The sequence below is a fragment of the Leptopilina heterotoma genome, unplaced genomic scaffold, assembly GCF_015476425.1.
Source record: "Leptopilina heterotoma isolate Lh14 unplaced genomic scaffold, ASM1547642v1 Lhet_468, whole genome shotgun sequence".
Taxonomy (NCBI): Eukaryota; Metazoa; Arthropoda; class Insecta; order Hymenoptera; family Figitidae; genus Leptopilina; species Leptopilina heterotoma.
This window is the reverse complement of record NW_025111097.1, coordinates 24,155-96,243: the sequence shown is the minus strand read 5'-3', so window position 1 is coordinate 96,243 and position 72,089 is coordinate 24,155. Positions and strand designations below refer to the sequence as shown.

At 31.5% G+C, this 72,089-nt stretch overlaps 3 protein-coding genes across 3 annotated transcripts; 2 read left to right on the top strand and 1 right to left on the bottom strand.

Annotated features, from left to right (window-relative positions):
- Nucleotides 1-37,026: 37,026 nt before the first annotated feature.
- Nucleotides 37,027-37,371, bottom strand: LOC122507368. Its single transcript, XM_043620029.1, has one exon. It carries the CDS (start codon nucleotides 37,369-37,371, stop codon nucleotides 37,027-37,029), a length of 345 nt encoding a protein of 114 aa, XP_043475964.1.
- Nucleotides 37,372-46,904: 9,533 nt separating this feature from the next.
- LOC122507367 lies at nucleotides 46,905-54,845 on the top strand. The gene is made up of 5 exons (XM_043620028.1): nucleotides 46,905-47,088; nucleotides 47,161-48,580; nucleotides 51,130-51,370; nucleotides 51,446-51,706; nucleotides 53,180-54,845. The coding sequence occupies exons 2-5, from the start codon at nucleotides 47,891-47,893 to the stop codon at nucleotides 53,752-53,754; spliced, it is 1,767 nt and encodes a 588-aa protein (XP_043475963.1). The 5' UTR covers nucleotides 46,905-47,088; nucleotides 47,161-47,890; the 3' UTR covers nucleotides 53,755-54,845.
- Nucleotides 53,776-54,207, top strand: LOC122507366. Its single transcript, XM_043620027.1, has one exon. It carries the CDS (start codon nucleotides 53,776-53,778, stop codon nucleotides 54,205-54,207), a length of 432 nt encoding a protein of 143 aa, XP_043475962.1.
- Nucleotides 54,846-72,089: the final 17,244 nt, after the last annotated feature.

Here is a 72,089-nt window from a genome sequence, read left to right as displayed (position 1 = left end):
ATAAAAAGAAATGTTTTTATATAAACCAATCGGCTTTTTAATATTGCATGTTCAAAAAAATTGACTGTCTCACAACTGGAGACTCTCCCCTAATAAAAAACTATTTAGAAAATTATATCAAGATTCGTGGTAGAGAATTGCCGCTAAGTAAAAATTAAAAACCGTGTATAGGGTAAACCAGACAGTAGTCGGCCACTTTTCAATTTTGAATAGCTACACTGAGAAAACTGGAGAGTCAAATTCAGAGGTTCAAAAAGTGTATGTTTCCTTTGCTTATGAAGAGAGTTAAATAGTCCTTCTAAAATAAATTTTGAATTGATAATGGAAATCTACTTGTATATTCTCTCCCATTATATCTGAGGGTTAAAAGTTGCGCAGAAAATGTGTACGATCTGATGCGCGCGAAATTATTTTTCTGACATTTTATGTATTTAATTTAGGGGTTAGGTTGCCATATTTATTCATTTCGCGCCGGATAAGGAAGGGATTTCTCAAGATGGTTAATTTGTCCCTCTGTTAGAGAAATGGCACGAATATCTGTCAATGGTGAATTTGAACATTTAGATTGTTATCCAATAGCTAACTCTCAAATATCAACGATTTGTCCCTCCAGATGTTAAGTCCAATACTCCAGTTTTCTCAGTGTATAAAACCGTATGAGATAAAAATATTTTGTTTGTTGATAATCATTTCTAAGGTGATTATAAACAAATCTAAGCTTTTGTAATTGAAAAAAAAATTTTGTACGGTTTTTGAAAGCTTTTTTAAGTGGCCGATCACTGTCAGATTCTTACTTGTTTATTTACTAATTTTGTTAACGAATAAAAATTTATTTTTTATAAACATGATTGTTTTAATAGTTTTGTGTGATCGTAAGGAACAACATTACATAAAAGAATTCGAAAAAAATATGAAAAGGCACTTTTAAAACATTGTTAATTAAAAAGATTGCCTTAAGTGGCCGACTACTGTCGGATTCTTACTTTTTTTTGTAAATTTTTTTAACGAATTAGAAATTTATTTTTGTAAATGGGTGATTCTACAAAAGAGGGAATTTTGATGTCTGAAGCATGTTTTGTATATTAATTTTGGAAAGAATAATTTTACTTTTAATGGAAATTGTAAATCTTAATGGTTTCTATTATGGCACAGAAAAAAAACCGATGAAAAAAATATGTTTTTGCAAAAAATACACATTATAGTGCTAAATTCTCATTCGTCTGGCATGTCCCTTTGGGAGAATGACAGTTCATATTGAGAATAAATATCACTTTTCAAATGTTTAGCGGAAAATTCATACTGAATTAGTAATTTTGAATAGTTGTAGATTACTAATATGGAAATAATTATGATGTTTCTCTATATCTTATTTATAAAATATCTTCGCGAAGTTTGTCCCCTGAATTTGTTATCATTCGTCTGGCAGTGCAAAAAATGTAAAAATTATTAAAAATCAACATTCTGATGAAGTGACTGTTCGTTGTAGTTGTTAATTAAACTAAACTAAATGTGATACCAATCGGGTTTTATTGAATCTTCTAATCTATTAACCAAGATTTCTCAATTTGTAACGGAGATTGTGTTGTGACCAGACAAATTCTCATTCGTCTGGCATACATTTTTAAAAAAAATATTTTATTTTTTGGTTATTCTATAGACTTATGTTTTGTAGATTATTATTCTCTATAATTATATTGACATAAACAAATAAATGGAATAAGTATTTTTTTATATGAATAAAGTTTAGCCCACAAAAATCAAAGTAGTTCTTTATTATTAGACACTTGAACTTACTTTTACAATTCTATGATTTGTGAAATTGTGCTTATAGAAACAAATACACCATCCGTAATTTGTTAAAAACAATTATTAATTAAATTACAACAAAAATTAATTAAACCGATGACTTTTATTGATCCTCGTAAAAATCGTTACTTGGGGGTTTTCGGGGTTGCTGATTAAGAACCTAATGTCAGTTTTTAAAATTTTTCAAATTCAAAATGGCGGATCCAATATGGCCGACGATTTTGGAGAAACTTAACATATTCGTCTGAAAATCGTTACTCGGTGATTTTCTGTTTCGCTTATTACCAATCCGAGGTCAACTTTTTTCAAATTAACCATTGCTTTTACAATTTGTTTAAACAATTTAATTATGTTTTTTAGTTCTACTACTATATTTATAGTTCATAGATGTATAAAAATTAATAAATAAATTTTAAATAGTTTTTAATAATTATAATTAATTAATTAATTACAATTTATTATTATTATTATTAATTATTAATTAGTTAAATAAATTAAATAAAAATAAATTAATAAATTATTAAAAAGTAAATTCAAAATTAAACTCAACGTTAAAAACTAGAGGTGTATTCAAAGTATTTAGTATTCGATTTTTTCGGGTACTCGATTTCTTTTCAGTCCTCGGAAATTTCCGTATGCATCAAGTATTCCGTATTTTAAATAATCTTGAACTATCTGATTCAAAAGTTGCGAAAATGGTGGTAAATTGTAAATTGTTAGTTCTAACTTTTCCTCTAGGTTAATAACTTATTTAACGTTTAAATATATTTTACAAAATCAAATTTAATAAAAATCGAACAATTTTTTTAAAATTCATTTAATTAGATTCTTAATCAGCGACCTCAAAAACCCCCGGGTAACGATTTTTAGACGAATACGATAAGTTTTTTCAAAAGTCGTGCGCCATATTGTATCCGCCATTTTGAATTTTGAAAAACTGACATTGGATTCTTAATCAGCAACCCCGTAATCCCCCGAGTAACCAATTTTATAAAAATCCATTCATTAATTTTTATGTTAATGTTAATTTTCTTGACACGATTTTAATTCTCTGGATAAATTGTTTATAAATAACCATAACTTTTGTAATTTTTAATATTTTTTCTGGCCACTTATGGATGTTTTTATTAGTACCATTAACTTGAAGTTAAAATACTTTTCAGAACTTAAATGAGAAAAAAATGTTGTGTCCAAATTTTCTTGATTTTCGTCCTTCGTTTGTAGAATCACCCAAATATCAACTGATTATCGATAAAATCGAATAACTCGAGTAAATCTTCACTGATTTTGCTCTATTTTTTTGTTGGATAAAGAATGATAAAAGAAAGAATTATGATAAGGTTATTCAATATTTTGGATACTTTTATAGAACTGAAGCAAAGAAAACTAAACTTCTAAATGGATTTGTAAATATTTTGGAATATTATTAATTGGTTTAAAATCTCGATATATATTTCAGGCAATTTTAAAACATTTCGTATTTTTTAAAATATTTAGATTTTTCCGAAAACAATTCGATTTTTTTAAAATTTTGACAAATGTAGAGCCTATACTGAAAAAAATATTTCTGTCTTAAGAAGATTTCTCTTATTTCAATTCATATTTTCCTCTTGTATATGGCTCAAAAACGTCCTCTTATTTTAAGAGGATTATTCTCCACTTAAGAGTAATTCTTCTTATAGAGGAATAGTCTCCAATGAAGAGTAATATTCTTAATTCAAGAATAAATTGTAAGAGGATTTTAGAAGAGGAATTGTCCTCTCAAAACAAGAATATTTTTTTTCGGTGTAAACTTCTAAACGGATATGTAAAATAGTCTGGAATATTATTATTAATTGGGTTAAAATCTTATAGAATTAAAGCAAAGAAAACTAAATTTCTAAACGGATTTGCAAAATATTTTGGAATATTATTAATTGGTTAAAAATCTTGATAATATATTTCAGGAAATTTCAATACATTAAATATTTTTTGAAATAATTGAATTTTTTGACAGTTAGACAAACGTATAGACTAAACTCCTTAACGGATTTGCTAACAGCATGTGACTGTTAGACATTCAATGGTAATTTTTTTGACCACATTTCTCTTTAAATATTTAATAAATTGAGCTGAAAATTTTGTAAGAAAGTCGAAAATATAATAAAGAAGGGCAGTAATGTGCAAAAGTTTTAATAATTAAAAAATAAATTATAATAAAACACTTTGAAATCGGTAAAGACGAGAAATTGATTAGAAGTGACCGTTACAACTGATAATTTTAAAGTAATTTGTAATAATTGATTTTAAAAATAGTAATACTTTTGCACATCACTGACCTTTTTTATTGTATTTTAGACTTTTGTACAAAATTTCAGCTCAATTTATAAATATTTGAAGAGAAAAGTGGTTGGAAAAATTACCATTGAAGCCTAACAATCACATGCTGTTGAATACTCTATAGAATTTAATAAATTGGGTTAAAATCCCGATATATGTTCCAGGAAATTCCAATACATTAAGTATTTTTTGAAATATTTGAATTTTTTCTAAACAAAATTGGATTCTTTGACATTTAGACAAACGTAGAGCCTGAAGTACTAAACAATACCCTAAAATTTTATTAATGATGCAAAAAGTATTTTGATCCCAATAAAAACATCTTTGATGTAAAAAGATCCGCCAAGTAAAAGTTTTTGCAAATGTCCAAACAATTAGTGAAATAAAAGTTTACCAAGTAAAATTTAGAACTAAAGTTTTAATATAGAATTGTAACAAATATAAAATTTAATTTAAAACCCATTAAGTCCCATGAAGAAACCAGACGTTTTATTTAAAAAGTAACAATTGGATTCATAAGAAAATTGAAAAAAAGATAGACCTGTTTTTTGTTTTTAATTTCCAATTGTTTAAACAAATTAAAAATAAACAAATTATGCTGAGTATAGGATGTTTTATCCCAAACATAAACAAATGCATTTTGAGTAAAAAATTGAAAAAAATGTACCTGTTTTTGTTAATTTACAATTATTTAACAATAATTGTTTAAACCAATTAATAAAAATTTAAAAATTATCGAAAATTCTTAACGTAAATCGATTCTGTGTAGAAAATTAAGAAAGTTTTAAATGTGTTATTTTCTTCTCCAGGTCGTATTTTGTTTATAAAATTGTTATTAACAAATTATGCTGGATAAATGTGTTTTATCCTAATTAGTTTCTGAGTTGGCACAAAACTATTAAATTAACAAACTGAGTTTAGTTTCGTGTTGAATCGAAACTAAATTCAGTTTGTTGGTTTAGTTTCGTGTCGACCCGAAACTAAATTAACAAATTTAGTTTCGTGTCGACCCGAAACTAAATTAACAAATTAGATTTAGTTTCATGTCGACTGCAAACTAAACTAAAAAAAATAAATTAGATTTTTAAACACTTGAATTTATTTTAGTACAGATCAAAAAAATATACAGTAGTATGAGGAGATTTCAATAGAATTATAATTTATTTTTAGTTGACATGAAACTAAATTAAACGTAAATTTTTAATTTAGTTTCGTTTTAGAATCGGTCCCTGAGATTTACATGACGTACAAACATGAGAAAAATATGTTTTTAAATTATCATACATTTAAAAAAATTGTTTATTGGTAATTGCATTTAAACAATAATGAAGAATATGTTTTTTTCAAATTTATTATTTTGATATAATGAAAGTAGAAAATATTAGCTTTGAAATAAGATCTTAACTAACTTTCTATCCTTACTAGAACTTAAAATAAATAACTTTGTGTAATGTCGGTCGGTCGTTCTTCAACTGAATATCATAGAGTGGAAGAATGGATTGATAGAACACTACTGCGCATGCGTAAAACTGACAGAACACTACTGCGCATGTGTGATTTGATAGAACGCAATTGCGCATGCGTAACATTGATAGAACACTACTGCGCATGCCTAATATTGATAGAACACTACTGCGCATGCGTAACATTGACAGAACACTACTGCGCATGCCTGACATTGATAGAACATTACTGCGCATGCCTGACATTGACAGAACACTACTGCGCATGCCTGACATTGATAGAACACTACTGCGCATGCCTGACATTGATAGAACATTACTGCGCATGCCTGACATTGATAGAACATTACTGCGCATGCCTGACATTAATAGAACATTACTGCGCATGCCTGACATTGATAGAACACTACTGCGCATGCGTAACATTGACAGAACACTACTGCGCATGCGTAACATTGACAGAACACTACTGCGCATGCGTGACATTGATAGAACACTACTGCGCATGCGTGACATTGATAGAACACTACTGCACATGCCTGACATTCACAGAACACTACTGCGCATGCGTAACATTGTCCGAACACTACTGCGCATGTCTGACATTGATAGAACACTACTGCGCATACGTGATTTGTGAATATGTATACATGTGTTAATATTGTTTTTAAAAGATATATACATATATATACGGCTAGGGTCGGTCGGTCGGTCGGTCGTTCTTCAACTTAATATAATAAAGGATTCTACACGAGTAAGCTATGTATTTTTTATTATATTATTTTTTATTTAATTTGAAAAATTTTTTTTTATCGTTATGGTTATTATCAATATATTTTTTTAAAGATAAAGGCTTTAAAAAGAAAAATCCATAGCGGGCCGGAAAAAATATTTATAATTTTTGTTGTAAACAAGTGTAGTAATTAACTAATTCACTGTTTAGACACATTCTGTCAAAAAAAAATTTGCGGTACTTTAAACAATATTATAGCGTAAATCTCATTTAAAAATTATTATTTTGGTAATTTATGGAAATTTATAGAAATTTATGGAAATTTATGGAAATTTTCGCTATAATTCATAAAAATATGTAAAATTTAAATTATTATTAAAAATTTGGATTTTGGTACTTTATGGAAATTTTCGCGGTAATTTATGGAAATTTATAAGGTAATTTATGGCAATTTGTAAGGTAATTTAAAGAAATTTTGTCAGTAATTTTTAAAAATATGCAAAGTAGAAATCACAATTGAAAATTTTTATTTCGGTAATTTATGGAAATTTTTGCGGTAATTTATAAAAATTTTCGTGGTAATTTATGGAAATTTATTTAAGTAATTTATAGTAAACTTTCCTGAGCTATAGGTTTTTTTATTCCCTATATATGTGACACCATAACACTACATTTGCACTAGGTTCTTCGTAATACGAAGGTCGGTGGAAATTTCTTGAAAATTTCATAACTTCTTCAATAGAAATTATTTTTTTGACATTCCACACTCGACAAGAAAAGTTTGAACGCAATGGTCATGAATCTTTCGAGATGTCTAATATCAGAATAATTACACTGTAAAAAAAGGGGAGTTAAATTTTAACTCCCCACGGGATTCTACAAAAGTCGCACCTGTTGGGGAGTTAATGCCAGGGAAGTTAAATAAAGAGAGTTAAAACTTTACACCCAAATGCTCCCCAAGGAGTAAATAACTCGTGCGGGTGTTGATGAAGGGAGATAGTAAATTAACTCTCTTTTGGAGTTGATTTTTAACTCGAAAAATTTCACTCCTGAGTCCGTTAACTGCCTAAATTTTTTACAGTGTAATAAATATATAGTAACAATCGATAGCGATAAAACATTTGAAACTATACATTTATCATCATTTTTGTCAGCGACCCTAGAAATCACCAAGTGACAAAATTAAGGTCAATTGCATAAAGTAAAAATTTTTGTTCCATATTGGACGGGGGCGGTCAAAGATTGGTGAAAAATTGTCCTCGTGGTTTATGGACGGCCCCTAAGCTTATACCGCGGCTTATATCATGACTATCAATAAATCTCGGTGTCAATCTTTTGACAAAGAAGGAAGTATACTTCAATAAAATAATTCATCTAATGTGTACACAGTGGTCCTCAAATGCCAAAAAGTTTCATAAAAATGTCAAAGAAAACTGCTAATGCCATCTTATTCTAATCATCTCACACTTCTAAACCTATTTTTGTTCGAAATCCTACTTGTTCGCATTTTCAAAATAACCAACAAACAGTTTCAAATCATTTTTAGAAATTTAGTTCATATTTGAATTTAATACTGTTATATTGATATTTTATAATGTTAGTGACTTTGCATTTGTCAGGTTAAACGATATAGTATTTTGAGAGGTTGGCAAGAGTGGATTGATGTATGTGTGTGTGTTGAGAGAGGGAGAGAGAGCTCAGAACTCGGTGTGTCGTATCGAAAGCGTATAAGGTTGAGATCGTGTGATAAAGGAAAAGTGTTCCGTTTTAATTTCATCGAAAAGAAATAATTGTTGGCATTGGTCGATTTAGTAAAGTTAAAGGATTTGTTCCGAGTATATTTGTACTTTTTTATATTTTCAACTTCTAATTTTATTCATATTAATTTAATCTGTAATGTAATAGAAAACACGTGGGAAATAAAATTCCAAATTATTTCAAAAAAGTGCTGAAAAGTTATTTTAAAAACTCTTTCTTGATTAAAAGTGAAAAATAAAAGTTTCTATAATTAAGTTATATCAATTCAGAAGTGGGATTGAGAACTTTGTGTCCCAAAAATTTTTTTTTTGTGAGAAGCGGAAGTCTCAAAAAAAAAAAAGAAAGAAAAAAAAAAATGGCCGTGCCTCGTGAGTAATGTGAAAAGTAGTGCTGTAATCATAAAAACAATTTAAAGTGTTAGACATTAATTTCCGAAATATGAAATCTTCAATATGAGTGATGAAAAAAAGAAAAGGGCCGCTGAGGCGTTATTAGGAATGCATAATGGTTCACAACGAGAGAAACCTATTGCACATCCATATTTATCTGTACAGCAGCAGCAACAACAGCAGCATCAGTTCCAATTTCCACCACCAAGCTTACCCAGTGCTGCAAACGATACAACTCAGCTGTTGGCAGCGATGACAACTTTGATGAACCAAAATGCGGAACTTATGAAAGTAGTGGCAAATAATCAACATTCGACGCCGACACAATTTTACAGTGTTCTTCCCGACTTGTCTCATAATATTCAAGAATTTGACGGTCTTTCAGGATCAGCAAGTGCCAAAATTTGGATCCTCCAACTTGAATCAACCGCTACGTTACATAGATGGACTGAAGCTGTGGCATTTGAGACAGCGCGTAGCCACCTTACCAGGGCAGCAAAGAACTGGTACCTCGCTAATATAGACATAATTGTGGATTGGGCCTCTTTCAGAAAAACATTCAACTCAACGTTCCTATTAGAAAAGTCATTGACAGATCGATGGCAGGAGATGCAAGGGAGAAACCAAAAACCAAATGAGGATACGAGGGAGTATTATTTTGACAAGGTACGTCTATGTAAAGCTCTCCGATTCAGTTTTGAAGAGAGCAAAACACAAATTGCCATTGGTTTATGGTCTCGAAGCACAAGTGCAGCTATCATGAGTCAAAGTCATCTCGACTATGATGACTTATTGCAGAGCATTGTAAATTTCGAATCACTAGAAGAAGCCAGAAGACATCGCATTGGTGCAAAGCAAGATTTTTCCAAAACGATGTCAGAAGGAAAAGGAAAACCGAATAAAAACAACGAGTCACGCAGCAGAGATTTTCGAAGCGGAATTTCACAAACTGGAAGGGAACAATCATCTAGCAGTGAACATCAACCAACGGATAGATCGAGTCGTTCCGATATTGAATGTCATCGATGTCATGCTCGAGGACATGTTGTGAAGAATTGTCCAGTGGTGAGAGAAATCAAATGCTATCGATGTAATGAGGTAGGTCATATTGCGACGAATTGTACGAAGCCAAAGACTATGTCCAACGCAGATGTTAAATTTTTAAAACCGGAAATCGAAAATAACGTAAGTAAATATTGTAAGAAAATTAAAATTGGAAATGTTGACATTTTGCATGCCTTAATAGATCCCGGAAGTTCCGACTGCCTAATTAAGGCATCTCTTGTTTTGGAACATAATTTCAAATTTATTAAAGCTAATAGTTCTCTTGTGGGTTTTGGTAAAGTTGGAAATGAGGTTAAGTCGAGTGGCATTGTAATTGACAGTTTAACGATTGATGAATGTTCAGCTTTTGAGGTTAGATTCAGAGTGGTTCCTGATGATGTAATGCCTTACGATGTTTTAATAGGTAGAAACTTCACCGAATTGACGGATATTGCATATTATAAAGTTGATGAGCAATTTAATTTTTGTCCAAGAAATGATTTTATTTTTAAAGAATTTCCGAAAATTGAAAATCAAAAGATTTATGATAGCGTGAAAAATACCGAAGATATTGTTATTCCTCAGAATTCCATAAATTTTATCCAGGTTCAAGTAGGTGAAAGAGAACTTCAAATTCCTGTTCAAAATTTAAGTAACGATACAATTAAGGTAAAAAAGAATGATATTTTAAATAATCTTATTTTTACTGTAGATGAAAATGTTTCCGAATTAAAACCTAGAGTTGAACCAATTCTTAAAGATGATATTGTTGTAGGTTCTGGAGTTGACGAGGAGGCAAGGTTTTCGCTTTTGCAGTTGCTAAATAATTATCGAGTGTGCTCCGCTAAAACGGATTTCGAACTTGGATGCACTTCTTATGTCACAATGGATATTGTCGAGAAGCCAAATTGCGAGCCAGTGCAATGTAAACCATATAAAGCTAGCGCAGAGCAACGGGAAGTCATGCGTAATATAGTAGGAGGCTGGAAGGCAGCCGGACTTGTCAAGGAAACAACCGCTAAATACACCAGTCCTTGTTTACTCGTTCGCAAATCAGATGGTACTTGGCGACTCGTGATCGATTATCGGAGATTGAATAAAAATACGGTTCGAATCAATTTTCCATTGCAAAACGTGGACGATGGACTTGAAAATTTGACCGGTGCTACAATTTTTGCAATCTTAGACTTGGCGCGCGGTTACCTTCAAATTCCGTTAACCGAAGAAGCGAAAGAAAAGACGGCGTTCATTACCCCCGACGATACAGGACAATTTGAACGGGCTATTTTCGGGCTAATGAATGCCCCTTTTTATTTCGCTAAATTAATGAAGAAGGTTTTTGGTACATACGGTAATAAATTGGCACTTTGTTTCTTTGATGATATGCTAGTATATGCGCGTTCGTGGGACGAATTACTTGAAAAACTCGAGAAAATTTTGCAATTATTGAAGGATGCCGGCCTAACATTAAATTTAGACAAATGTAAATTCGGGTTAGAAAGTGTTACATATCTCGGAATGACAATTAGTAAAGATGGTCTCGGTCCTGGGGAAACTAAAGTCAAAGCTATCTCGGAATTTCCAACTCCTCGAAATATTCATGAAGCAAGACGCTTCCATGGAATGGCAAGCTATTTCCGTAGATTTATTCCAAATTTTGCGCGAATTGCAGCCCCGATAATTGAACTTTTTAAAAAAGAGGAACGGTTCGTTTGGGGAGATCGTCAAGAAGCTTCGTTTCAAGAGATAAGAAAGAATTTATCGTCAGGTCCGGTTTTGATGCATTATAATTCGAATTCCGAGCGTACGGAATTACATACTGATGCGTCTGCAGAAGGTTTAGGCGCGATATTGTTGCAGTCGAATGAAAAAGGCGAAATGCACCCGGTATATGCAATCAGTAGACGAACCTCTGAAGTTGAGAGATCGTATCACTCTAGTAAACTAGAGCTTCTCGTTATCGTGTGGGCGATGGAACGTTTGCGTCCGTGGTTGATCGGTATTCCGTTTAAGGTAATTACTGATTGCCAAGCTCTTGTTTACTTAAACTCGTTAAAGACTAAAAATCCGCAAATTATTCGCTGGTTGAGTATGATTGCCGAGTTCGATTATGAGATTCATCATCGAAAGGGTGATCAAATGCAACATGTGGATGCACTTTCTAGGGCAGCCTTAGACCTTGAAAGTTCCGACATAAATAAGGGGTTAGTTTTTAACGTTTCGATTCACGAAGACGAAATTTTGATGCACCAAAGCAAAGATGAAATCTTAAGACGCAAAATCCAAATTTTAAAAAAACCAGAGCAAGACCGTAGTCGCAGGGAAAAAGGGGAGGTATTAAATTATGAATTACAAGACGGATTGTTATATAAAATCGATGGGGAAAATCGCGAAAAACTATTGTACGTCGTACCTCGTTCCATGAGAAAGGCAGTCGTCATTAAAAATCACGACCTGTGTAGCCACTTCGGAGTGGATCGTACTGTTAGTCGTATACGTAGTTATTATTATTTTCCTGGAATTCGCAGATACGTTCGAAGGCATATCGCCTCATGCATTGAGTGCATTTTAAGTAAAAATAAAGTTGGAAAACAGGATGGTGAGCTCCATCCTATACCTGTAGGGAAACGACCTTTCGAAGTGATTAACGTTGACCATTTAGGGCCGTTTGTAACGTCTTCAATGAAAAATAAATATATACTCGTCGCAATCTGTAATTTCACCAAATTCTGCCAACTCTACGCGGTACGTGATGTTAAAACATCGACTACTATTCGTCAATTAGAAAAATTCGTCGAAAAATTCGGTGCCCCGTTGCGCATAATATCAGATAGAGGTACAGCTTTTACAGCAGACAAGTTCGAAATCTTCTGTAAAAATCACGGAATCAAGCATACGCTCAATTCAGCTCGACATGCTCAGGCAAACGGGCAAGTAGAGAGGCTAAACCAAACGATCTTGCCCGCCTTGCAGAGTAACCTCGATGATTTTGAAGGAATAACATGGGATAAAAATCTAAGTAAACTTGAACGGGATTTGAATGATTCAGTTTGTAAAACGACTGGTAAGACACCCTACGAAATGTTATTTGGATATAATCCGCGATTTAAGGAGGGCTTAAGTAGAGAAATGACTGCAAGAGCGGAAACATATCGTCCTCCTGAACAAATTAGACTCGAAGCAATAAATAAAATTAAGGCAGGTCAGAACCTTATGAAAATGAGATACGATAAGTCGAGAAACACAAATGTTAAGTATGATACGGGCGATATAGTTTATGTTAAAAGTTTACCTAAAGCAACGGGAGAATCGACAAAACTTCAAAGTCGTTATAAAGGTCCCTTTGTCGTGACAGAAATTTTACCATCAGATACCTACCGGATTCAACATTTAAATCGAGAAAAGAATTCTACTTTTAATTCGACAGCTCACGTAAGCCAATTAAAAATTTGGCGCAAGCCTGTTGACAGTGATAGCGACTCTGAAGGCGACGACGATTCTGACGTTGCTATGGACACGATTAACGACGAAAAATTCGAGAATGTAAACTCCTATGATGACTCGAGAATTCGAGATGATGTAAACTCCGGAAAAGAATATGTTGATTCTACTCGTGAAAATATATTTGTAAATCCAATGTCGTCAACAAATCCTGTTGTTAATAATAATCATCGTACTCAGCGAATTCGTCAACGACCAAAAAGATTCGATGATTATGACATGTAAATCAGTATGGTTTTGAAAACAGTTTGGAGGGCCAAACTTACGAAAGGATGGCCGAATGTTATATTGATATTTTATAATGTTAGTGACTTTGCATTTGTCAGGTTAAACGATATAGTATTTTGAGAGGTTGGCAAGAGTGGATTGATGTATGTGTGTGTGTTGAGAGAGGGAGAGAGAGCTCAGAACTCGGTGTGTCGTATCGAAAGCGTATAAGGTTGAGATCGTGTGATAAAGGAAAAGTGTTCCGTTTTAATTTCATCGAAAAGAAATAATTGTTGGCATTGGTCGATTTAGTAAAGTTAAAGGATTTGTTCCGAGTATATTTGTACTTTTTTATATTTTCAACTTCTAATTTTATTCATATTAATTTAATCTGTAATGTAATAGAAAACACGTGGGAAATAAAATTCCAAATTATTTCAAAAAAGTGCTGAAAAGTTATTTTAAAAACTCTTTCTTGATTAAAAGTGAAAAATAAAAGTTTCTATAATTAAGTTATATCAATACAAAAAAAGAAAATTCGAATGTCAATTACTTTTAAGTTTAATAAAATTGTAAATTTCACCGTAAGAGTGATACTAAGGAAATGGCTATTTTACTTTTTTGACTTCTAAAATGATAAACATAGGTATTTATATTTATTGTAAAAACATTAACCCTTTAACGCCGGGACGGACGCTTTTTTTCAATCATTTTCAACGTTAATTATTTTTGTTATTAGGCAATTAGAAAATTATCGGAATAACATTTTCTTACGTATTTTTTATCGCTCTTTCAGAATTTGTCATCAAAATTGCAAACAACAAAAATTCCAAAATGTTATGGCATTTAAAATGTTATTGACATTTTTGATTCAAAAATGATTTTTTTTTCATGTAACCAGTAACCAGAAAAATTCTTCACAATAAAATATCGCGTCCACAATATCCAAGCTTCAAAGTGATGGACCATACATTTAAAAATTTCAAGATGGCGGATCCAAAATGGAGAAAAAAGAATTTTTTTCACATAATTGACACCCTGTGGACGTTTTTTTAATTCTCCTTTTATCTATATGAAAAGGAGTACCTGAATGTTTTTTGGGTCGATGATTACGAATATGAACTCAGATTTCAAAAATTCAAATAGGCGGATCCAATATGGCGGCTATCTTTTTAAAACTTATCGGATTTGCATAAAACTTGTTACTTGAGGGTTTTTAGGTCGCTGAAAACGAATATGAAGTCAAATTTCAAACGTTCAAAATACCGAATCCAATATGGCGATCAAAATTTCAGAAAATGATTAGATTGGTTTAAAATTTAATACGTTTTTTAGTTATTGAAAATATTTTAATGTTGTCCGACTCAAACCACGAGGGTCATTTGTTTTACAGCAACATTAAATTTCATTTCCTTTAGAAACTATATAATTTCTCATTTAATTCATTTAGCAGAATGCATTGTCTCTATCAATACACGAGGATGTACGTTTACCTCCTCGTGGTTTGAGTCGGACAACATTAAATAATTTCAATGGCTAAAAAACATAAAATTTTAAACCATTCTAATCATTCTTTAAAATTAAGACCGTCATTTTGGATTCGGTATTTTGAATTTTTAAAATCTGATTTCAGATTCGTAACTAGCGACCCCAAAAACCTCCCGAGTAGCAGTTTTCAAATAAAACCGATCAATTTCAAAAATATCAACCGCCATATTGAATCCGCCATTTTGAATTTTTGAAATCTGACTTGATATTTGTTATCAGCGACCCCAAAAACCGCCATTAACAAGTTTCATGCAAATCCGATAAGTTTTAGAAAAATAGCCGCCATATTGGATCCGACATTTTGAATTTTTGAAATCTGAGTTCATATTCGTAATCAGCGACCCAAAAACATTCAGGTACTCCTTTTCATACAGATAAAAGAAAATTTAAAAAAAGCGTTCACAGGGTGTCAACTATGTGAAAAAAATTTCTTTTTTCGCCATTTTGGATTCGCCATCTTGAAATTTTTATATGTATGGTCCATCACTTTGAAGCTTGGATATTGTGGACGCGATATTTTATGGTGAAGAATTATTCTGGTTACTGGTTACATAAAAAAAATCATTTTTCAATCAAAAATGTCAAAAATTTGCATTTTTTCGAAATAAGCGGCCATAACTTTTTGGAATTTTGGTTTTTTGCAATTTTGATGACAGATTCTGGAAGAGCGATAAAAAATACGTAAGAAAATGTTATTCCGAAAATTTTCTACATGCCTAATAACAAAAATAATTAACGTTGAAAATGATTGAAAAAGCGTCCGTCCCGGCGTTAAAATTGGTTAATGTTTTTACAATAAATATAATATGTAAATATAATATGTTTATCATTCTAGAAATCAAAAAAGTAAAATAGCCATTTTCTTAATATCACTCTTACGGTGAAATTTACAATTTTATTAAACTTTAAAATAATTGACATTCGAATTTTCTTTCTTTGTATTAAACTCAAATATGAACTAAATTTCTAAAAATGATTTGAAACTGTTATTTCGTTATTTTGAAAATGCGAACAAGTAGGATTTCGATCTAAAATAGGTTTAGAAGTGTGAGATGATTAGAAAAAGATGGCATTAGCAAAGGCAATATTTAACATTATTTAATTAAAAACAATTGAATATTCCCATTTTCTCCTTATTAATTCATAATATAAGGTTAAAATCACTAAAAGTTTTTATTTTTTATTTAAATTTGTACGCAATACATGCAATGGAAACACAAAATATAAAAAGATATTTAAAACACTTAAAAAACCCACAATAAACACATTCTTATTTATAAAATAAATTAAAATCCTTTAAGAAACGACTAGAAATGTAAAGCGCGAGAAATATTTCCTTCTCGAGAAATTTAAGTCAACTTACGTACAGCAAACCTAGCTGCGAGCTGTCTCGTGAGTTTTATATCAAAAACAAGCTACTGAGGACACAAACAAATGGCAATACTTGGCTCTGTTCAATATCGAACTGTAGATCAGAAATCGGCGGTGTTGCACATCCCCCCATGTTTTACATCACCCCACATCACCCTACTAAATAACAACTATTAAAATTTCTTGTTGATTAGTTTTAGAATAATGAAAAACAAAGACCGCATTAATTAATTGCCTAATTTAAAAATATACATCGATAAATGTAAACCTAGCGCCTTTGCCCCACTCTCCCCTAATGAATTTGTATAAAGTTTTTCTATCGCTTGACTAAACTAATCGAAACAGAAACCATTATTTTGTGATTTGACTTGCTTGGTTGCAAATGTTTGGTATGACTTGTTTGCATTTAGTTTTGAGTAGAAAATTATGTGCAATGTTGACAGACGTTTAAAGACCTGTTGAATATATTTACAATATAGCATAGTTTATACGAGTTTAAAAAAGTATGTTTTATATCCGACTTTCAATTTTTTTCGCTTATAACGAATTCTTGAAATAATACAGTTTTCCAGCAAACTGAAAATTTAAGGAAATAATTATAAAAATAAAAAAATATTATTATATTTATGTTGTGAAACTGCTCAGTGTGTTAAATTTAATTATTGGTTTTCGTGTTTTATGTTTTTAATATTCTTCAAAAAAATTTGTAATTTTTTTCTAATATTTCAGAAGAAGAAAAAAACATCTTAAAGTCTTAGTCACATTTTTATATACACACAATGTAATAAGGTCTTAAGTATCATAAGACAAAAGCAGAAATATCGCACGCGCTTTAGCGCGCGTAGCTCTGCTAGTATAGTTTATTAACTTTCCTTTTCACATTGGGACATACCAGGAAACTGAGAATTTAGCACTTAAATGCTTATTTTTTGCAAAAAATATTTTTTTAAACCGGGTAACGTTTTGTGGAATAATGGAAATCATTAAGCACTACAGTTCCCATATTGAAAATAATTTTTTTTAAATTAATGTAAAAAACAACCTTGAACATTATATATTCCCTCTTTTGTAGAACTACCCTTATAGTTTTTTATCTTTATTGTTTTGACTATGGTTTATTTTAATACATTTTTATTTAATTCCTGGAAATGTTTTTTAAAAAATATTTTTGTGTGTAATTGTTTTTCACATCTGCTAGTTATTTAAAATGTCCTTGATTTATAATTTATTTCTTCCGGTCATTTTTTAGAATTAATTTATTTTTATTGTTTCGACTAACGAATTTTTTCAAGTATTGTTTGCTTTGTATTTAATTCTTGGCATTGTATTCATCTAAGCAGTTGCAAAATATTGTACAAAAAATATATATTCATTTGTGAATTGATTTTGTTATATTTCCTGTTTAAGAATATAATGATTGCGCAATGTTTTGACACTTTCTTATGTAAGAAATTTTTCCCATCCACATGTTGTTCAAACTTCTTATGTCTTTGATTTATTTCTTCTGGTCATTTTTATCTAATAAATACATTTTGATTGTTTTGACTAAGGTTTTTCTATAGAATTTTTTCAAGTATTATTTAATTCTTAGAATTAATATTTTCATCTTAATTTTTTATAATTAATTTATTTTAATTATTTTGACTAAGGTTTATCTAAAGAATTTTTTTAGTATTATGCCTGATATTATTATTATTTTCATCTTAGCTATTGCAAATTATTATTTATTAGATTTTTATCTAAGGCATTTTTACAGACATTTCCGGAAATGTTTTTTAGAATGCTTTTGATCTAACCGCAATTCTAAGAAAACCATAATTAACTTGAAGAAAAATATTGTGAAATTCAAGTGGGCTTAAACATCTCGCTTTAAAAAAATTGCTGTAGTTAAAAGTTTAACTTTAGTCTGATCGGAATTAATCATTGTAGTGAAAAAAATTGACAGTTTCAATATAAGTGATAAAAATGAATTTGGATAAACTAAACACAGCAATTAAAGTTATGGAAACTGATAAAAGATCTAGTTATTGTAAAGTCTTTGTAAAAATTATGAACAATTCTTTCTAAACATTAAGTAAAAAAACTACAACAGAGGAATTAAATTTTTCTCAAAATTTTTGGATAAATAATACAGTAAAGAATATATTTTTTTTTATTAGGGAATTTTCGTAAATCTGCCTACAGATACCTTGTTTCTTATTTATCCAGGTGGCGAGTGCCGGGATAAGGCGATAAGTCCATCGAAAATTTTCATCATCATCATATCTTTCCTGTCATCTGTCTATAATCCTGCGCCTGACTTCTTTGCGGATCAGGCCCTTACTAGGTCTAATTTCATCTTCTGAGGAATTTCTTTCTTCAGAAAGGAGAAAGATTTCCTCCCTTTCTCTTGCCAAAAGATCTGCTGGCGAAACCCTTGCAAGGAACTGCATCCTCAGGGATGAGGCCCACGCTGGTGCTGAATAAAGCATTTTAGCATGGACGCCACTCGCCACCAGTCTTCTTTTTTGTTCACGGGGTCCGCCTACATTTGGCATTAACCGTGAAAGATTACACTGTTAGAAAAGAATTGAAAATTCAACAACTTTTCAATTACATAAGTTATTGAATTTTAATTCAATTCAGCTTGAATTGAAAATTAAAGAACTTGAAGTGAATATTAATTGGTTTGTAATTGAAAATACAAACGCAGTTATTGAAAATTCATTACTGTTATTGAAAAAATGAAAATCCATTGGTTTGTAATTGAAAAATACAGACACAGTTATTGAAAATTCATGACTGTTATTGAAAATTCGATACTGTTATTGAAAATTTAATACTGTTATTGAAAATTCATTACTGTTATTGAAAATTCAATACTGTTATTTAAAATTTTTTTTTTGAAATGTTTGTCACATCTGGTTTGGAAAATTTCTACAATTTCTTAGAAGTTTTTGACAAAAGGTCCTTTTAGCGTCAGTTGCTTTACAGCATTTGCCATAGGAACTATACATCCGCGCGTGAAACTCTTCTTGTTTTTACAGTGTTTTAAATAAAAAATGAGTGTTTAAAATTTAATTCAAAATAAATATATTATAATATTATATTTTATAATTATTTATTGAACAGCAATAGTGAATTTTTAATCTACTTGTGTACATGAGTTAATTTCGACGAATTTCAATTTCTAGGGATAAGTAATTTTATTGTTAGTGTGGGTTATGATTAATATAATATTGATACTATTTTATTATTGTTCTTCATAATTGTTTGTTATGGTTTGTGAAAAATATTTTGTTAAATAGTTTTGTAATCAAACATATTTTGTGAAATAAAACGAATCTCTATAAACTACAATTATTTTCTTCAATCTTGGTAAATATTCATCATTAATTGTAAAATTCACAGAAAAGAAGAAATTTTTGTGAATTTTCTCTAAAAAATTTTTTACAGTGTATGTACCTATACACAATACTGGTCAAACTTACTTAATTTTCATATTAATGTTATTGAATTTTCAATTTCATATTATTGAATTTTATCAATTCTATATTATTGAACTTTCAATTCCATGTTATTGAATTTTCAATTCCATGTTATTGAATTTTCAGTTCCATGTTATTGAATTTTTAATCACAGTTGCTATTGAATATTCAACTAAAAATTCAATGACACGGATTGATATGGACTTCACTTACATGTTATTGAAAATTCATATAGATATTTCTAACAGTGTAGCCGCACACTCGATCGCCTTATTTGACGCCGTAGCCATGTGGTGATGGAAGTTTAATATTCCATCCAACTCCACACCAAGATATTTAAGTTGATTACTCCACTTGACCTCGAATCCGTCTATCACGATTCGTGGGAGCTCATAACCACGTCTGTCTTTGACCAGCAGTGCCTCGGTCTTTTCTAGGGCCACTTCAAGACGTCTGGTATCCAGACAGCTTTTTGCTAGTCGCAGACATTCATTCACCAATGTCCCAAGAGCCTCCTCACTTTCGGCAGTACACACGAACAACGCGTCGTCCGCAAAGCCGATGACCACCGCACCTTCTGTCAGATCCATTTGCAGAAAGTCATCGTAAGATACATTCCATACAAACAGACCTACCCTCGAGCTTTGAGGAACCCCACGCTGCATTTCTTCCCATCGTATCTAGTAGGCATATAGACCTGTACGACAAAACTTTATCCAGAGGTTTTTCACATTTTCTTAGGAGGACTAGCCTCTGCCGGTTCCAGTCGCGGAAGAATTCTTCTTTCTCAAGGCGAAGATTGAAACATCTAAGCAGAATCTGGGATGAAGTGTCGATAACCAATTTTAGGATCTCGTTACTTATCCCATCGATTTCAGGCGCCTTACCTGTTTTCAATCTTTTGCCTGCGTTTTTTAATTCACTAAGTGTGAAAAGTTCTTTCTCTTTGACTTTTCAGGAAGTCCAGTCCATCCTAAGGTATGACTCTGCAGAAGGAAACAAAGACTTTATTATCTGTCTAACCTAATCGGGATTGTCCAGGCCGGGGGGTCTTTTTTCTCGTCACTAATTTCTTAGTAACGATTTTAAAAGCCAGACCCCATGGATCCTTATCGTCTTCCTCGATTAGGTCCTTCCAGCTACGCCGTCGCGACTGGCGGATCTCTTTCTTGAGGTTATTTTTTGCCTCCTTGAAAGCCTCTTTCAGCAAGGGATCTTCCTTAGATCGGGCATATGTCCTTCTTGCTTTGAGGCATTCCTTTCTTAAGGAGGCTAGCTCCTCACGGTGCGCCTTAACTAAAATTAAATAAAAAGGTCTTACACCTAGAAAATTAGTAAATCAAAAAAACTAAAATAATCTGTGGAGAGATTTTGAAATAAATCCACTTTGAACATTTTTGCGCACGAAGTACGATATTTTGGAAAATATGGCATTGTTTATTTATATGAATAGAAAGGAAAAAATGATATAATAATAATTTTTAAGTGGTAATTCTTTTAAACTTTTATTATTTTAATACTTTACTACTAATAAAATATAAAAATATAACATAATTTAATTATAATTACAATAATTCAAACATGTGAAGCATTATATCTACAAACAGCGCTCAAAAGGTGTTAAGGATAATCCGGGTAATTTTTTTATCTGGGGGAAGAATAACTAAATTTTCTATTTTTTAAATAATGTTTATTTTTTATCGCAAAATTAATCATTTTCAAATAATTAATTTCTATAAACCCTCGTTCGGTTGTATTTCAACTTATACTTATAATATACTTCAACTTATAATATTTTTATTGATTTAAATATTTATTTATATCAAATATGCAATTATTTTAATTTACTTCCTAAATCTGAATTAATAGTTTACTACTAATGAAATAATGCGAATTCGTTTACCAATTGAATTAGTAACTCTTTTTACTAATTTTTAGTAATTTTTTACTAATTTCTAGTGGAAAATTACTAATTTAATTAGTAGAATGTATTTTTTACTATTTAAAATTAGTAAATTTTCTATACTAATAATTAATAAAAACTACTAAAAAATAGTAAAAACAGTTACTAATTCAATTAGTAAATGAATTCGCACTATTTCACTAGTAGAAAACTACTAATTCAGATTTAGAGAGTAAATTAAAATAATTAATTATAAAAAATAATTGCATATTTGATATAAATAAATAAAAACAAGTAAGTTGAATTACAACCGAACTAGGGTTTATAGAAATTAATTATTTGAAAATGTTTAATTTTGCCATAAAAAATAAACATTATTTAAAAAATAGAAAATATAGTTATTTTTCCCCCATATAAAAAACTTCATATGGAGTCCGTACATTTTGATTTCCTAAAGTCTTCCTGGGAAATGAATAAGGTTCCTGCGAATCACCCAGATTATCCTAAACACCTTTTGAGCGCTGTTTGTAGATAAAATGCTTCACATGTTTAAATTGATGTAATTATAATTAAATTATGTTACATTTTTATATTTTATTAGTACTAAAATGTTAAAATAATAAAAGTTTAATAGAATTGCCACTTAAAAATGATTATTATATCATTTTTTCCTTCCTATTCATATAAATGAACAATGCCATATTTTCCAAAATATCGTACTTCGTGCGCAAAAATGTTCAAAGTGGATTTATTTCAAAATCTCTCCACAGATTATTTTAGTTTTTTGATTTTTCTTATCTATGAACATTGTAAATTTAGAATATCTACTAATTTTCTAGGTGTAAGACCTTTTTATTTAATTTTAGTTAAGGCGCACCTCTGACCACCAGTGCAAGGATTTTTTATAGGAAAGGCGGCTTTGCGTGGCATTGATGCATTGCAAGCGGTGACTATCATGTTCCTCACCACTCGTACCTCTTCATCCAAACTGCTCTGTCTCTTCGCCCAGCCCAAGTCCTCACTTAAGAGGGCTTCTTTTAGGGACCGGCCAAACTTTTCCTTGTCGAGTCTCTTAATATTCCACGAGGAGGGTTTGCGACTAGGAACTTCCTGTCTTTTTCCTCCTCGTGAGTCTTTCATCGAGACTGAGAACTCAATGTACTGGTGGTCACTTGCAGTATATTCCTCAGAGACCCGTCAGTCGCTTATGCGGCTTAATATTTTAGACGATGCGATCGTTAGATCTATAATCGATCAGATCGCACTTCGTCTAAACGTCCATGTATTTCCCCCGTTTACCACTAATAGGTCGTTCCTGGAGATCGTTTCTCCAATCAGAATACCTTTCTTGTCGAGCCTTGTCTCACCCCATTCAGGCGACATTGCATTAAAATCGCCAGTGATGATGACATCCAGCTTGGATTTTATGAGGCTCGATTCTAGGTCTTCTATATTGTCTTCGCAGTTTGTCAGTGGGTCGTTAGGTGAGAAGTAGCAGCTATACACTGAGAAAAATAAACATGACTGGGTACTGTCTAGGCAGAAGTGGTTCCTGTCCAAAAAATTTTTATTATTAGACAGTACTCTTTGCTTTCTGGATAGGAACCATTCCTGTTTATAAAGTAATGAGATATTAATCGTTCATGTCCAAACAGCACTGACAGCTGACAAACTCAATTGTTTTTATGGACAGAAACCATTCCTGTCTGGACAGTACCCAGTCATGTTTATTTTTCTCAGTGTACATACGTATATCCTCTATCCACACGAACCCACTGCTCGTCTCCAGGAACTTGGCAACCCGCAATTCTGGGTTCAACAGTTTTTCTGCTTTATGGCGGCTCTTTTCGTCTTATCCTGATACCAAGGGGCGAGGTCGCTTCCTTGATACTGATCACTGTAGAACAGGATATGGACCTCATTTTCCCTTGCAGTTTGCATCAGGAGCACCTGTGCGTCTTTACTTGTATGCAGGTTGACCTGCAAAAACTTTAAGGATTTGCCCTTTTAAGCTTTTGTAGTTCTTTTCCTTTAAACCGGACAGGCTCAATTTCCGGCGTCATGGTCAGTTTCTGGTTTCCCCAGGTCTAAGCACGTAAGGCACTTCGGCTTTTCGACACAGCTCTTCGCGAGATGGCCCTTCCCGCCGCATCTCCAGCAGTTTTTACTTCTGTCGGGGCCTTTGCAGTTTTGGGTTAAGTGTCCGTAGACTAGGCATTTTTAGCACCTAGCCACTTCAACATGCTCGCGAATTGAAGCGTTTATCCAGCCGATTTTTATGCTACCAAACTTTAGCAGAGTCTTAGGTCCTGCCTCTGTCAGGCGAACCAGAGCAACCTTAGTACCTTTGTAGCGCGGCAATAGTCGGCATTCCATGGTCAGGTCGGGTTTACCCAGATTTTCCCTCTGAGATCTTCCGGATCACGGTACCTGTATCTTTAGGTTTAACCTTTGCTTTTATCAGCGGCAGCGTCATAAAACATTGGGTCTCTTGCCGTAATCTCAATAGCTTCCGTGGACCTAAGCTTCGAAGGGGGCTTCAGGATCTCTTTCTTCTTACCTGAGGGATTTTTTCTTGGAGTCCTTTTCTTCCTCTTATCGACAACTTTAAAATCGTACCCATCGTCTTAACTGTTTTTTAATACGGTATCAGCATACAGTGCCGCTCAATAACTTCTGCCCACCCTACAGCGATTGAAGGCTTTACAACAAGTTTTGTATTTTGTTTATTATTAAAGATAAAAAGCTCAAAAAGGTCTCTTTTTAAAGCTCTTTTCCTGAGCTTTAACACTGTATAAAACAAAAATTAGAAAAATTAATTTGTTAATGTTTAAAAAATGTTATTGCAACATAAAATTTTTCGTTTTTTTTCGTTTTTTTAAAGTAATACAGTTTTATAGGAAATGGTCGCATTTTAATCCAACACATATTTTCTGAAAGCTAGTTTTATCACCTTTAAAATAAATTTTTTAAATTTTTTATGCGATAATTTTTAAGAAAAATATAATTTTTTGTTTAAAAAATTAGCCATTTTTTTCAATTGTTGAAAACTCAAAAACGGTTACTTTAGGAAAAAATGTTTAAAAACATAAATTGTTCCTTTTTGTGTGCAGAATTAGAAAAAAAATAATAAAAATTTTTTTTTAGAAAAATTTCTTGTTTCATTTTTTATATTTTAATTGTAGAAACTCGCTTTTTACATTCACTACAGCAAGCAAGAAACATTTTCATCGTATTTATTTAATTTTTTTCAATAATTTTAACTCACTAATCATTTAAAAAACTTTCGATATAATACTTATTTATTATATTGTTTGTAAACGGATTAAAGGTTTTTAATTACTTTGACGATTGCCATCATAATGTCAGTCTTGTGACAATTGTCACAAGTAAGTATAAAAAGTGAGTTTCTACAATTAAAACATAAAAATATAAAAAATAAAAAAAAATTTTTTTTTTTAAAAAGTCAAAAAAAAATTTTAAAAAAAAATTTTAAATATTTTTTTCTTAATTCTGCACACAAAAAGGAACAAAACTAGCTTTCAGAAAATATATGTTGGATTAAAATGCGACCAATTTCAGCTCAAACTCGAACAAGCATTTTTTAAACATTTGTAGTTTCTACTTAAATTATTCGATTAAAAAAAGTAAGTAGTGTTTTAGAAAGGTTTTTTTTGTGTACTTTTAAAATATTTTATTTATTTAATAAAAAAAAATTTTTTTTGCAAAAATTTTTAAAAATAAATAGTTTTTTGCAATTTTGTGCAAGTTCGGCAGTTTTTATTTTCTTTTTAATAATCTCAAATGAAAGCTTGGGATTTCCCCTAAAAGAAGATATAAGTCTGAAAATGGGCCGAAACAATTTGCCAAAGATCTAAGTGTAATAAGTAAAATTTGTCAGTCCGCTCGCGCACTCCAGCGCGATGAACAGTGGGATTTTTTTTCAACTTACTATTGAAAATTGTCTAGAAACTACAAATTTTATCGGATGTTGATGTTCTTGATCTAAAATTACTAAGAGATCCATCAAAGTCGATTTTTGAATTTTTAATTGCTTATTTTTTTTCTTGTTACACAAAAATTTGACAGATTACAATATTTTTAGAAAAAATCATGTTTATTTTTTTATTTTTCCATTGCACATGATCGAAATCAATTTAAATTAGTGTAGTATGACCACCGGACAATTAATAAAGCATAATACAATTTATTTAAATTGTTACAAACAATGTTAATTAACAAATAGATTACTTCGGACTTTCTTCATAAAAAAATTGGTTTCTTTGCAGACAAGTTTAAATTTATGTCTAATTTAGTAAAAAATTATTTTACAGTTAAAAATTATCATTAATATTAACAATTATATAAACAATATTTTGTATTTGTAAACATTTTCGTCATTTTTTAAACTTTAAATATTTATATCATATGTAAGTACATTCTTTTAAAAACTTAAAAAATTTATTAGCTGAAATAATTACATTTGTTATAAACAAATTTTTCTTTTTTAAACAAATTAGTAGCTTGCTTGATCAAACAAAATTTTTTCTTTTTTTTTATATTTACTATCATAAAAAAGAACTCCTTAATGAAATGGGAATACATTAAATTATTCATTAAATTTTAATAAACATTATAAGTTAAGAAATATTTAACTTTGTTCTTTTTTCACAGAAAAAATATATTTATTTATATGCATTTAAATGTAAACTGTTTTAACTGAATAATGGTTTACTTCATTAAAAATATAAATATTTATATATAAATTAATAAATATATAATAAGTAATATAATAATATATAATAATAATAATATAATAATAATATATAATATTATAAATAATATATAATAAATTAATAAATATAAATATTTATTTTTTATTTTATTTATTTATTATTTATATTTTGATGGATCTCTTAGTAATTTTAGATCAAGAACATCAACATCCGATAAAATTTGTAGTTTCTAGACAATTTTCAATAGTAAGTTGAAAAAAAATCCCACTGTTCATCGCGCTGGAGTGCGCGAGCGGACTGACAAATTTTACTTATTACACTTAGATCTTTGGCAAATTGTTTCGGCCCATTTTCAGACTTATATCTTCTTTTAGGGGAAATCCCAAGCTTTCATTTGAGATTATTAAAAAGAAAATAAAAACTGCCGAACTTGCACAAAATTGCAAAAAACTATTTATTTATAAAAATTTTTCCAAAAAAATTTTTTTTTTTATTAAATAAATAAAATATTTTAAAAGTACACAAAAAAACCTTTCTAAAACACTACTTACTTTTTTTAATCGAATAATTTAAGTAGAAACTACAAATGTTTAAAAAATGCATGTTCGAGTTTAAGCTGAAATTTTAACCCCCCACCCTTTTGATAGGGGTGGGGGGTTGGACCTGTATATTGATGTAGTAACTTGTACCTACTAGGGTAACATATTTCCAAAGTATAAAGGAAATCCAAGAACTTTTTTTTTTGGGGGGCAGTTCAGGAATAATGCCTCTTTTACGAATTGTCGTTTTTACGAATCGTTATTGTTCCAAAACGTCATTTTTGCGAGTTATCATTTTTACGAATTATCATTTTTGCGAATTGAAATTTTTACGAATTGTCACTTTTGCGAAAAGTCATTTTTGCGAATTGTCATTTATGCGAACTGACATTTTTTCGAATTGTCATTTATGCAAACTGTCATTTTTTCGAATTGTCATTTTTACGAAATATCACTGTTGCGAATTGTCATTTTTGCAAAAATTGTTATAGTAAATCTATATATATGCGTAAAAGTTTAATATAGCAATTTTCGCAAAAATAACAATTCGCAACAGTGACATTTCGTAAAAATGACAATTCAAAAAAATGTCAGTTCGCATAAATGACAATTCGCACACATGACAATTCGAAAAAATGTCAGTTCGCATAAATGACAATTCTCAAAAATGACTTTTCGCAAAAGTGACAACTGGATTATCGGATTTTGATAAAAAAAATTTAGACACAATTAATGAAGATTTGAGCTTTTTAAGAAAAATTATTTCAATGTTGAAAACAATTATTTAGTGTAAAAAATAATTGTTAATAATAAACAAATTAATAATTAATTGTATTCAGGACCTTTTTTGTAAATTTTTTTTTTCAGAACCTTAAAATATATAAATCAAGGATTAAATAACTGAAAGAAAAAGTTTGTAGATCGAAATATTTTATTAATTGTGAATTTTTTTGTGAGCGCGGTCGCGTTGTTCCGTGCGTCGCGACTTGACGTGGCACTGCAAAAACAGGTGTCTATATTTGAGACACTTTTGTCCTCATTTGTAAGACGTTTTGGGATGTCTTTCAGGAAGACGTTAAAAGTGACTATTTTGGAGACGTTTAAAGTGTCTTCATTCAGATGAAATTTCTGCTTGAATCGATACATAACCTAAAAATGCATGTATGCATTGATATTGCGCGGGAAACTTTCATCGAGACGAGGCAAGACGAATATTACCGAAGATACTCGAATACACAAAATGTCTTTTATTCAAAGTGTCTTACTTCGAAAACGTCTTAAATTAGCAAAAATGACTTAAATGTAGACACTTTTACAGTCTACATTATATGTCTTAAATTATAAGCACTGAAAGTGACTTGTTTACATTTGTAAGACGCAAGAAGTGTCTCAAATTTTTAGACACTTTGCATGAAAGACAGATGAATTAGTCATTTATTCCAGACTAGACGTTTTCAAAACGTCTAATGTCTTAAAATAAGACGTTTCGAAGACACTAGTTTTTGCAGTGGGAGCTCCATAAGTTCATTGCACACTCACCAAGAACACAGAGTATTCTTAAAAACTGAAATACAGAATAAGTATATAAAATTTAAGATTATTAGTAGAATTATTTTACTACATTATTGTTTATATTAGTGACAATAATATGTAAAAATAATTTTTTTATTTAGGTATTTTTACGAAAAAGGTCCAGAACACAATTAATTATTCATTTGTTTATTATTAACAACTAGCACAAATAACGCGCGCTTAAGCGCGCGTCAAGTTTCTTGTTTCACTTTTAACATATATATATATAACAATAATGTAATTTTTACATTACATGTCACATGAAAATTAATGAAAGCGTGAATGCCAATGAGACGATAATGAAAAATATGTTCATTATATTATTTTCGACTTATTAATTATCAAAAATAAATTACATTTAATTACAATTAATTATTTATTTGTTATTTTGTTTCTAATAGTTTTCTAGTCAAAATAAATTAATATTATTTTCATGTCATTAACATTCAAAAATTCAATTATTCAGAAGAATTCTACACAAAATCACTATTTTTCTAAATTTATTCAGGGAAATCAGGAAAAAGTCAGAAAATTTTGTCAAAAGTGCTGAAATAATATTCAATTTCAAGAATTCATAAGAAAATTCTGATTGTTATTCTTCAGCATTGAAAACATTTTATATATTTCAAACTCTTCCTGTTTTTAACAATAATTAGACTTTACAGATTTAAAATTGATTTTCTGAAATAATTTAATTTTTGAAAAACTATCGAGAAAAAATTATTTTTTATTAATTATTTTGGAATAATTTTTTATTTAGAAATTAAAAAAATAATTGAATTTTATGAAATTTGTATTTAAAATTTTTTTATAAATAATATAAATAAGTAGTAAATGTCACGCCCGCCAAACAAAGTATTTAATTTATTATTATTATTATCATTACTCAAAAGAAATTCGCTAACCTTTACAAAATTTCAATAAAAAATTCTTCGAAAAATTTAGGAAAAATTACAAAAATGTTATCTTTTGAAATTATTACAGGTGACAGCTAAAAAAATGCGCGCTAAAGCTCGCGTTTGTTTGTTTTTTATTAATATATTTTGTGATTTATTTGTCCTTATACATTTTTTAATTGTTTTGTGTTTTTTATTCATCTTTGTACAGTTTCGTCTTTTCAACATTATATACGTGTTTACTTTTTTTCTTTTCTTTTTTATATCCGTTTGCTATTTTATCTTTTGACTTTTTAAACTTCTTAAAAAAATTTTTTTTTTATTATTGTTGTGCTGTAAATTCCGCTTAAAATAGTTTTAATCATTTTTTTTAACTACGGCCGCAGGAAAACCGCAGAGAAAAGCAGAAAGTCGCATTAGCGACAGAGTTGGAGCGCCACCCTCGAAGGCTAAAGTCTTACGACAGTTCCGAGGGAGGGTAAAGGGCTCCAGAAGAAGGGTTACGGGTTTTAGTGGGTCGGGCTGGCAGTAGGTCGCCAGTTTATTAAATTTACTATTTTATATATTTATTTTTTCTTTTTTTTTGTATTTCCTCTTCTTTTATCATACCAACCCCACATAACCTTGGAGTGCGGAATCCAAGGTATCTGTAGGCAGATTTCCCAAAAGTCCCTAGGCAACAAAAAAAAAATAATGAATAATATAATAATATTAATAATTTTTTTAAATTAATAAAAATATTTTTGAATTATTTAAGAAATAAAAATAATATTATTAAATTAAAAGAATAATAACAAAATAAAGAAATGTAATATTATCTATCAAAACATATAAAAAAACAAAAGCATGAATTTTGTTAAAAAATCGTTATTTCATATTTTATTTCTATTTTTTATCAAAACGAATAAAAAACAAAAGAATAACCATGACTAACTTCAGGTGTGGACAGACTGGACAGAATGAATGAATGAATACGACGATTATTATAGTTAATTATTTTTTAAATAAATAATTTTTTCAACATTGAAATAATTTTTCTTAAAAAGCTCAAATCTTCGTTAATTGTGTCCAAAAATTTTCATCAAAATCTGATAATCGAGTTCTGAGATATAAATGTTTTAAATAAATGTTACATTAAAATTAAATTGTTTATAAAAAATAAACAAATGAATATTTTTAAATAAAACTTGGTGACTGTTTGTCCCTCTATTAGTACTTTATTCACGGAAAAGTTTTTGGGCGAGTCGCTGTACCTGTTGTGGTGGCGCTGCGTGACTTGTACCTATGGTAAAGTAACAGCCCCATTTTGGTAGCTCATTTCACCCACTGAGACTGCTGCTGTCCTACTGTGGGGCATCAGAGCTCTCTTTAGAGATAAAGCAGAAAACGAGTGAGAGACGGCTTCTCTCCCATAAACTTTTCCGTGTTGTTATAAAGTTTATTATAGAAATTGCAAACCTTGGAAAATCCGTTGCCCACTTCAGGAATTTTTACCCAAAAATGATAATTCGAAAAAATAACATTTCGGAACAATAACGATGCGTAAGAATGACAATTAGTAAAAATTATATTTCGCAAAAATGATTTTTCGCAAAAGTGACAATCCGTAAAAGTGACATTTCGTTAAAATAACAGTTCGTATAAATGCAATTCGGTAAAATGACATTTGGGGAATAATCATGCGCCTCCGTCTTCTTAGGACTACCTGAGGACGTTTCTTTAGTTCCAACTAGCGACTCAGAATTAAGCTGTGGAGCATGCTTTCGATTAATCCTCTTTTCGCTTTGAGTCGCTTGTTGTGGACTCACATCTGGGCTTACACCTTCCCTGGGGCGCTCATTAACCTTTTTTGCCTTATTAAGGCCTTCAGATGCATTATCCAGAGTTGCAGTAGCACTCCTCGTTTGCCGTGGCGTTCCCACAGTTGGAGTTTGTGGCTCTTGGTCTTTAAATGGCTCGGGGATAAAACGCAGATTATTACGAATTATATAGAACGCACCTTCCAAAACCGTGAAGCCATCCTGGATGTCACGACTGACGTTCCTTTGGCGTTTAAATGCTTGACGCACGCTTTTAAATATTCCAGGAATAGCCAGGAACTGATTAGCGACATTTACTTCGTAGATTGTCAGCTGATTACCTATTTGGCTCCCTCCAAAATCCTTTGAGCCATCTGCACCGACTACCAGGGCTTGAACCTGTTCAGAATTGATGGTGGGATTACCCCCTTTGAAGGTACCCAGTTCGAGTATATTTTTTGAATTTTTGTCCATTTCATATATTTTTTATTTTATTGCTTGTCCCGTATCGAGGAACGAGCGAGCCTAAAGAGGGTACTACTATCTGGCCAAGATGGACCTTGAATCGCCTCCGTTAGATACATAGACGTCATAGCATTGCCAAAGCATTGATGCAACGTCTATGATATCCAAGGGCACGTGAACATGTTCGTTCGGACGTGGATTCCGCACTCCAAGGTTATGTGGGGTTGGTATAATAAAAAAAAAGAAAATATAAAACAAAATAAATGAAATAATTAATTTAATAAGCTGGAGACCTACTGCCGGCCACGACCCTCTAAAACCCGTAACCCTTCTTTTGGAGCCCCTTGACCACCCTCGGAACTGTCGTAAGACTTTAGACTTCGAGGGTGGCGCTCCAACTCTGTCGCTGATGCGACTTTGTCCTTTCTCTGCTGTTCTCCTGCGTCAATAGTTAAAATTTAAAACTATTTTAATATAAAAGCGGAATTTACAGCACAAGAATAAAAAACTAAATGTTAAAAAAGTGTAAAAAGTCAAAAGATAAAATTGTAAACAGGTATAAAAACAGAACAAAAAAAGTAAACATGTATATAATGTTGAAAAGATAAAATTGTAAAAGGACAGATAAAAATCACAAAATAAATTAAAATTATAAAAGGACAAATAAAATCACAAAATAAATTAAAATTGTAAAAGGACAAGTAAATCACAGAATAAATTAAGATATACGGACAAACTAATTAAATGGTGCTTAAATTACGTTTTCCTTGGCGGCCGTCGATGTCTTTTCTCTTCATAACCAAAATTATAAAGTATTCGATGTGCCGCGAATTATCATATGATTGGGTCATCAGCGATACCACGTTCTCCGGTGCAACCTGACAGTTTACACCGGTGAACATGGCCGGCCTCTCCAAGTCCTATTTTCTACATTACCGACGAAATTTAGGAATTTTCGACAAGCATGGCTCTATAGAAGAGGCAAGACAGACTCTCACAAAGAGACTTCTTGACGAGGAAGCCAGTCTAACCTTATTTGAAGAACAACAATCGGCGTTTCTGGCATCTTCAAGTCAAAAGAGTGTATATCAAAATACTACGAAGAATTTTAAAATGAAAATAAACCGGATTTTCCAAAAGTGATTTGTTACAGGTGTCGGGAAAAAGGACATTTTGCGCGAAATTGTTCGAATCCAGTGAAAAATAATAATCCAAAATCGAAGGAAGATAATCAATCTGCTTTTTTTAGTGTAGGGATTTGAGAAACTGTATGTGCTTTACCAATTTCAAGTGACGATTACTGGTTAATGGATACTGGAGCATCTGTTCATATGACATATCGTAGAGAATTTTTCTCGACTTTTCAAGAAATGACAGAAGAATGCAAAGTTTCTCTTGCAAATCAGCAAGGATTACCAATTGAAGGTATTGGTACTGTCAAATTAAAGAAACTAATTAATGATGTGTGGTACGATTCGACAATTACAAACGTTCTGTATATTCCAATGCTTAAAAGAAATTTGCTCTCTGAGGAAGTTCTAACCTCAAAGGGACTGAAAGTTGTGAAAGAAAAGTCGTCTGTTTAAGTGTATGATAAAGACAAAAAGTGGCGTGCGCGGTTCGTGACTCCAGTAATCTCTATTTGATGTTGTTTCTTACGATTTTAAATGCTGAAGTGAACGTGGTTTCTTGGGCTGATTTGAAATTGTGGCATAAGCGTCTAGGACACATCACCGTGAATTCTTTGTGTGAGATGACAAGTAAAAATCTTGTTGAATGTGTTGACATAAGTGAGAAGAATAAATTCTTTTGTGAATGTTGTCAGTATGGTAAACAGCATAAGTTGCATTTTGACAGAAATAATCGTAGAAATACAGTCCCCGGTGAATATACTTATGTAGACTTATGTGGTCCTATGTCGGTTGATTCGGTAGGTGGTGCAAAATACTACATTTTCTTTAAAGATGACGCATCTTCTTACCTGTCAGTGAAGTTTATCAAAACACAAATCAGACAGTCTCGAGTGCTTCAAAGAATTCAAAGAAACTTGCTTCAACAAGTGTAAAAACAAGTTCGGATTTGCAATGAAAACATTGCGCTCAAATAATGGGACGGAATTTCGTAATAGTGAGTTTCGTGAATATCTAACCTCACAAGGTGTTGAAAATGAGAAAACCGCTCTCTATACACCTAAGCAAAATGCCAGATTGGAGAGAGAAAATAGAACAGTAGTAGAGTCAGCTCGCTCTATGCTCTACACAAAGGATCTGCCGAAGTACCTATGGGCAGAAGCGACGAACACCGCAGTTTATTTGTTAAACAGGACACAGACAACTCAAACTCCAAATTCTACGCCGTATGAGATATGGAATAAACGGAAACCTACATTAAGTCATGTTAAAGTGTTTGGAAGTGAAGCTTTTCTACTCATGCCAAAACAAAAGCATACTAAGCTTGAGCCAAAAGGAAAAAAGGTTATTCTTGTGGGGTATGAAAATAATTCGACGAACTATCGGTTATTTGATCTGAACTCAAGAAAAATCATAATCTCTCGACATGTGGTTTTTAAAGAAAATTCTGAATTGGAACTTCCGAGAAAAAATACAACTTCGATTTTTCTTGAAGACAACAACGCCTTGTCGGAGCAAATTCCTGACCCTCGAATAGAAGAAAACGACCTTCAAGAACTTGACGACGAAAAAGAGTTGTCGATAGAAGATATTCCTATCGAAAATGTTCACAACAGAGTCTTGCGTCTAGGTCATTCTCTACGCCCTCCCAAACGTTACGAGGTAAATCTCGTTGATTTAGATGTACCACAAACTTTCCAGGAAGCGATGTCCAGTCCTGATGTCAAAAACTGGAAATTAGCTATAGATGAGGAACTAAATGCTCTTAATAAAAATAATACGTGGGAGTTAGTCAATCTACCACCTGACAAGAAGAGTATTGGAAGTCGATGGTTATTTAAAGTCAAAAGGAAACCTGATGGATCAATCGAATGCTACAAGGCAAGAATAGTTGCGAAAGGATATTCGCAAGTGGAAGGAGAAGAATACACCAAGACTTATGCTCCAACTACAAGATTTGATACGATCCGTGTTTTTTTGGCTGTGGCTGTTAAAAGAAAAATGAAAATAATCCAATTTGATATAAAAACTGCTTTTCTTCATGGTGAACTGATGGAAGAAGTTTTCATGGATGTCCCGGACGGAGTCTCGAATTCAAGAAACTTATTTTGCAAATTAAAAAGGTCCTTGTATGGCTTAAAACAAGCGCCTCGCTGTTGGAACCGAAAGTTTCACAATTTTCTGCAAGAGTTAGGATTTAAACAATGTCAAGCTGACAAGTGTGTTTATGTTTGTAAGTGTCAGGGATTCAAAGTTATTCTCGTGTTTTATGTTGATGATGGTCTCATTTTAGGACAAGATAAAAAAGTTCTGTATGAAGTGGTCAAACAGTTGGAACGAAAGTTTAAAGTAATAACCTGTCGACCTGGTTTTTATCTCGGAATAGAAATCGATGGTGATCAAGACACTAGACGATCTACTACTGGTTACGTCTTCAAAATCTGCAGTGGTCCAATAACGTGGATCAGTCAACGTCAGAGATCAGTTTCTCTGTCTACCACTGAGGCAGAATACGTAGCTGCGTCAAGTGCGTCGAAGGAAATCGTGTGGAAATCGTTTCTGACTTCTATTTTCAGAAATTGGTAAAGTGTAGAATTGTGCAACAATTTTGTATATCGATAATAATCAAACTGCCATTAAGCTAATCAAAAATCCAGTTTTTCATAAACGTACAAAACATATCGACGTTTCCTATCATTTTGTAAGAGAAAAATAAGAATGTGGTGATATTAATGTTCAGTATATTCCCACATCGTCGTTTTTCATTGTCTATATGTTCAGTTGGTTGCTGTGTGCACTACTGTTTGTATCTACCTGTACCTTTTCTTTAATGTACAATAAATACACAATTTCATTGAAGAACCTCTTTTAATATAATAGAAGGGTCAAAATAAGTGAAACCGGACACTTGAAAAATTTTTATCTCCAATTTTCAAGTTATCTATGATTTTTGGTAGATATATGAGTACACTTTTTCCCCCTAAAATATTTTTCAAAAAAAAAATTATTTTTGAAGTAATCAGGTATTGAAGTTTTAGGTCGTTTTATTTTCATTTTATTATTACTTTAAAACAAATAAAGATAATCAAGTTAATTTTTTTTAAATTAAAGCTTAAAGTCTATACTTTAAAGATGAAATAAAGCGATTGCTAAAAAATGAAAATTTATAATTGTTATTAACAATTCTTTTAAACAATTGCAAATTGAAGAATGTTCTCAATGTTTTTGAAAGATTAAATTACGATATATTGATGCGCAAAACTATAAGGATTCATTTAAAAAAAGAAAAATCAGTAACCTCCAATATTATAGAAATTGTGTAGATTTTTCTGCCAAAATGCAGGCGAAAATTGACTCAAGTTCCTGGAAAAAGATAAAATTGCAAACGAATAAATAAGATCCTCTTTTGTTTTGTTAGAAACTTCACGCTTTCAAGCGGATTTTTAAGATTAAAAATCGATTTTCGCCTGCATTTTTGCAGAAAAATCTACACAATTTCTATAATATTGGAGGTTACTGATTTTTCTTTTTTTTAAATGAATCCTTATAGTTTTGCGCATCAATATATCGTAATTTAATTTTTCAAAAGCATTTAGAACGTTTAAAATTGTTTAAAAGAATTGTTAATAACAATTATAAATTTTCATTTTTTAGCAATCGCTTTATTTCATCTTTAAAGTATAGACTTTGAGCTTCAATTTAAAAAAAAATTACTTAATTATCTTTATTTGTTTCAAAGTAATAATAAAATGAAAATAAAATGACCCAAAACTTCAATACCTGATTACTTCAAAAATAAACTTTTTTTTTGAAAAATATTTTAGGGGAAAAAGTGTACTCATATATCTACCAAAAATCATAGATGACTTGAAGATTGGATACAAAAATTTTTCAAGTGGCCGGTTTCACTTATTTTGACCCAGAAGCATTTTAGAAGAATCTGGGGTAAAGTTTCGATCACCAATTTCAGGATTTCGTTACTTATCCCATCGATTCCAGCTGAAACAAGCTTTGCTTGTTTTCAATCTTTTGCCTGAATTTGTCAATTCTGTAAGAGTGAAGTGTTCCTCCTCACCGACTTTACAAGCACTCCAGTTTATCCTATGCCATGGTTTCGCAGGGGGAACAGAGCTTTTATTATTTGTCCGACCCAACGGCGTTGCGATGCTAGGATCTCTTTTTTAAGGCTTTTCTTGGCCTCCTTAAATACTTCCTTTAGCAAAGGATCTCCAAAACAGAATGTCGATACCTTTTTCCCTGGCCGTCTGCGTCAGAAGGGCCTGTGCCTCTCTTCACGTGTGCAGGTTGACCTGCAGAAGGTTTAAGGATATGCCTTTTTAAGCCTCTGCAACTACACTCTGTAAACCGGACAAGAACCTTTTAAGGCAACATGTCTGTCTTAGCCAAGTCGGAGCACGTCAAACACTTAGGTTGTTTGACAGAACAATTACTTACGATATGATCCTCACAGCCGCATCTCCGACAGCTTTTAGTTCTGTCGGGGCCCTTGCAGTTTTGTGTCACGTGTCCATAAACGAGACACTTTCGGCATCTTGCCACTTCTAAGTGTTTTTTAACTGCAGCATTTATCCAACCTATTTTTATTTTATCGACTTTTAGCAGAGAATCACTCTCTGCTTCAGTCAGGCGGCCCAACGCCACTTTTGTGCCACTAAAATGTGGACAAAGTCTGCACTCTATGTTTAGGTCAGACTTTTCCAGCATTGCCTCCACGGCAGAAACAACGTCTTCACTTGTCGTTGTTTCATCGAGTCCTTTTATCTCGAGAGTTCTTTAATTCACAAGAGGCATAACTTCGGCGTCGGTTTCGGTTTTTAAAACCGAAGCAAGAGCTCTTGCGAATTTCGAGATCCCTCGTCCTTTCTCCTAAACTATCAGGGCCTCCTGATTGAAGGTTCTCCTGATCTGAAGGATCTTGTTTTCAGTTGCTTCTGGTTTTACTACTGCAAACGCCTTTTTTAGGATTTCGTTGTAAGCCTTAGGGTCTTTCGCCGGAATCCTAATTGATTCCGTTGTCCTAAGCTTCAAAGGATGTTTTGAGAGCTCTTTTTTCTTACCTGGAGGCTTTTCTTTTTGAGACCTTTCTTTTCTTCTGCTGACTACTTTAAATTCGTCAGAATCTGCAGATGCATTCTTCGAGGCAACTGAAGCGTAAGTCTCCACTGAGGCTGTCTTTTCATTTCCCTTCGGAAGTATAGGGTTTTGCGATGGAGCTTCCTTGCACTTGACCCTCTTTTCCACTGGGGTTTCCTTCTGAAGACTTGCCTCCGGACTTCCGTTTTCTCTGGGGCGCTTTCTAGCATCAGTCGTATCGCTTAATTTCACAAACGCTTGAGATTTTTGCTTTCGCGTACCAGGATTTGGATTTGTCAGCTTGGAACTTTTAAAAGCATCAGGAATAAAACGAAGATTACTTCGAATTATATCAAACGCTATTCCGAGAGCAGCCGTTCTCTCTTACAAGCTTGGCGCATGTTTTCTAAAACCTTTGGTATAACTTCAAATTGTGCAGCAACGTTTGCTTCGAAGTTACTACACGCGTTATCGCTGCCAGTGTCTACATCCATTTGGCCGCCCCAAAATCCGTGGGGCCTGTGGCGGTGTTCGCAGAGACACCGTCGGGAGTGTTGTCCCTTTTCGGAGTTCCTCCTTAAGGTAATATATCTAAATTTTGACTCATGTTCATCATTTTTTGTTGGTTTTAAAATCAGGGAACCACCCAGTCAAAAAGAAAAAATACAACTATGCAACTATCGAACGTGAGTTCGATGATGCCAGGACAAAAAGATGTAAAATCAGTTAAAATAGATGAAGAAAAATACTGTGCTCGAGAAAGATTATTGTTAAGAAACTTGCAAAATATTTTTAAAAAATTTAAGATAGAAAACCCTACTGTGGAAATCGGTTTTGCAAAATTTTGTTCACTCCTACCAGATTATTGCGATCTGGACAGTTCAGGAGGAACACATCGAGTTTGTAAATGCCCAGTTCATGAAAATATGAAGCTTCTAGCATCATGTAAATCATAAAAACGAATGATGTTTTTTCTATAACACAAACATTTATTTTTTATTACAAAAATATTCAATGGCAAAATTTTTTGTTAGGTTTTATAGGCTTAAGAAATATTTTAATTTACTCATGTAAATTAAAATAGTTCTTAAGCTTCTTCTTTTTGAAGTCATACTGTAAATTTAATGAAGAATAGTACATTGTGCACCGAGGACACAACGTGCAAGTTTCTCGTCCAAGCTTGATTTTGCAGTACGAGGCAAAGCCGATTAGTGTAAACAAGCGAGGACGAGAAATGCGTGCGTCCGATGTACACACGACATTTTATACAAAACGAGAATGTAATACCCGGTTACTCGGTGCGCTTTTGAGAGGTAAAGCATGGCTTTGCTTCAAGCAGCAGTTTTACCGTCCTAGGACGAGAAAGTAGTCTTTAAAGGTACTTTCTCGTCCTTATAAGCAGAGTCTACAATGAGAGAAGGTGCGCATCGTTGTTTATAGCTATAGGTATACTAAAGCATGCTGTGGTATATCTATAGCTATGAACATCGATGCGCACCTTCTCTCATTGTAGACTCTGCTTTAGGACGGTAAAACTGCTGCCTGAAGTAAAGGCATACTTTGCCTTTACGCTGAGAAAGCGGGGATTACATGCTCGTCTTGTATAAAGAAAATTTACCAGTCGATCATTACGAGGATATTTTATTGAACTTGTGTACGAATCCTAGAGAAGAGTGTTTTTTAGGCAATGTAAAAATTGCTCCAAAAATGAAACATTATCCAAAATAATGAAGAAAAATAAGATAGGAAATATTAAACACAAACAGTGGGTATCGAATCCAAAAACAACATTGGAGACTACAACAATAGATTTAAAAGAATTTGTTGAAAAATTTTGCAAGTCAGGAAAAATATTCCTTCATCATTCTTACATTGTCGATCAACAAGCTTCTTTTTATAAAAGTGTCAAACAAAATCTAAAAGATGACGAGAGTTTAATTGTGTGTGATTTTGCTGAAAATTACGCATTCGTAATTCAAGATGCAGTTCCAAAATTCCACAGAAATAATAACCAAGCGACCATATTTCCTATCGTTTTTTATTATCGGGAAAATAATGTGATTAATCACAAAACGTTGGTTATTATTTCAGATTGCTTGAAACATGATGCTGTAGCAGTCTATGTTCTTCTGCAGGCCTTAAATGAAGTTTCTTCAGAAAAATATATTTGAATTCGGAAATGCATATACTTCTCCGATGGTGCACCGCAACAATTTAAAAATGTTAAACATTTCACTTATGTTTACCATTATAATCAAGATTTTAATCGTCCCGCAGTTTGGCATTTCCACGCAACAGCTCACGGGAAAGGGCCTTACGATGGAGCTAACGGTACTATAAAAAATATGGCTCGAAAATCTAGTTTGCTAATGACCTCGAACAAATAATGGGCTAAGAATGACTTGTCATAAAAAAACATTTCAGTCATATACAAAACTGTTAACGATTACGAAATAGCGAATAGTTTTCTTCAAGAGCGATTTTAAAATTGTAAAACTGTACAAGGGACTCAAAAAATTTACAGTGTCGAGCCGATAAGCAATTATCAATTAAAGATAAAAAAATATTCTTTATGTAAAAATTTCGAATTTTCAAGATTTTCTACTGCTGAACCGAAAAGCGTAAATGAACCCGAATTATTATTACTATTATTATCATTAAAACTACAATTATTATTATATTAATTGTTTTAAATATAATGAAGTAAAAGAAGCAATAACTCTCATTCAATAAAGTAACTTTTAAACCTTCAGTAAAATACCGCGTGCGAGCGACATGCACTAGGAGATTAATTATTTATTCAAACCCATTAAACTTATCAGGCCCACTCTGCATTTTTTTGCAAAACTTTCTTAAGGGTATGTCCAAGTTGTGAAATGTAAACAAACCAAAAGGTAAACAAACCAAACACAAAAATCGCACTTTTGTAACAGCCATTTCTCTTACAAAAATTAACATTTTTACACTTTCTCTACAAAAATGGAAAATTAGAGTTTCAAAGTGTCCAAAAAAATCAATTTTGGCTATGAGCAATAAAAAGCAATTAGTAAAATAACTAATTAAAATGACCAGTAAAATAGCATTTTTGAGGCGTCGCGAAAAATAAACTGCTTCAGTATATCAACCGCACTAAAGATGAAGAAGTCTCATGTCAGCGATTGGACCTTCAACATGTGGAAAAGGAAATTTTTTCCTTTCCTCCTTGAAATTACAAGAGAAAGGGTAAAAACTTCTTCATCGTCCGTGCGGTTGATATAGTCAAACACTTGAATTTTACGCGATCTGAGACTCTGTTGCTCTCTGCGCAAGCGCAGAGCGTACTAAGAATGCATTGACAGCATCATGTGGAAGTGCACATTTTCTTTTGAATGAAACTTAGTTGTTTTCTCATTTTTTTAGCTATGCAAGGCGTAGTTACCAAATAGAGTACGTCAGTTCACCATTTTCATAAAGAAAATGTGAATTTATATTTATGTACGAAAATGAGACCTCGTACAAAAATGCTTCTTTATTCGCTATTTTTAAGCATTTTTGTACGAGGTCTCATTTTCGTACATAAATATAAATTCACATTTTCTTTATGAAAATGGTGAACTGACGTACTCTATTTGGTAACTACGCCTTGCATAGCTGAAAAAAATGAAAAAACAACTAAGTTTTATTCAAAAGAAAATGTGCACTTCCACATGGTGCTGTCAATGCATTCTTAGTACGCTCTGCGCTTGCGCAGAGAGCAACAGAGTCTCAGATCGCGTGAAAGTCAAGTGTTTGACTATATCAACCGCACGGATGATGAAGAAGTTTTTACCCTTCCTCTTGTAATTTCAAGGAGGAAAGGGAAAAATTTCCCTTTCCACATGTTGAAGGTCCAATCGCTGACATGAGACTTCTTCATCGTCAGTGCGGTTGATATACTCAAACAGTTTTATTTTCGCGACGCGTCAAAAATGCCATTTTACAGGTCACTTTAATTAGTTATTTTACTAATTGCTTTTTATAGCTCATAGCCAAAAATGATTTTTTTGGACACTTTGAAACTCTAATTTTCCATTTTTGTAGAGAAAGTGTAAAAATGTTAATTTTTGTAAGAGAAACGTCTGTTACAAAAGTGCGATTTTTGTGTTTGCTTTGTTTACCTTTTGGTTTGTTTACATTTCACACCTTGGACTTACCCTTAACATTTTCAGGTATGTTTGAAAAATAATTTATCATACCCAAAATTAAAAAATTTTAATTTTTTTATAAGTTTTTTATATTTTTTTAATAGAAAATGAAAAAAAATTTGTTATTATTTAAAAGTAGAGAGAAAAACTAAACTTTTTTTTTTCTTATCAAAAAATGAAAAAAGCAATATTTTTTTAGTTATCTGACATTGAAAATATATCTACATTTAAGAAACGAAAATTTTAAAAATTCATAACTTAAAAATTTGTCCTAAAAAAAATACGTATCTGTTTTTTTCAATACAGAATAGAAAAAAAATATTTTTGGACGATTTTAAGAGGTCGACTGAAATCTCACATGGAATTGCCCAAATACATATATATCTTAAAGGATTATCTTGAAAATACAATAAGTGGATGTTTTTACGAACAAGAACTTTCTAAACTTAAATATCCAGATATTTATTTAGTTGAAAAAAGATTAAAAAACGAGGATCTAATGTATTTGTAAAATGGTTGGGTTTTGATAATTCTCATAACAGTTGGATAAACGAATCTGAATTATAATGTATTGAGAAAGGTTTAAAATAAAAATAAATTTAATTGTATACATTTTTTGTATTGATTTATCCTCTTTTTTACAATGAATGACCATTTAAAAATTGAATATTTGACAGTAGGTGAATAGCTTTGTTTGATATTTGTTTGCAGAGAAATGTGACAAGTTCCATCAATAATGCCTCTAAATTTAAAACATTAGTTCTTCCCATCACTTTTTTAAGTATTATGCTGTAATATTTTTTAATTAAATCCGTGGCTTGTTTCGTAGACTTTATATTATTTTTAAATATTACTGCATCACACAAAAGGTGCCATTCTTGAATCTCAAAAGGCAATAATACTCGTGGATAGCTGTTTCATAGATAAATGTTTGGTACTCCACATGGTAAATACGACAGTTTTTGGTCAACTACTGGTCAACTCCTTAAAGAAAAAACTCTATCTGATTGTAAGGTCCTCCACGATTTCTTAGATATGCACCACCACTGACAGCTTCTGCCTTTAGACTGTTGAAAAGATTTGCATCCCCTTAAAATATTTTCAGCATTCTTGGTGGTAGAAAAATGTTAAATTCATTATTTATTTCAGCAACAATTTTCGGACCAAATTTCGTATCAATTTTTCGAATGTCTGTTTAATTTATCGAAATTCATTTTTTATCACGTAAATTTAAATTTACAATGTTTTTTACTACAATAATTAACTGTGCTGCTGATATGTTCATTAACCAATTTAAACTGCAAGAATGACGATGTATAAAAAACTGCTCTCCTTATTTACACAAGATATGACCTATTTGACCTTCAAGTTAATTATAGATTTCGTAGAATTGCGGTAAGAACAAAAGCATTCTTTTAAAAAGTACGGAAAATGTTTTTAAAAATTCCTTAGATAAGAATAATAAACAATGATTTATTAAATCACCCACCATCAAACACTTGCGATTAGCTCGGGACAGAACGAAAATGCAAATAGAAGAGGTACTGGAGTTAAAAAATCAAATAGCTGTACGATAACAGGACAGGGAAGACGATTTGAAAATCGTATACCGCTCTGGGAATCCAGTTTTAATAAAGAAGAATCGCATGAAGAAGACGTCATTGTCCATACAAACGAACTCTTATTAGATAGTCTAATAACAAGTGAGGTGTCAAAATTTTCTTATAATATTAATAGCCTTTCAGTACACAGCGAACCAAACAAACCACTCTTAATATGTACTACCAAAATGTTCTAGGATTACGAACTAAAATTCACCATTTATGACAAAACATTTTTCTTTTAATTTTCTTATTTTTCTGAAACCTGGTTGCATCCAGGTATAAGTTCACTCGAATTAGGTTTTCAAAATTATAAAATTTTTCGGTTCGACAGATGCAATTCAACTAGTCAGAGTTTGCGTGGCGGTGGTGTTTTCATAGCAGCCAAAAGTAACTTAAATTGTTCCTTAATTTCTATCAATTTTTCTTCTGTTGAGCATATCTTTATAAAATTTACAATTAATGCAAATTCTTATATCTTAGGTTGTTTTTACATTCCGCCGAACTTTACAACCGATACCTATATCGATATGTATAGAATTATTGAACATATTGTGGACTTCTATCCTAATGCTTCGCTCGTGCTTCAAAAGTCGGGGCAGGCGTATGTTGAATGTAAGAGAGAGACAGAGAAAAAACCAGAGCTTCACAGGCGTCCGCTAGAGGGGTTGAAGCGGGGAGCAAAAGTGGCGAAAGTAAATAAATATGGCCATCTGTCAAATTAATCACGATTGCAATTTTCTTAAAAAATAAATTAACGGCCGTACTTTTAACCGTATATAAAGAAAAATAGTATACATTACACGGACAGAAATTTCGAAGCCCTTCACATCATTTCTCACAGTGCCGGAATTCGAACTTTCTGACCTTATAATGTAATATACTACCTATCTATTTTTTTGGGAATTTCTTACCCTGATTTTGACTCTTGGCAAAATTTGGAAAAGTTTATGGAAAAAATTGTTACTTTTACAGACTATTTCTTGTAATCTAAGCTTTAAATAGAGACCAAGAACAGCAAAAAATATTAACGGGTTCTCCAGATATTACAAAAAGAGTCGGACCGTGCAAAGCAAAATTTTCAATCACCGATTTCTCTAATTCGCCGTTGAGTCAATTGCGTGTCTGTAAGGAAAGTGTCGAAAATGAATTTTATCAAGTACATACTTACTGGGATCCACTTTTAAAATATTATCATTATATAATAAATTAAATTATAAAGTGAATCTCAGTAAGAATGTACATTGTAAAATTCATTTTCGACACTTTTTTCACAGCCACGCAACTTACTCAACGGCGAATTAGAGAAATCGATGATTGAAAATTTTGCTTCGCACGGTCCGAATCTTTTTGTAATATCTCGGGAAATTTAATAAGCTTTCCGATGCAATTTAAAAAAAGCATCTAGCTTTATTTTTGACGGAATTATCACTGTTTCTGTGCGGGTGTGTTTTTTAATAGCTCGAAGTGTTAGCGGTCGCACAATTTTCGCCTGTAGTGTGGCGCATCATTCCAGCTGAAGCACAATGTATCCAGTAACTGATTATTTTTAAATTTGCTTGAAATTTAGTAATTATGTGTTTCTGGGGTCACTCATTACGAATGTAATGTTAGATTTTCAAAATTTCAAAATCAGCGACCCTGAAAATCCCCGAGTAACGATTTTTAAGTAATTTAGATTAATTCTTAACATTGACGTCCGTCATATTGGATCCGCCATTTTGAAAAACTGAGTAACGAGTTTCAAGTGAATCCAATTAAATTTTAAGTTTTATCCGCTTTTGCCTACCTCCTGCCCCACTGTGCGGTGCAGGGATCTTGGTCCAGAACCCTCCATATATATCTACTTTATTTACAATTTATTTAATATTTTAAATTTTAATAATATTCAGTTTATAACTGAAACGAAACTATTTTATATCCCAATTCATATACTCAATTAGCTTTATTTTGATTAGGATCGAATTGTCGTGTCATTTAGTTTTTAATTTAATTAATTGCGCGAAATTCAAAATTAAGAAAAATTTAATCAATAATATATTATTAACGGTCAGGAAAGTTATAGAAAATTCAGGTAATGTCAGAAAATTCCATTCAAAGTCAGGAATATTTTTATAAATTTAGACTAAACGTAAAAGTTTTTGTAACTTTAAAAACTTATTTATTCACAAAACACATACCATAGAACTTTTTTTTCCAAAGAACTTTTCCAACTGGGATCTTTTATGGGTACTTTTAGTGATGAGAATTTAAAAAAAAAGCAATTGAAAATTTTAAATATTTAAAAAATATGAATATTTAATGAAAATTTTGTATAAATTTTTGATGGAGTAAAGTATGCATAGCAGTTGAAGAGGTAGACGTAAAAGTGATGATAACAGGCAGAGCACGTATTGTCTTTTCATTTCTGTCGCTCAATAAAATAATGAGAAAATGACTAAATTCAATTTCTCTGCTACTTTTTTTCACTTGTCTGCTTTCTCGACTCTCGCTTACAAGAAAATTCACCAGGGCCTCTCTCTCTCTCTTTTTTTTCTCTCTTAGTCTCTCTCGCTTTCTGCTTTTATATATTCCGAGAAAACGTGAATAGCGTGCAGGAATAGAACACAGCAAAGTTCTTTCTCTCTCTTTCTTTCCCATTCACATGACAAGACTTTAAACAACTTCAGGCTCACCCAAATTCCTTCATGTTCGAATAGAGCCATCTATTCTTCTTTTTTTTCTTTATCGAAATTCCATATTTATCCTCCACATACTTAACGTCCACTAAAGTTTTTTGATAAACGTCTAGTTACCTTCCTTTCTTCATTGTTCATTTTTTATTATACAGTTTGCGATAGTGGTTTAGATGGATTTTCTAATTTATGTGACATTAAGAAGAAAATTTATAGTTATTTCGATAAAAATATGTGACTTGAATTTTATTAAAAATATTGTAATTTTGGTGAAATATTTTCTATTACATATCGCGATTTTACGAGTGATTGAATTTTTAAAGATTTTTGATTTTTCTTTTCTTTTGATTCTTAAGACTGTTTATATGTGTTTTTTATAAGTCAGTAAAGTTCATAATGTTTGAAAGAGAAGAAAACATTTTCCACGCGATAACAGTAGAATTTTTTGTTTTCATATATTTTAGTTTTAAATTATTGATGGAAACTGTGAAATACTTTTTAAACAGAAATTTCACGATGAAGAAAATTTTATTTAAATCAAATAATTCGAGTTAAATGAATGTGTATTTGTCACACAGCCTACTAAATTATTTATTTGTTTTAAATAACAATTTTATTTTACACAAATAACATTTTTATTTGAAAAAAATTTAATTAGAACAAAAAGATTGTTTTTCTTGTTTCGAACTTTTAAATGAATGAAATACTTTTTTGTATCTCAATATTTTAAAAAATTACTAAATTAAAGTGAAAAATATTGTAATTTGTAACGATTATAATGATGTATAAGTGATGGCTCGTGAAAGATCGAATAAGTTCGGCGAAGAAGGAAAATGTGAGGACTGTAATGACGAGGCGAGAAATTGTTTAGTGATCTGTGGGCCGTGAAAAGTGTTACATGTTCGCGGGGTAAGGAAAAGTTCCAAGTAAAGTAATAAAGTAAAATGTAAAAATATAAATAATAATGTAAATTTCTTTTAGTTTCTGTATCGAGGCGATAATTATAACGCACATTAGCTGAAGGTTGAGCCGAAAATTGTATGATTACTAATTGCAAATTGTGACGCCATATTTTTTTTGGAAATCTCCCGAAGCGTGAAGGCAATACGACAAGGCATCTGCAACCGTAGCAGTGTATACGAGTTTGAATACTACTCATCGTTACTGCGATACAGAGCACATTTTCATCTAAATCGTTTAGGCGAATAAGATAAGTCCAAGACCACTAATTTATTTTATTTAAAACTTATAACGTTTTCAAGTCATTGTACTGTATTAAGAATATATTCTATGTTTCGTATAAATGGTTGAATGCGTGAATGAGTATATGTATATATTTCGGTGTAGCAAAGTAAAATTATATCAGCGTGTTATAACAAAATATATTTGATTTATGTGGAGTGGATCGAATATATTTGAATTAAAAAGGAAAATAAATATTTGTATTACATAAAATTATATATTTTTTTCATAAAAGACGACGAACCTTAAATTGAATTAGAAGAATAATAATAGTTAAAGAGTATTTTTTACATTGGCGCACAACTAGAGGCTAAGTGAAAGAATTGAATATTGTATAAATTTGAATTTAAGCAAATAAGTTTTATATTGAAATCTCAATTTTAAAATAAGTTTTCAGGAAACTATATATGTTATTTTGTTTGTAGTGTGGAAAGATCATCGTAGCTTTGGCATTGTTCATTGATAAACAATGTCGACTAGAAATCAAAAGAAGTTAGAGGAAAATGAAAATAATAATCAGATCTTGGCTCAACAGCAGCAGCAGATTGATGAACTAAAGAATGAAATTAAGAGACTTCGAGTGGAGACACAGGCATCAAGTCAGGAAAATGATATTTTGCGGCGGGAGGTAGTCAGAATGGACGAATTGGTGAAACAGGCACATCAGAACGCGAGTAATCACACAAAGGTTTCGTGTCGTGACGTATGTATACAGAGTGAAGTACATGTAGTTAATACTATGAATGACGCAGATATACACAGAGACCAAGCTAGTGGGGAGACATTAAATAAAGGTGACTCAGTATCACAGGTTGTTTTAGATAGTCGTTATGGAAATACGATAAATAATAAAGATGGTCCTCAAAATGATTTTACTAGCGAATTAATTTCTGGAATTTTTAATCAGTTTCAACAATTGCAAATTAATATTCCTTTGCCGGTTTTTGATCTTAAATGCACTAATCCCGTGGAATTTATAAGAAATTTAGAAAAATACTTTGTAAGAAAGGAAATTATGGACTCAAAAAAATTGTTAGTTGTTGAAGATGCTCTTAGAGGATCAGCCAGGGTTTGGTTCGATACAGTCTTGAATCCCTTCCGCCATTTTAATGAGTTTAAGGATAAGTTTTTTAATAAATATTTATATAATACGTGCATATAAAGTGTCGTTTACGACGCATGGAAAAAGTGCCGTAAATCGCGTATTATAGCATCCGATGTTATAAATAAGCGATAATGGCCAGGGCGCATGCGCAATTAATGCTAGTTACTTTATATCACACTTTTATAACAGGATAGTTACATTATGACACACTTGTTAGAACTTTTATAACACACTAGTGACATTATACTACACTATTTGACTCATGTATTTTACACATTGCTTCCGACGCGCCATCTGCCGAGAGGAATCTATTTCTCAAACTGTTCTGCAGATTAGGTTTCTTGTCTATGTTTATTGTCTATGTTGTCTTCTAGAGATTGAACAGATATCCGTGTATCATTTTTATAGTATATATATAATCGCAAGTGCAGTAAAAAAAAGTCTTTTAAAAAGATGAATCAAATAAATGTATCTAAAGCGACGTGTGACAAAGAAACTACAGCTGAGCATATACTCGAAGCATCCAGACGCGTAACGAGAAATCTGCTTCCCGACAAATGAGCTGATCATTACAGAGCCGTATACGATCAATTCGTTGAATGGCAGCAGCGAGAAAACACGAATTCTTTTTCAGAAGACACACTTCTCGTTTATTTCGACAATTTAAATGAAAAGTACGCGCCTACGAGTCTTTGGGCAAAATATTCAATGTTGAAAAAAACGATTTTGAATTTTCATAACCTGGATATTGGACAGTACAAGCAATTGTCTGCTTTTTTTACAAAAAATGGAAAAGGTTTTAAAAGCAAGAAGACGAACGTTTTAGAACCGGAACAAGTTGAAAAGTTTTTGAACTAGGCACCCGATAACCAGTATTTAGCCATAAAGGTATTTTTTACAAATCATATTTTACAATTTAAATAAACATATCCTATAAATCACAGCTGACAGTATTTAGAAATAAATAAAATAGAAATAAAGTTGTTTAAATTGAAATAAGAATAAATGAAAGTTAACAATAAAATAAATAATAAAATAAATAATAAAATAAATAATAAAATAAATAGTAAAATAAATAGTAAAATAAATAGTAAAATAAATAATAAAATAAATAATAAAATAAATAATAAAATAAATAATAAAATAAATAGTAAAATAAATAGTAAAATAAATAATAAAAAAAATAATAAATAAAATAACATAATATATTAATTGTAGGTAGCACTCATTCTTGGAATTTGTGGAGCGTGTAGGAGAGAAGAGCTGAAAAACGTGTCTATTAATGACATTAAGAATAAGGATGACTTTGCTCTGATTACGATTCCCGAAACTAAAAATGATCTTCCAAGGAAATTTATCATAGATGGTGAATTCTATAAAATGTTTAAAAAGTACGAAGCCCTCCGACCAAAAGATGTTCAATGTGATCGTTTTTTTATCTTTGCGTGATGGGAAATGCACGAAACAACCAATGGGTATTAATTTTTTTGGATCTATGCCTAAAAAGATAGCCGAATATTTAAAATTGGAAAACCCGGAATCCTACACTGGGCACACATTTCGTCGTACTTCGGCGACGATTTTGGCGGATAAAGGAGGAGATCTTATGACCTTGAAGCGACTTGGCGGATGGAAGTCGGATAAGGTTGCCATGAGCTACGTCAACGATTCAGTTTATAATAAAAAAAAAATGTGTGCCCAGATTAGCAGCGCCGTGAATATAAACCAATCAAAAGAAAATGAAAATACTGGCCCATCCATGTCGCGAATTTCTGATACTGTTGAAAACAAGGAAAATTCATCGGATTTAACAAAATTATTAAACAACGAAAAATTTTCTCTAAATTTAAATAATTGTCAAGTCACATTTAATTTTGCTGTTATATGCTAAGCAATAACGTAATTAAAGTAAAGCTATATGTACGTAAAATTTCCAAAAACTAAGCTATTAATATTTAAATAATAATATTGTGATTTAACGCATTCTTAGAAAAAATTAAAATGTAAAGTAAATTTAATACAACGTACTATAACTGTTATAAAAGTAAAATTACTTTATCTGAATGTATAAAATACTTGTTCTTTTATAAATAAATGTTTTATATCTAAGATTTACTATTTGTTTTAATGGAATTTTTTATAGAAACAGCATTTTGAATTTAGAATTTCCTATGACACCTTATGCTATTACATGTATGTATTACAATTGATTTCTATTTCTTATTAAATAATACAGTATTTTTTATTTTAACATATATACGCCATTTTGTTGCGGGGGGTTTCGCCCCCCTAAGCGTCCTGTGGCTTGGGGCTTCATAACATGTCCTTCTTGAAAATCTTAGTTAATTTAATTATTATTTTGAGTTTGGTTTTTTTGTGGTCGGAGAGCTTCGCCCCCCGAACCCCCCGACCGGGGCGCTGCCCCTGGATCCCGTCGGGGGGAGACCCCCCGAACCCCCCCGCGCGACAAAACGTTTTAGTACGTTTGAATGTATATCGGTTCGGATCGTCTGTGACAAAGTGTCTCCCCCCTCTCAGATAACCTCTAAACCACACTTTTTGCTCAGTTTTTATAAAAACTATGCACTTATTATATAAAGTAGTGTATGATACTCGTTCTCGAAAGCGGAGTTTATAGAAAAGCGACGTTATTGCCTCAACGAGTTCGTGATATATTATCAACAGTTGATTTTGCGGATAGCGATAGAATTTCCCAGGCGTTGGCGCGACTTGACCTATCCTCAAGTTTTGTAGGTGGAATAAATGCAGGTAATCGTCAAATAACGCAGAATAACGGTACGGATAATTTGGTAAAGTCTAGGGTAGATGAAAAAAATTCGCGAGGTTATGAATGAAAATCATATAGAGAAAAATATCAGAACCAATATAAGGAAAATAATAAAAGTGAAAATTGGCGAGATCGACAGGGACAGACTAGGCAAAATAGACCAGAACAAACAAAGAGATATGAACAACGAAATAGACAGGAACAAAATAGCTGGTATGATAGACAGAATAAGCAAGTGAGAACGACGCGCATGTGTGAGGATAATGAAATTATAGAAGAAGTTGATGGCGATTCATGGGATCAGGACAATGAGTTAGAATCTGGGGATAATGAAAATCGAACCGAAATCAATGAGTTGCATAAAGAGAAAAATTGGGAGTACGAACGAAATGGTAGGAAAAATATACGCACCATCCAAACAATAAACAAGTTGTTCATTTCATGACCATTTAGCTTCCTCAACATATAAAATATAAATTCGTGACGTAATTCACTTACAAAATTCTAGCAAACTCCATCTAAACATATGTATAAAATTAATTTTATCCCATAAAATCGGGAACATACACACACATTCATACAAACATTTATCAATTTTGTTTAAAAATAAAAAATTTATATTAATTTATTTTTATAACAATGTTTTTTTATGTTTAAAACTTTATTCTAATTTTAATCAAACATTATCATAAATAAATGATTTATAGATTCTAGTAATTTTTTCTTGTAAAAAACCTTTGTTATATCAAAAAATTTTTAAATTAAAAATTCGTTTTTAAAAAATTTTTTTAAAAAATTTAACAATGACAAGTCGATTTTAGAGGTCATTAAAATATTAAATTTATGTTTATTTCAATTTTTTTTTTTAAATGAAAAAAATAATATAATAAATAATATAAAAAATATAAAAAAATTATAAAATAATATAATATAATAAGAATAATATAATTTTAATATTTATTATCAATATTTTTTATTATTTGAAGTAATTTTACAAATAATAATTATATTATAATCATATTATGATAATTTTTTACAATATAATTATAAAAAATAAATTATCATTAACGTGAATTGTTCATTTTAGGTACAAATCTCCATGAAAACCAAATTATGATTTTTCAAAAGCATAACAATCAAAGCATACATTCTTCTTAAGGAAATTTCTTTTTAATGCAGCAAGATATATTCATAAATTAAATGTAATTATATTGCGGTTTGCAAACTTTTGCAATTCGAAATGATTCGAATTTTCTGTTGTCGAGTCGATTAATGTTCGGTTCGATTAAATACACACCTCTATTTCATATGCAAATTGCTTCTTTTTTTATGATAGAATAATCATTTAAAAATATTAATATTAAATAAATTATGAAAAAATACAAAATTTGAATTTTTTGTGAAAAAGAAAAATTTCTATTAATTTTATAAATTTTGATAAAAAATATACTTTGTATACATCAATCGATTCGTTTTCTTGTCAGAAATGTAATTTTGAGAATAATTAATTAAAATATTAACAGATAAAAAAATTATTTACAAAAATACAAAAAATTTTTTTTTTTGAATTTTAAAAAAATTGTATAAAATTTTTTTTTAGATATTTTTGAAAATCCTTGTGTCAGATTTTAGGTATTAATGACTGCAATAAACCTGCAAAATTTCAAGACAATCCATCAAAATTTGTTTGAGATAATTTGTACACAATTTTTGTGACATATACACACACACATACACACATACACACACACATACATCTGGACATTTGCTCAGAATTGAATATACATTTTATAGATGAAAATGAGTCCATATAACCTTTTTTTGAAAAATTGAAAATCGTCACGAATGCAAAGCTTCCTTATGAGGAAGCAAAATGAGTGAATTTGCAGAGGAATTGGTATGGGATGTGCAAGAAGGTGTAGAATGCGAGCATAAGTATAACAATACTCGGGTGGTTTGCCCACAGATTTTGGTTAGGGTTGGTGACATGGATCATGCCATGCTCATAGATTCAGGGAGTGAAGTCACATGTGTGTCAGAAGTTTTTTACAAAGAGCTCCAGAAAGATAATAGAATACTGGAATTACCGGTCACAAGTGTGTCTGTATTTGGTGCTGTAGGAAATAAGCCAGTAGTTTTTAAAAAACAAATACAGTTATGCATTAGTGTGGGAAATTTGGAGGTCATGTTTTCGTTTTTGGTAATACCTGGTCTTTCGAAAAAATTGATAGCTGGGGTGGACTTGCAGTCTCGTTTGGGAATGGTAATTGATTTTAAGAACAAGCAAATTAAGGTGGAAGATTATACTGTACCGAAGGAAAGAATGTTACTTTTTGCGTCGAATGGCATAAACACAATAAGATTTTGCAATCTGATACGTTTAAAGAGGGATTTGTGGTATGAATGTATTGACATTGAAAGTGAGGAGGGAATGAAATAGTTGAAGAGAGAGAATGATAATATGGTGACAGATGAGTGCTTATATCTGAGACATCAGGAGAAAGCAGCTGGAATTCGGAAAATTCAGAATGAAGAATTTTCGGAATGCAATGTTTTTGAAAATGAAGTCGACAAGTATGTTGAGGATATAAATACAATTAGTGTGGAACAGAGAAAAGTGGTTAAACGCCTTTTGATGGATAATCGTGAGGTTTTTTCAAATAATCCGGGATGTACCTCCGTTTACAGTCATGTTACTAAACCAATCAGGGAGCATATTCAGGTGCGAAAATCATATTCGCCCCCTTTAACTATACGACAGGACGCGGATAAGGAAATTATAAGGATGAAAGGGTTAAATATTATTAAGCGTTCTAACAGTAATATTTGTAATCCTTTACGGTGTGTAAAAAAGAAGGATGGGTCGATACGATTATGCATAGATGCGCGATAAATAAATAAAAACATCGAGTCAGACAATGACAGTACGGAAAAATTAGAAGATATTTTGCAGGATGTTGAGGGCGCTCGATTTATGTCAACAACCGATTTTGTTATGGGATATTGGCAGGTGCCATTATCGCCGGAGTCAAGAAAATATACGGCGTTCCTTCATAATGGAAAATGTTATGAATTTACTCGAATCCCGTTTGGGCTGAAAACTGCTGAAGCAGGTTTTATCCGCGCGGTTAGTTTGGAATTAGGGCCGGAGCTTGCAGCTAAAGTCAAAAGTTACGTCAATGATTTTTTTTGGCGTCAAAATCATTCATGGAACACGTAGATTTATTAGATAAATTTTTTAAAAAATAAATAAGTGTCGGATTTACCTTGAGTCTTCATAAGTCGAAATTTTTCTGTGAATCGGTTAAGTTTTTGGGGATCGTGATTGATCAGGATGGAATAAGGGCGGATCCGGAGAAGTTGGAAATCATAAGAGATTTTAAGCGGCCCAGAGATCAAAAACAATTACAGGGATTCCTTGGGGTTTGTGGCTTTTCCAGGAGATTTGTTTGTGGTTACTCAAATTACATAGGTTTACAAATTAAAAACTTTTTTTGCCAATCGAACAAAACAATTTTTTTTCGAATAGTAGGTGTTTTTTGAGTAAGAAAATCATGGCGGACAAGTTTTTAAAAATCGATTAAATTCGTCTTAAATTCTCGTTACTCGGGGGTTTTCGGGGTCGCTGATTACGAATCTGATGTCGGATTTCGAAAATTGAAAAGGATGGATTCATAATGGTGAACGAGTTTTTTAAAATCCATCGAATTCGCACCTATTAGATCCGCCATTTTTAATTTTTGAAATCTGACATCAGATTCGTAATCAGCGACCCCCGAAAACCCCCGAGTGACGAATTTAAGACGAATTTAATCGATTTTTAAAAACTTGTCCGCCATATTGGATCCGCCATTTTGAAATTTAGAAAACTAACATTGGATTCGAAATCTACGATTTCAGAAATCCTTTATTAGTGATTTTAGTAACTTTAGAGCTTAACTAAATTTTATTACTTCAATTTTTGCTGCAAATGTTTAAGGGATACTAAAAATGAAGAATGTAGTTTTGTTCACTAAATTTAGTGTAGAATTGTCATTTTTAATCCAATCGAGTTCCACAAGGGCTCAAAATTTGTGTAATGATATAGTCTATCAATAAAAAAATTAAAACCTAAACATTCTTTCCTGTTTGATGTAGAAAAAAATAGTAGAAGTTACTCAAATGTCTAAAAATCATCAAAATTGTCATGAAATTTCATCTTTAATCGACTGTAACTCTCTCAATTTTTGTTAAATTTTATTCTGTGACCTATGGATCGAAAGGTAATTTAATAACCTTTCCAATGATACCTCATTTATTATATTTTGACAAGCTAATTTTCCTACAGGTAAGTTTAAGTGGCGTCGCACCTCGAAAATGCAAAATTTGAAGCTACAGAAAAACTGCACGAGGGAAAAAAATTAAAACTATGATTTTCTTACTCAAAAAACACCTACTATTCGAAAAAAATTGTTTTGTTCGATTGACAATTTCACTGTAAACCAGTGTTATATAGTCCCATTTCGAGACTTATTAAGCTCAAAAAAGGAGTGGAAATGGACTAATGATCATGATATTGCATTCCGGCGACTTAAGGAAAATTTTCTTGATGCGGTAACTTTACATCACATAACACCAGGAGGCAAGTATCGACTTCAGACAGATGCAAGTTACGCGAAGATTAGTGGTGTATTGTATCAGCTGGACTCGGCAGGTGAACAAAGGATTGTGTCAATCACGAGTAGGGTGTTGACCCAATATGAGTCTCGGTATACAGTAACAGACAAGGAACTATTGGCAGTGATTTTTTTTTATGAAGTTTAGGAGATACTTGTTTGGGGTGGAGTTTAAGATCGTGACGGATCACAGGGCGTTACTGTTCTTTTTGAAAACGCCATATCATAGCGCTAGATTAACGAGATGGGTGCTGTTTATGCAGGAATACAATTACACGATTAAACACTGCAAAGGATCAGAAAATATCGTGACTGATTTTTTTAGCAGGAATTTTGATGGTAAAACGTATCGAATCAGATCTAGTAAATGGTGGGCAGTCAATATCTAAAATAATAGCTCAATTGAAAATGAGGGAGGAATTATTGGACGAAATGACTAATTTAGCGGAATTGCAGCGTGAGGATGAGATGATAAAAAAGTTACGTGAGAAAGAGTCAATGAACTTTGAGATTTGTGAGGAGTATGGTATGGTAGGTCTAGGATGGATAATAAGGGTGCATGGAAGTTGTTAAATTCGAGATGTTTGATTGTAACGTTGTTGTCATCTATTCACGAGCAATTAGGCCATGCTGGGAGCGGAAAAATGATTAGGTACATACAGCGTTTCTTTTTTTGGAAGTATTCGCGTAGGGATGTCAAGGAACATGCGCGAAGTTGTGATACATGTCAGAGGACAAAATATTTGAATTACTGAATGGAGGGATCATATGAATTTCTTGGTTCAAAGGAACCAAATGAATTAGTGGCGGTTGATTTTTTTGGCCCGTTGCCACAATCGGCATCAGGGGTTGAATATATTTTTGTTGTGCAGGATCTTTTCTCGAAAATGGTAGCATTGTATCCTATAAAAAGGGCCACAACGAAAATATGTTTAGAAAAAATGAGGGATGTGTATTTTAAGGAGGTAGGAAAACCTCGCAGAATACTATCGGATAATGGGACCCAATTTTCATCCCCAGTTTGGAGAACCATGTTGGAATTATGGGGTATTTCGGTTTCTTTCTCATCGGTACCACATCCGCAGTCCAATCCGGTCGAGAGAACCATGAGAGAGTTGGGTAGAATATTTAGGACGTATTGCTCTGAGAAACATACCGCATGGGCAAGGCATATTCCCTTCGTTCAAAAAATCTTAAATTATAATGTTCATGATAGCACAAGGGCAGTTCTATACGAGCTCCATGTTGGGAGGGTAATTGATGAAAAAATTTATGAAATGTTCCCAAAATTAAAGCGATCCTCGGAAGACAGAAAATACCAGATTGAAATAGCCAATGAAAGACTGCGTAAGGCGTTCGAACAGAGAAGTAAAAAACAGGTACACAAGAACAAAGTGGAGTTAGAGATAGGAGATTTGGTCCTGGTAAGGGTTCCGCATTTGTCAAATGCAAATAATAGACAGATATACAAATTTTTTCATCTTTATGAAGGGCCTTTTAGAATAAATAAAAAAATGGGAAATAATGCCTTTGAGTTGGTTTCTGTGTCTGGGTCTGCGTCAAGAAAGGGTATTTTTAATAGATTTCATTTGAGAAAGTAACACACGCCTTCTGATGTTCCTGATTGAACAAAGTTTTTATGTATATAACGAGAGTTGACGTGATGCCTGGGATGTTTTTCCTTTTTTATTTGCCCATTTAAAAAAAAGGAGAACGGAGGGAAGGAGAGTCCTTATTGATGTGCTCATGTTAATGAGTTCAAATATAAGAAAAGAGTAAATGGTATTTTTTTATGTATATAAAATAATTTTATTGTATTATATGGGTGATTTTCACGTAACTGTGCAATTTCAAAATCAGTTTTAAAAGAAAAAAAATTTTGTTTTTTTAATGTTAAACATCACTTTTCCTCATCATTAGGGCATAATATAGTAATTATGTAATTACTATATAATATACTATATGTAATATACTATATGTATATTATATTATAGTTATATTATATAACTATAATAATAATAATAATATATAATATAATAATAATATTATATTATATATATTATATTATATTATAGTATATTACTATATGTAATATACTATATGTAATATACTATTATAATATTATGTAATTTAAACGGTTTTACTACAGCTATGATTATAAAAAAATTATAACAAATTTTCGAAAATTGGCTGACACGGAGCTGACCACCCTATGCATTGAATCATACTGCTCAACTGGGGCTATTTTATGTACGCGAGGTATTTAATAAATAAAATTATTAAAAAGAACCTCTTTGTCAAAAAACCATAAATAAGTTAATTAAAATCCTTAAAACTTCAACCGGTGAGCAACATAACGGCAAAAAATTAACTTTAATTAATATTTATAAGCTTTTCAAATTAGTTTTAAAACTATATCTCGTTTCTCTAATAACTTGAAAAGTGTATTAGATATTAAATTGTTATTCATTTAACCTTAAAATATTAATTTCAAGTTTTTGAAAAATATAATATTCAAAACGTTTAAAAAAGCTCCTATTGAAATGATGATTCAAAGTTATTTACATGTGTTTAAATGATAGTTTTATAATTATCATAATGTATTATTGTAAAATGTATATTCAAAAAGAAAAAGTGTTATTTATTTTCTGAGTAATATAAAATTTGAGGAAAGGTTCTTAATTTTTAATTAATCATGATTTTAGTAAAATCTTAGTGTTTTATTTTACATTTTGTCGTATAATATTTACAACATTTTTTTTAATATCTCATTCTTTTTTAATTTACTCTAAAATATCTACACAAAAGATTTAATGAAGGAGAAAGGATCAAAAAAATGTTTACGTAATATTGTAAAAAGACAAAGTTCGATGCACAAAGTAGCTTCATCGCGGGGTCTATTTTGTGCACAACTTTTAATGACTACAACTCCGACAAAAAAATTTATTTCATTGCCTAACTCATAGGAAACCTTCAGAAGGAAGTCCATAACATATGTTAAAAGTTGATTTTCTTTTAATTCTGAATTTGAATAAAGCATTGAGTTAAAAAAAGCATTTTAATGCACAAAATAGCCCCTGCAAAAATATTTACTATCAGCTTGACATAACGAGAGAATTTCATTTACATAATATTATAAAATTAGCGCATAAAAATAATTTCAGAAAAGTATTCACCAATAAGAGCGTTACGATCAACAGTAATACCAGCTTCAGGCGCGGATCCACGGTGGGGCGAAAGGGGCGATCGCCCCCCCCCCAAACACACTTACTCACAGTGTAATGTTAGGTATTAATATGTCTATGCCTTCATTACTATAGTAATATGCCTTATATAGTAATATGCTATAGTTATGCCTTATATATAAGGTTTTAATTTACGAATCGCCCCCCCTAAAATTTGCTTCTGGATCCGCGCCTGCTGTGCTTCTGCTTGGTTGACATAAAGACATTTTAAATTAAGCGCCAAAAGTAAAGGCTTTTTTTCGAATATTAAGGTATTTTTTAATGAGTCAACGGTTGCCGAAGCACTGAAATATAAAAGGACACAACTATGTCTGTCCTCTTCTATAATATGTGTTGTTGTAGCAACTGTTGATCCATGAATTTGCACCTTCACACTGTACGCCACAGGCGCCACGGAACTGACATTTTATGTGACACCACGGAGCTGACATTTGACATTTAAACTAACCTAACTCCGACAATTTTGCAAAATAAATCTTTTCTTTGGGCAGATAATTTGTTTCTAATATAATCTTCGAAAAAATCGTAATAATTACCACAGAGAGTGTTTAGATTAAAAGAATAGTAATACCACGGTACTGACCACTTTTTTTGTGAACTTCACATTTTTACAAAAAAAATTGTTTTTAACTGTAGAACTTCCAATTTTAGAACTTTTTTTACAGATATTTGTTGCTAATGGATCTTATTTTAGATTGTCATTCTTAAATAACATTAAAATGTGCCATAAACACTTAAATTATAGGGAAAAATATCTTATTACAAAATTGAAAAAATTTGTGGACAAAACTATTTTACATTTTATAACTTTATAAGAAGTATTAGAAGATGCATTATATGCACAAATTGTTCACCTATATACACAATTCATATTATATAAATGTTCGTTTCCAGTTTCGACGTTTTCAGTAAAATTTCTGAATTTTAACTTAAAATTTTAAAAAACGGACACGCCACGGAGCTGGCATTTTGGAGGGAATTCTGCAATTTATCAAAAATTATAAGATATATTTGTACATATTTGTGGTTGCGAATAGGTTTTATATATACCTGTAAAATGTATCCACACCCAAGTAAAAATTTTTTATTTTGAATGTGTTTTCTGTGACGCCGCCAAGTATTACAGTTACGTGAAAATCATCCATATAGGAGATGGATATGTAAAGAAAAAGCTAATGTATTAAATAATGAATTGATGGAGTTGAGATGATATGAATGAGAAATGTGATTTACATAGAAGTGAATAGATATAATAATGTTAATTTCGGACTTCGCCCTAAATTAAGGGGAATGAATGTAACGATTATAATGATGTATGAGTGATGGCTCGTGAAAGATCGAATAAGTTCGGCGAAGAAGGAAAATGTGAGGACTGTAATGACGAGGCGAGAAATTGTTTAGTGGTCTGTGGGCCGTGAAAAGTGTTACCCGTTCGCGGGGTAAGGAAAAGTTCCAAGTAAAGTAATAAAGTAAAATGTAAAAATATAAATGTGACGCGCTCCCAAGAAAGGTACCTAAGAAGCAAACGAATTTTAGGTTGGGTTCGTGTTACAATTATCTTGATTAAAAGTTTGTTTTTAATTATTTGAATTTGAAACTAATTTTTATTAAATATTTTGAATATAGTAGAGACTTGAAGACCATCAATTTTGAATTAATAATTGATTCTCTTTCTGTATTTTTACTCAAAAAATTAAAAACATAACCTCAAATTTTTTGCTTCTTAGGTACCTTACCTCAGAGCGCGACACAAATAATAATGTAAATTTCTTTTAGTTTCTGTATCGAGGCGATAATTATAATGGACATTTGCTGAAGGTTGAGCCGAAAATTGTATGATTACTAATTGCAAATTGTGACGCCACGTTTTTTTTTGGAAATCTTCCGAAGCGTGAAGGCAATACGACAAGGCATCTGCAACCGTAGCAGTGTATACGAGTTTCAATACTACTCATCGTTACTGCGATACAGAACACATTTTCATCTGAATCGTTTAGGCGAATAAGATAAGTCCAAGACCACTAATTTATTGTATTTCAAACTTATAACGTTTTTAAGTCATTGTACTGTCTTAAGAATATATTCTATGTTTCGTATAAATGGTTGAATGTGTGAATGAGTATATGTATATATTTCGGTGTAACAAAGTAAAATTATATAATTATATCAGCGTGTTATAACAAAATATATTTGATTTATGTGGAGTGGATCGAATATATTTAAATTGAAAAGGAAAATAAATATTTGTATTACATAAAATTATATATTTCTTTCATAAAAGACGACGAACCTTAAATTAAATTAGAAGAATAATAATAGTTAAAGAGTATTTTTTACAAATTGAATATTTATTTAGTTAAGAATCAATTTTTAATTAGGAATATACAATTATAAATTGTTTATTAGAGAACATTATTTTGTAATAAAATTCAAATTAAAAGAAGTAATAAAAATATCGTCGTTTATTTGAACATTCGAAATTTAAGGAACTTATAAGATTAGTAGGCTCTGAGTCAAATTCCTTTTATCACTTTTTGTATTAAAAAAATTTAAACAGAAAAATTCATTTTTTTTCTAAAATGCTGATTATAAACGTTGTGAACTTCAGAAACGTTTTTTTCTATTGAGTTTCTTTATTTCCACTTTTGTTATTTAGAACACTGTATATGAGGAGATTTTTATCGATAATATCTCTGTTTTGGTATATCAGTTAAATTGATCTCTCTGCGCTTCCTTATTAACTATTTCTCTTTCCTTTGCCCTCAAAGGAAGAGTTTTACATATAAAGGTAGTACAAGCCAAATCTAATAGGTACTCTCGAAATTGCATGAACCTTTAGTATATGTTATGAAAGTCTCTGCTTCTTTTTAAAATAGAATGAAATGCAAATTAAATCCATTAAATTTTCTTCCACAATTTTTTCTTTACTTCTTTGTGTATGTACAACAATAATGTGTATTATTATTATTAATAAGGTCGTATTCCATCTTTTATGAATGTTTTTTTAAATTAGAGAATTCGGTTTCTACGTAGTTCTTAAATGAAATTTCATTGTTGATTTTCTGACTCTTTAGAAGTCGTTCTGAAGTATATTTTTATTAAATATTATAAGTTGTTAAATTTTAAAAAGGTTTAAATTTAAAATTTTTGAAAATCTTATTTCCTATATTGAAAAATAATAATGATTAAATATTTATTTTAAAAAAAGTTCTGGATGTTTTCAAATAATTTTACAATTAATGAAATTCATAAATAAATAATATGTAACAGAAAATTTTTTTAGTATCTAATAATTTTTAAAGTAAATCAGAATATTCTTTGGTATGAAGGCAAAATTCGAAATTTTGTCTAGAAATCAGGGAAAAGTCAGGGAAAAGCAAAATTATATTTTTGTGGCAAACCTCTTTAATAAATTAAAAAATGAAAATACCTAAAAGATTTCATATTGTACAGAATCTTGGAATAGATTTTTTTTCTACTTTGCCATTAGTTTCACATTATCTAAAGTCTCGAGAAGTAAAAAGTTTCAAGGGGTCTCTCCTTACTTACATATTTCCAAGTGTTCTCTTATAAAGTTTTCCTTTTTTATAATATTCTGTACATAATAGTGAAAGAAGAAAATTGCTTTTGTAAATGGTGTGTTATTTACAAAATGTGAAAAACTATGTAATTTACAGTAGGATATGTTTTCTGCATAAATAACGGAAAATCTCATTTAAAGGAAATCCTAGGATTGACCGGAGAACTCTATATGAATCTCTAATCCAGATGGTTTGTGAAGCAACTGGGTTTGTGATTTCAAATGGCTTTATATATACACAGGCCTTGTGTTAGCAAACTGGGAAAACTATCGACCTAAGTTCGTTCCCACTTGTATGATAAATTGGGACATTAGTTGTTCAATCTGGGAATAATTAACGCCCGTTCGTCAAAACCATGTTTGATTAGCATTTCCGAATTTCGCATTAGGAATTGTTTACATTCTCTCGCTTTTAGTATACGATCTTTACTTGTATCTTGGGGTTGATTTTTGATAACTGATTATTTTCTTAAATTTTTTATTGTTTTGTGCTTACATTTTTTGATTATCTTTTGGAAATTCAAAAAAAAGTAGAGTAACTTTTACAATTTCTGGACTAAAACATAGAATTGCCTGGAATTTCTGAGTATTCATGTAAAACCTTCCAATATCTATTGCGTAAATCCAGCATTGGCATTGGTAAGTGATTTTCTCAAAACTGTATTAACAGTAGCTGGTATCCCCTACAATATAATGTATGCCTAAGGACAGTATTTTACAACTCTGAAAATTTCTGGATTATGTGCTAAAAACTGATTATTATGCGAAATTATGCGTTGAAAAATTAAAAAGTGTGAATTGATCCTTTTAAAAGAAAAACGTTATTAAGGACCAAAATAAAGCTTTTAACAACACAGTGCAACAGCATTTTTATTTTTGGAATCGCATAGGGTGATTTTTATAGGTTTTTTGATGCTGAATGCGAATCCGTAATCAGAATTGTTCCATCACCCTAGATTTTTGAGAAATTTGACCTTGAAAATTTAAAAAAGGCCGTTTTTGGGGTACTTTTTGGTTTTTTATCAGGATATAAAAATTTTTCCTAGGGTTTTCACTATGTGCGTACAAAAGCCCAAATCTTCTTTAACAATTTCCAATTTGGACCTTTTAAAAATATCTATTTTTCGATGAGTTATCTTTGTTTGAAGTTCGCGTCGCATCATAAAATCAGCAAAAATGCCGTTTTTGAGGTATTTTTTTGTTTTTTATCAGGGTACCAAAATTTTTTCTTGTGTTTTCATGATATACGTACAAAAGCTCATATCCTTCTCAACAATCTCCAATTTTGACATTTTAAAAATATCTATTTTTCGATGAGCTATCCTTGTTTGAAGTTCGCATCGTAACGTCAAATGGGATAACAGTGAGAAAAATATTAACATAATATTAATATTATTAATATTAACCTATTAAATCTCAAGCAGAAACCAATGATTCATTAAAGAAACTATTATATTTTTAGGAAAATCAAAAATAAATTGACCTTTTTTTTTGTTTATCATTTCAAATTCTTTAACAATAATTTAACAAAAACAAAGATAACTCATCGAAAAATAGATATTTTTAAAATGTTTAAATTCGAGATTGTTGAGGAGGATGTGAGCTTTCGTACGCATATCATGAAAACCATAGAAAAAATTTGTGTACCATGATAAAAAACCAAAAAGTATCCTAAAAACGTCCTTTTTTCAATTTTCAAGGTCAAATTTCTCGAAAACCTTGGGTGATGGAACAATTCTGATTACGGATTCGCATTCAGCATCAAAAAACCTATAAAAATCACCCTATGCGATCCCAGAAATAATAAAAAAGTGAAATTCTGTTGCACTGTGCAATTACACTGTAAGAAATTTAGGGAGTTAACGGACTCGGCAGTTGGGAGTGAAATTTTTTGATTTAAAAATCAACTCCAAAAGAGAGTTAATTTACTAACTCCCTTCATCAACGCCCGCGATAATTATAAATCGCACGCTTTTACATTAAGGGTATGTCCAAGTTGTGAAATGTAAACAAACCAAAAGGTAAACAAACCAAACACAAAAATCGCACTTTTGTAACAGACGTTTCTCTTACAAAAATTAACATTTTTACACTTTCTCTACAAAAATGGAAAATTAGATTTTCAAAGTGTCCAAAAAAATCATTTTTGGCTATGAGCTATAAAAAGCAATTAGTAAAATAACTAATTAAAGTGACCTGTAAAATGGCATTTTTGACGCGTCGCGAAAATAAAACTGTTTGAGTATATCAACCGCACTGACGATGAAGAAGTCTCATGTCAGCGATTGGACCTTCAACATGTGGAAAGGGAAATTTTTCCCTTTCCTCCTTGAAATTACAAGAGAAAGGGTAAAAACTTCTTCATCATCCGTGCGGTTGATATAGTCAAACACTTGACTTTCACGCGATCTGAGACTCTGTTGCTCTATTTGGTAACTACGCCTTGCATAGCTGAAAAAAATGAGAAAACAACTAAGTTTCATTCAAAAGAAAATGTGCACTTCCACATGGTGCTGTCAATGCATTTTTTTTCTTTTTTTTTTTAAATGACTTCAGGCTTAGCCAACTGTCAGAACACACACTCTTATATACCAACTTGTTTTTGCGTTTCTACAGAACGACTTTGAGGTTAGGAGTACTCGCATTTGCCTGGACCACCCGTCTAATGGGTTTTCTCGCCAGTGGAGAGGGAAACTGTAGAAAACCTCTCCGAGTACAACCGGTTTATCGACAGTCGAATTCTAATGGTGTGTACCGGACAATAATCGACGGTGCACATCATTATACTTCGGCGTCAAACCTCCCGCTCAGATTATCTCACGTGCCGGAAAAATCCCAGGCTAATGGGCGCGAACCAAGTACCCTTGGTCCGCCCACCGAGCCAGGCATTCATCCGACCGAGCTAATCTGTCGGTCCAATGCATTCTTAGTACGCTCTGCGCTTGCGCAGAGAGCAACAGAGTCTCAGATCGCGTAAAATTCAAGTGTTTGACTATATCAACCGCACGGACGATGAAGAAGTTTTCACCCTTTCTCTTGTAATTTCAAGGAGGAAAGGGAAAAATTTCCCTTTCCACATGTTGAAGGTCCAATCGCTAACATGAGACTTCTTCATTGTCAGTGCGGTTGATATACTCAAACAGTTTTATTTTCGCGACGCGTCAAAAATGCCATTTTACAGGTCACTTTAATTAGTTATTTTACTAATTGCTTTTTATAGCTCATAGCCAAAAATGATTTTTTTGGACACTTTGAAACTCTAATTTTCCATTTTTGTAGAGAAAGTGTAAAAATGTTAATTTCTGTAAGAGAAACGTCTGTTACAAATGTGCGATTTTTGTGTTTGGTTTGTTTACATTTCACACCTTGGACTTACCCTTAAGCCTCTCGGCTACGCAATCGATGGCGGAAATTTCCTATTTAAGAAACATCCCTTACCAATGAAATAAATTAGATCATGCGTGGATTTTACTTTGTAATTAATGTAAGTATGGATGTCAACAATATTCATAATATTGAATAAATAATATTGTCAACAATTTTAAACTTGATATTATGGTTATTAGAATTTAATAATAAATAAATAAAAAACATTAATTTTTTCTTAACCTTTTTCAAGTTTGACACTCCTCATGGTAAATTTGATTATTCTTTTTTTTCATGTACAAAATAGTGAATTGACCTTGAATGAAATGTATAATTAATTATTCTCACAGCAATATTTAATAATTTAATTAACTTAACTGCACTGCAATATAGTTGAGATTAGTAAGAGTAAGTGAAACGGTAAGATAAGTGAACGACCATTAGTGTGAGAGAGAGAGAGAATAACTTGTGGTTTTCGAGTAGGCATCTACTTCATGTGCACGGCGTTCATTTTTCGAAAGAACTGGACTGAGTACTAGTTGTTCAATATTCGCTTCTATTATTGACTTGTGTTTTGTACACTGCCGCGACCTTTTAACAATTACATGAGAAAGTAATTTCTCATTCCAATTTTTTATACTCTTATTCCCTCTTAGACTATATAAACAGTCTTGTTTAAGCTGATGAATGGGATAACTTGTGTTGAGTCCCAAAGTGTTCAGCTATGAAACTTCTAATACTATAGTGTGTACCTGTCACATATTATTCTATAAAGGAGTACTACACTGACTGCATAAATCATTTTTCCAATTTTTTCCTTGTGGAACGTGTCCTCTATAAGTGGAACTTTTTATTCATGTACCTTCATAAGTGAAATCTAAAACTTTTGATTAAACCACAATTCATCTGTTATTTTACTCGACACGTGTACTTGTTGTCTACTATCTGTGTATTTGCAAAAAAGTTTTCTAGTGACTTAGGTCTTTATTTTATTTAAATTGATTTATTACCAGAAACTATAAGTATAAATTATAAGTAAATTATTTTCTTTAGGCCGAATTACTTACCCAAATTACTTCAAAAATATTCAAGAAATTATATACCTCTTTAAATAAAACTTGGCCTAAAACGACCTGGATAAGTGGAAAACTGGATAAATGGATTACCTTTGTAAGTGGAACGAAAATTTCAGTCCCTTCAGGTTCTACTTATCCAGGTTCGACTGTATTATAAATTACATTATTTATAATATATAGACCGAAAATAATTAAGGGTGTAACCCTAGTTTTAGTGGTCGAAAATTCATCATTTTTATGAATCTTTTTAAAGAAAAACCACCAACATTTTTAAATAAAACAACTTATTCTCAAAAAATACACAACTCAAACTAAAAATTCCGATAAATTTTTTTTAAAAATATTCAAAAATAAAAGTGTGATGCGCTATTTTGTTAAGGTCTTCATAAAACTAATGGTTTATGAAATAATTTCGAGTAAGGTATTTTTTTCCAAGAAAATGCCAGATTGTATGTAGCTAATTGAAATCTGTGGTATACTTATCGCTGCAAATCAGTGAAATTTCACTACTTCAAATTTAGAGAGTGGAATATTTATATATTCCATGCACAAAAAAAGCAATTGTGCGACGAAAAAAATTATGCGTTTTGATGCGTCGTTAAATTTATTATATTTCATTCATAAACATGATAAAACGCGAATCTTAAAACTGTCGTTCATTTTTTGAAAATTATGCGATTATGCGCTTCGCAAAAAGTGTAGGTCTCTATGTATGCCTTTGATTTCTTTCCACTCTTCTTCTTTCATTCGCCAAGTCATTGCCCTGGTCTTGTTTCTTTTTTTATTTAGCATGGAATTAAGCGATAACACGTACGGAAATTGCTGCGCCTTCCTGCAACTTACTAGTACCGGGCTAAGTTTCTGTGAAGGGAAGGAAGTACGATGAGATGCATGAAATAAAGATAGGTTATGCACAAGTTTATCGATCCACTAATGAGGTTTGCGTAATTTTGATACGATGACGTTACCTTATCAAGACAGACTTTCGCGCACGATATTTCATATATATATATGCTCTTTATGTAACACATGTGTGTATAGGAGCTTAATATTATTACCTACTTGCTTGATTAATGTTATTTATGCTCCAGAATCCAAAATTTGTAAAATCGCTCATTTCAATTTTCAAAATTTCTTTTATAGCAATTATTTTGTATTTTTTTATTTTGAGTAATTATTGTTTATTTTTGCGTCATTCTAATATTTTTTATAGTTAAAATTATTTAGAATATTATATCAGCTATTTTTTTGGTTACACTTTTCAAGATAATTTAATTTCTGTCATTTTGAATGATTAAGTAATTTTGATTTGATTCAAATTTGCCGCCACGGCGCCGCTACGAACAAACAATTTTTAAAATTGTCAATCAATATATAAAAAAGAACATATTTTTCTTTGTAAAAGTCATGATATAAAATATTAATTTTGAGATCTATCGTTGAATTCCTCGTCACAGGGAAAACTGTCAGCGCCCGCTTGACAGTCCTAGTAGCGGTACGCACGGAGAACACTCTGCCGATTCCATCCCTATCAAGATGAATCTCTATTGCAGATCCTTTTAGTTCCATTTGCATCTAGCTTGGAAAAGTGCTGGACCAGTTGCTGTTGTCTTTGAAATCTGAAAAGACGATTTTCAGGTAGATTTAATAGGTCCGGATCAGGCACCGTTGATAGAGACTCTCCTATCAGGAAATGTGCGGGGGTGAGGGATTGTAGGTCGTTTGGATCTTCAGATAAAAGACTTATTGGACGGGAATTCAGGCAATCCTCTATCTGAAAGAGAACCGTGTTAAATTCCTCATAAGTTAAATGAGAATTTATTAAAAACCTTTTTAAATGTGTTTTATCGGACTTGATTCCCGCATTCCACAATTCGCCGAAATGCGGTGCTCGAGGGTGAATGAAGTGCCATTGAATGTCCTCATCGCTGGTTTGTTTATTATTTAATGATTTATTTGATTCTATAAAATTGAAAAGCTCTGAGAGTTCCCTTTCTGCCCCGACAAAGTTTTATCTACCGCGGCGTGAGGTAAATTGTCTCAAGGCCGCTATGAAGGCCTCCGGAGTTAAGTTGCTGATGAGTTCCATGTAAATAACCCTTGTCGCGAAGCAGATGAACAGGCATATGGAACTTTTTATCATTTTTGCATCCCGTAATTTTCGATCCATTATTAAAAAAGGACCCGCATAATCCACCCCACATTGCAGGAAAGGACGGCTTGGAGTAATTTGAGATTCTGTCAGATCTCCCATAAAGGTTGTTTAATTCATGACCTTGAGTCAAGACCTTTGCGCCCTTGATACGAAAATAACTATTATGTGTTGTCCAATTAAAAAAAAGTAATGGTCGTCCGGTGTCGTCGATGCTTGGAATACGGCCATATTGGAGCGAAATGCCAGAAGGAGGACAGATCGGCTGCGTGCTTTAAGTGCGGTGAAGCCGGTCACAGGTTCTCCAACTGTAAAAAGAGCCCAAGCTGCTTTTTGTGCAAGGAAAAATTTGGCAATAAGGTGTCAGCCACCCATAGTGCAGGCAGCGGAGGATGCGAAGTCTTCAGGACGACCCTTGAGGAGGCGAAAAAGACTCTCGCAAGGACTAAAAGTAAATAAGAAGTATTAAAAGGAGCGAATGGGTTTGAATAATTTATTTTATTTATTTAAATTTTTTTGGTGGTTTTTAGGGTTTCGTGGCCAAGGGCCAAAACCCTTATAGCAAGACTTCGGTGTTTATAACTTTTTATCTGTTTTTAGAAAAAAAAATATTAAAAAAGCAGAAATCTGCTAATATACTCTTGAATATGATTAGACTTGCTGCTTTTATACGTATTATTTTGTTATATTGTTTATTCATTGTTTACAAAACATCATTAAACTTTGTCCCCAAATTTTTGAGATTTTTACAATTACGATCTTTTTGAGTTTGCATATTCACAATATTGAAAACAATATGGCAACAATTAATTTTGCATCAGGAAAATATAACAAATAAATGTAAATAAAATAATAAAGGTTTTAAAGACATATGAAAGTAATATCCTTTAGTAAAGTGAAAAATTGTCGTCACAAATTATAATGTCACTACCGTGGTATTCAGTTTTCAGAATTAAGAATTTTTTAAAATGAAAGTTATACTTTCCTGAGATAGACATAGTTAGCAACATTCTAAATTATTTCGGAAAGTTTTTTGAAATAAAATGGTTGAGTAACACACATAACAAACTGAAACTGTCACTACCTTGGCACTTCATGGATGTAGTATATTTATAACGTTACTCTTGTAAATTAAATTTTAATAAATACATGTAGAAGTAAAAAATGATAAAATAAATAGTTTTCATGTTAATGTGGTTGAACTTAACCTAACGTTTAATAGAAACGGGTTATAACATTTATTTATTTGTCTTAGGATTGATAGCAATCCATACAAAGGAGTTATACTATCTCATAGACTATCCTTTATTCTATAATTTTTAATAAGAATTCTGCTATTTTTTTATCGATTTAAAATCCGGATAGTTTAGAATTTTCATTTACACAACACTCAAGTCACTCAAATCATCAGTATTTTTATAATTTCCATTCGCTTATCTTTTAGTGCTCTACATTCTATTAAAATATATGTAAAATATAATTTTCCCCATTAAACCTTTCCGTACAAAAATTACAGTAATCATTTTTTTTTAAATCGTAGAATTTCTTTTTCCACACAAATCTCGGCTGGTATTTATTAAAGAGTTTAAGTTGAACAAACAATTTGTAAATATCCAAAGGGATTCTTTTGTTTATTAAAAAAGGCGTTTTGTCTTCTATCTTTAAATAAGGATAAAGGATTAATGAGGAAGTGGATTGGGCTCTCTCTCTCTGTTCAAGATGCTTTTCATATAAATTTATCCATTGTAATTTAGACTTTTGTATAGAATCAAGATTTAAAGACTCCCAAGCCCCCTTCTCATCAAATTCCTCAAAAATGTTGCCCAGCTGGTATGCCCAGTTAAATTTGAATTTTTTTCGTTTCCCAGAGTTCAAGGCTCTTATTCTATTATATGCTATTTTTGGTAACCTATTATCTTCCATTTTAAGAATTTTTTATGTCCAATTTAAAATTAGTTTGAAGATATGAACGGATAAGTGGGAATTCACAGTTTCAATTCTCACTGCGTACGCTGGGGTACATTTTGGGAGACATAACAATTGTTTATAAAAGTTATTTTGTATTTTTTATAGTTCGTTCAAATATCTTAGCCCCCAAACCTGTACAGAGTATAACCCTACCGAGGTTACCATGGACTTAAATAATTGACCTATATAATTCCAAGAGTCCAACTGGGCTTTATATATCACAGGTAGGGTCGAATCTTTTGCTACAGCAGATTCAGTTAATTGACAATCTAGATTATCTTTAAATGTCGCAGAATTAGTAAAGATCGTACCAAGATAAGTATAGTTTTTGACAATTTCTATAATGTTGTTACCATAGTTAAAATTAAGCTTCTGTTTCAATGGTCGGAGATATCCTTTTTTATTAAAAATAACAATTTTTGTTTTATTTACATTAAGTTCGAGATCGTTTTTTTGACAGTATTCATGGAGATATTTTAATATTTTTTGCATCGCTACAGGTGAATCAGCGCATAATGAAATATCGTCCGCGTATGCCTGCAGTAACACCTCCGTTTTGTGATCCAAAGAAACCCCCCTTATTCCTTTCGAAATAAGGAATTTTTCCGGGAATGATAATTAATTAAATTTGTAAATAATTACTGTTAGGGAAAGATGATCCTTTTGAATGTTGGAGAGCCTATAAGCGTAACCTTTTAAGCAAATACGGTAATACGTTGTCAATGACATACCT

Bases quoted from the DNA above. Each gene is read 5' to 3' on its own strand.
- LOC122507368 (XM_043620029.1), bottom strand. From the start codon at position 37,371: ATGCTGGAAAAGTCTGACCTAAACATAGAGTGCAGACTTTGTCCACAT.
- LOC122507367 (XM_043620028.1), top strand. From the start codon at position 47,891: ATGTCGACTAGAAATCAAAAGAAGTTAGAGGAAAATGAAAATAATAAT. The intron at 48,581-51,129 runs TAAAGTGTCGTT...TATATAAAGTAG, and splicing joins ATTTATATAATACGTGCATA to TGTATGATACTCGTTCTCGA. The intron at 51,371-51,445 runs GTTATGAATGAA...AAAATTGGCGAG, and splicing joins AGATGAAAAAAATTCGCGAG to ATCGACAGGGACAGACTAGG.
- LOC122507366 (XM_043620027.1), top strand. From the start codon at position 53,776: ATGGTGACAGATGAGTGCTTATATCTGAGACATCAGGAGAAAGCAGCT.